This window comes from Leuciscus leuciscus (assembly GCF_965113295.1).
Source record: "Leuciscus leuciscus genome assembly, chromosome: 6".
Classification (NCBI taxonomy): Eukaryota; Metazoa; Chordata; class Actinopteri; order Cypriniformes; family Leuciscidae; genus Leuciscus; species Leuciscus leuciscus.
The window spans coordinates 30648312-30718532 of NC_138730.1; the positions used below are offsets into that span (position 1 = coordinate 30648312).

At 38.5% G+C, this 70221-nt stretch overlaps 3 protein-coding genes and 2 long non-coding RNA genes across 8 annotated transcripts in view; 2 read left to right on the forward strand and 3 right to left on the reverse strand.

The window, feature by feature from the left end:
- Positions 1–12639: 12639 nt before the first annotated feature.
- kif2c (kinesin family member 2C) lies at positions 12640–24444 on the forward strand. Of its 3 annotated transcripts, XM_082172634.1 has the most exons (22): positions 12640–12827; positions 13382–13476; positions 13627–13749; positions 13968–14022; positions 14124–14156; positions 14565–14696; positions 14876–14980; positions 15089–15180; positions 15449–15544; positions 15617–15671; positions 15758–15920; positions 16221–16311; positions 16391–16454; positions 16545–16636; positions 16880–17022; positions 18016–18220; positions 21642–21752; positions 21875–21942; positions 22046–22136; positions 22807–22881; positions 23108–23201; positions 23588–24444. In XM_082172634.1, the coding sequence occupies exons 1-22, from the start codon at positions 12767–12769 to the stop codon at positions 23650–23652; spliced, it is 2109 nt and encodes a 702-aa protein (XP_082028760.1). In that variant the 5' UTR covers positions 12640–12766; the 3' UTR covers positions 23653–24444. The 3 variants fall into 3 exon arrangements, with proteins under 3 accessions (XP_082028760.1, XP_082028761.1, XP_082028762.1); XM_082172635.1 differs by lacking the exon at positions 14124–14156 and having other exon boundaries at positions 12641–12827; XM_082172636.1 differs by lacking the exons at positions 12640–12827; positions 13382–13476; positions 14124–14156 and having other exon boundaries at positions 13669–13758; positions 13976–14022.
- LOC309500901 lies at positions 20559–21631 on the reverse strand. 2 transcript variants are annotated; one of them, XR_014206724.1, is made up of 3 exons: positions 21459–21631; positions 20947–21422; positions 20559–20820 (listed from the first exon to the last, which is right to left on the reverse strand). It is a non-coding gene; the product is annotated as an uncharacterized lncRNA (long non-coding RNA). The 2 variants fall into 2 exon arrangements; XR_014206725.1 differs by having other exon boundaries at positions 20559–20824.
- Positions 24445–25999: 1555 nt separating the features above from the next.
- Positions 26000–27140, forward strand: LOC309500903. The gene is made up of 2 exons (XR_014206727.1): positions 26000–26220; positions 26375–27140. It is a non-coding gene; the product is annotated as an uncharacterized lncRNA (long non-coding RNA).
- A 6488-nt stretch (positions 27141–33628) lies between these two features.
- ptch2 (patched 2) lies at positions 33629–60634 on the reverse strand. The gene is made up of 22 exons (XM_082172605.1): positions 60009–60634; positions 58107–58299; positions 50524–50713; positions 50357–50426; positions 50124–50215; positions 47618–47813; positions 47416–47537; positions 46605–46752; positions 45730–45861; positions 45466–45621; positions 45292–45384; positions 45057–45182; positions 44265–44383; positions 43424–44163; positions 42385–42527; positions 42106–42286; positions 41714–41994; positions 40476–40613; positions 40236–40378; positions 36389–36779; positions 35780–36287; positions 33629–35642 (listed from the first exon to the last, which is right to left on the reverse strand). Exons 1-22 carry the CDS (start codon positions 60159–60161, stop codon positions 35608–35610), a joined length of 4350 nt encoding a protein of 1449 aa, XP_082028731.1. The 5' UTR covers positions 60162–60634; the 3' UTR covers positions 33629–35607.
- A 7028-nt stretch (positions 60635–67662) lies between these two features.
- Positions 67663–70221, reverse strand: part of eif2b3 (eukaryotic translation initiation factor 2B, subunit 3 gamma) — a 39391-nt gene continuing 36832 nt past the window's right edge. Inside the window, exon 12 of the mRNA XM_082172693.1 lies at positions 67663–67834. Coding sequence (XP_082028819.1) covers positions 67782–67834 — 53 coding nt within the window. The 3' untranslated portion in view covers positions 67663–67781. The remainder of the gene's footprint in view (positions 67835–70221) is intronic.

A 70221-nucleotide genomic window follows, 5' to 3' on the forward strand; every position in this document is an offset into this window, starting at 1 on the left:
TGTTTAAAAAGTCATTTATTGTCACATTTGAATCAAAGTATTAATTTCTTTAAATAAAAATTATATAATACTTACAATATGTATGGGTCAGTCCAAAATATTTACCAACGTCAAACACATTAAGCAAACATTTCATCCATAAATTAAAAATTGTGAAGTAGTTTCTTTGGAAACCCTAAGAATATGTTGAACTCATTAACTGAACGATCAACCTGCAGCGGTTAACAGCTCACTGTGACTGTACATTTCCAGTGAATAACAGCTTTAATGAATGTGTTCATTACACAAGGGGAAAAAAATAGTATACAGGTTTGGGATGAGTAAATGATGTCAAATTTCATTTTTGGGTGAATTGTTCCTTTAAGTCATGATGATTAGCACATACAGTTTACAGGTTTCACCTAGAAATAAAATGAAAACACATGGCGTTTCTCTCAGTTTTGCCAGTGACTCAAACACTTCCAGAGAAGAATATGACTTTACAAACATCCTTTTCCCACAGAAAATGAAAATTTAATGTAGACCAAATTAAACAAAAAATGAGGAAAACATTAGCGTGATTCAATGCAATCTAATGCAATTTAAGGGACTAACAATGAAAAGAGTTAAAAACAATTAACATTATGTCAGCATGTAGATAAGAATTAATTTCCATTTTCTCAGTATTTCTCTCATAAGAGCAGATGTTTAGCTTTTTAAGATTTTTTTTTAATTCCATGCCACTTAACTGCTACTGACATGTAGACAACCCATATATTAAGCACATCAGAGCGGAAAAAAAGGCTGAACAAGGACAGTACTGTTTTAAATCTGTCAGATTACCCTGAAACATTCTACTGCAGTAGACTTCGCCGCACAAATTTATGAGCGTCTAGATTTTTGTGATCTTTTGTAAGCCATTATGAACAATCCATTAAATGATGTTTTCATGCTGGGTTTCCTTCAGATGGTTTTGGTGGTGGGTGGTATATAATATATTTGGAGTACCCCAGCACACTCATCCATCTAAGTCTTCCAATGCCTTACGGCACTAAAAGTAGGTAGAAGAACAAGCAGACATGGTGCAAAGTTGTATTTATGAGAATTACTTTTATATGGGGCTTAACTAACTTAACTATATGAATGCTACTGAATTAACTTTTGGATCAATGCACAATGCTTCATTTGTTTTTCCAATTCAATAAAGAGTGATCTGCAGATAAGGAGGGCTAAAACAAACACTAAATCTCAGTCACTAAAATAGCAAAGATAAACAATCCATGCATGCTTCACTGAGTGAGAAGACAATCCAATAATTTAGAATTTTATTTAGTCATCACTGTTGCACAAACACATTGACATTTGGACTGCTTAAATCACTCTAATAATGTTTAACACACTAATTATTTCTAATAATATTTTCTGCCTCTAATGTCTGGGGTGGGGACAAAAAACAGCACTGTAGCTGAAGAGTGACAATGTGTAATTATAGGCAAGGCAAGGCAAGGCAAGTTTATTTATATAGCACATTTCATACACAATGGCAATTCAAAGTGCTTTACATAGAAGAAATTAAAATAATGAAAAGAAATAAGAATAATTAAAACAGCAAAAAATTTTGCATTAATTATAAATGCAAAAATTCACATGGCTCGCTACCACACATTTATGTTAGTCAATGACAAAGTAGGCAGTTTCGATCCAGTGAATTTAAGGAAATGATTAGCTTGTACTTCTTTTTTTTTTTTTTTTTGCCAACTTTCCTTTGCCACCCACCAGTTGTCTACACAGAATGTTTCTTTTGAATGTTTCAAACAACACTGACAAAACCTCTATTTCATCTGTCAGTGTGGTTCCCATTTTTTCAACAACAAAAAAATTGGAAAACAAATGTGGCCTTTCATGATTACAGAAAGGGACTAAGACGAGATTAAGATGCATTACATCACTCGATTCAGTCCAGCAGTTAAGGAGAGTTCTTCTCTGTGTATGTCTATGTTCATGAACAGCTCTGGCTCAAGCCCCAGTGATTTTCACTGAACTCAGACTGATGAGTGGGTGGAGGAGACGGCAATGTCATCTCATGAACAATGTTTGATTTGACAAAACTCAGATGGATAACTACCATACGCACCACAAAAAATTCCAGGCCTCCTGCTGCTAAGCTTACACCAATGTACCATTTTGTAAAACAAATGACTTCACATTACAGCTATACATTACACACATGTATATATATACACACACACACAACAGCTTTTAAATGTTATTGACTAATTTGGACAAAAAATAAGATTTTGTAATTATTTACTCATGTCATTCCAACCATGTATGACTTTCTTATTTCTCAGGAAAAATCAATGTCCATTCTGCTATTTTCCATTCAATGAAAGTGAAAGAAAATCATACAATGACATGAAGGTAAGTACTGTAAATTATAACAGAACTAGAGCTATATGATTAATCATTAAAAGATTGCGATAATTCCTAAATGACAACGATTTGCCTGTGTCTATAAAACCTTTGACAATTACAGCAAACATTCAGATCTGCGTTGGCGCTGCGGCTGCCGCTGACCCAGAGAAAGCAGCTGTCATGTAGTTATGAAACAGCTTCACAAACAGTCTTCTCAACCCAACAGTATCATTATTTCTGTGTTACAAATATTCATGTTATCACTGAAGTACTGGGATAAAAGTTTATAGTTCGGATATAAACGCTGATGTATACAGAAGCAATCAAAATAGGGCAAATCACTTTTTGAAAGTAACTTGACACTTCAAATAATGATTGAATCGATTACATTGTTATCAAGTGACTGTTAAAAAATGTATTTGTCATTGAATCATTCATTTAGGAGCTTCGTTCAAAAACGCTGATTCATCCAGTAATGAAACAAATGATGAGTGAATCATTCATTCATTCAAACCATTTTTAAAAATAATTCATTCAGATTAATTAAACATTTTAAATAGACTGCAGCAATTCACTTTTTGTCAGAACCTCTAGTAAATTACATGTTATTTTGTTTAGTTGTCTGTTCAGAAACGTGGGAGAATCAGTCGTGATCTTTGTATGAAGCAAAAACTTTATCCAGAATCATGCAGGCCAAAACAGAACTATTCCTAAATAAAGAATAAAACTATTGGTGACTCAATCTAGGGGTGTGCGATATGACGATTTTTGATCGTGGACGATTAAAATGTCTCCACGATCTGCTTTTGAAGAAGTATCGTAGTATCGCGCATTCTCAGTTGCTGTTCTGGCGCCTCTGTCCCAACCATGGTCCCAACATACTGAACAACGCGACGTATATTCAGATCAAATGTTAACGCAGCGGAACGGGACACTACAGTTCACAAAAGTTCATAATTTGCATGTGCTTTAATGCCTTGTCGGTTAAACATTTAATTCGCGTGGTGATGCGCTGTTCTAACGTGTGCGTTTCTCAATGCGTACATGTGAAGCTCACATGCACTAAAAGCCTGTCTACCAGCGCCTGGATACTGGACTAAGTTATCTTTCGAGTCTTATTGTGCTAATACCGTCAAATACACACAAGGTTTACATAAACAAAGTCGGTGATGTCTAAAGTGAAAGCAAACTTGAGAAAAAAATCTGCTTGTCAAATGCGTGTATAAAAGACGCGTCGAGTGCAGCTCTTAAAGAGACAGTAGTAATAGTAAACACGCTGCCGTTTGTCCTTAAAGGGATAGTTCACCCAAAAATAAAAATGATCTCATTATTTACGCACTATAATGTTGTTCCAAGCCTGTATTAATTTCCTTCTAATATTTTCTAATATTAATATTTTGAAGAATGTGGCTATACAAACAGTAGCTGGTCCCCATTGACTTCCATAGGAGAAAAATATACTATGGAAGTCACATTCTTCCAAATAACTTTTATTTCAACAGAAGAAAAACTTATTCGAGTTTAAAACAACTTGAGAGAGTAAATTATGACAATTTGAATTTTTAGGAGAACTATCCCTTTATTGTTAATAAAACAACAAAATGCAAAAAGAAAATCACTCACTGCTCTTGACTGATAACTTTAATAGTAGCTTTAATAAGTATCAATTTATAATTTATACAGTGAAGTCTATGTTTTGTTTTATTTTCATATTTGTTCATTTAATTACTTTCTTCAATGCTACTGTTAAATACACCTGTAGCTGAAAACAAAGCACTGTTTATTTAATTTGTATATTAAGTTGTGTGTGCATTGTAATGCAGCCTTTCGGCTAAAAAAAATTATAAAAAAAATCGGACATTTCATATAAATATATTAACCCTTTCGCACGTACGCTCACACCGGTGTGATCAGTCTAGGCTGGTCCCTGGAGCACCGGTGTGATTAGAACGGTCAGTGCATGACGTGATCAACTGCTAAATTCAAATGTGCTTTCGCGCGTTGGCTGGAGCTGAGCCAGAGACAGGCGCGCTCAGAGGAGCTGTCATATATCACAACTTTTCAGTGTTTTCATCCACATAATGTTTGTTTTAGGTTTCAGACATAAGTACTAAAAAAACCAATACATTTAGAGTTTGTAAAATACACACTGATGTCAAAGGAAGAGGCAATAATAATCCTTTCCATTATAATTAGTTGTATTCATATCAGATACACATTGTGTAAGTAACTTTAAAGTTTACTCTATTCTTCTCCCAGTTCACCTGCCACTTACTTTTATGTATTTCGGGAGAAGTGGATGAATTCACTTGTTGTAAATCCAACAGATCCGATTCTCTGAACTGCGTCTGCGGCACAAACTAACATGGCGGCGCCCATCGCGCATACAGCTCAACTAACACGATCGTTATAATTGTGTTCAAAAAACAAAACACTTCCACTTGCATATATTTGACAATCGGAATATCAGATATTTCATGCCATATCTAACAAATTTGTGAATATTTTGAATAAAAAAGGAAAAATGACATAAAAGCAGATCATCATTCATTCAGCTCTGTAGTTGCTGCGGTGTGTCACGTGACAAGCAATGACGCGTCACCATGGAAACCATAAAGTGACACAGTGACTTGAAAAACTCACGCTGGCGGGTCAGCCAGAATATTTTTAATTTACGTGTGAAAGGGTTAAACATATGATCGGATTAATAAAATTGTAAATTCATTTTAGATAAATATATATATAAAATGTACATTCACATTTGGGTTATGCAGTGTTTTTAAATTATATTTTACACTGGGGTGCCTTGAGATTTTATGCACTTTTGAAAGGTGCCCTGACTGAAAAAAGTTTGAGAAAGGCTGTTGTAATGTGTATCTTTGATCTTAATATTTAATAACAAAGAAAATAATGACATATTTTTTATCTTCGCCCCGTCTGCCATTCTTTTTTATTTTATATTTTGTTACCTAAGGCTTTGTTTTTAAAATATGGACATTAGTTTGGCTGTAATGCTCAGTCACAAAATAGTAAAACCAACATAAAAAAGAATCGTGATAAAATCGTTAATCGTGATTTTCCTGAAAAAAATCATGATATGATATTTTTACCATATCGCCCACCCCTAACTCAATCCCACCTCCATCCAGTTCCCCTCAAGCTTGACAAACAAATGACTGTAAAATCAAATATAGAAAACCTTAAAGGGGTCATGAATTGCATTGTTTTATTGTTTCATAATGTTTCCTGGGGTGCACATAATGTATATGATTCTTACTTCAAAAATTTTCATAAATTAGAAATAAAAGGCATTTTCCTAGCCTAATTTTAGCCCTCTGATTTGAACGCTCTGTTTGAAGGGGCGTTTCTGTTGAGAGACTTCAGTGTAAAAGCCCACTGCTGTGATTGGCTAACAGCTTTGCATATGAAATAGCTAGTATTGCATGTGGAACTCTCTCGAAAACTTTTAGCATTTTTTTACTATTACTGCTCTCAATATTAACTACTTGTGATAAGTGATAATTATCACAATGCAATTAGATCTATGGCATTATTAAGATCGTGGCATGAAAGGCTGCAGTGATGAGCATTGCAGCCGATCACAGACATGTATGCAGCGATCTCGATGTCTGCACACTAACCAACGAATGCTTAGCTTTCATCATAACTAACAGTGCAAACACAATGTAAATAAGACATTTTTATCGCTTTCTACATATAATTCAACCAGTTTAAATAACAGATTATTTAAGAGAAACAATGTGAAGTAGACTGTTTCATCACTGGTTTGATTTACTGACAGGAGAACATCTAACTGTAGCTACATGAATCATTACATCCGAAATCACTGGTCACAGATCAGGCATTAGAATGAACATGATTACTTACGTTGTTGCAATACTGTCGAGTCCATATCATTAAAGTCTGCGCTGAGTTTGCGGACTAATTTACCAAAGAATCCAGTGAAATGCACCGAATACAAATAAATAATGTTCAACTGAGACATTCACGTTGTTGAAAATAAATATCCACATTCCTAGCATTAGGATCCTTCTGAAGGTAATGTTATTTTTAGTCCAGTGAGTGACCCTGGGGCCTAAGTTGATTTTTTTCTGCAGAGGCGGTCTTTGACTACCTTATTACGTCATAAAGAGGCACATTCCAGGATGAGTCGTTCGCTGGGCCTGGTAACAATAAAAGCTGATTTTGGACTAACAAGGAAGTTTTCAGTTCTGAAACTTTCAGGATAGGCTATTCTTATAATATGATGACCTCTTATATGTCAAAACCTCAAGAAAAATTTGATTTCTCAGTTCATGACCCCTTTAACAATTTTTGTGATGACACCTATGCTTTGACATTGAGTTAGACTTCTGAATAAGCAACATAAATCATTGACACTATAATGAAAACCATGCACATCCCAAGCTGTGTGTGTTTGTATCAGCACACAGCGTGTGAGTGTATATGTGACGTTATTGTGTGTGAGAGGCGAGGGTAATTATCCTGTATGCACGCATTCTGTGGTGAAGGAGGGTGGAACGGCTCGAATGTTGCCTTGTAATCAGGCGGTACGTCTACGTTTTAAGTTACCTCATTGTCATCTCAAAATAGGCGAGCACAGCGGACGGGCAATCGCAGAGGTGGAACCTCAAATAACAAGATGCTGTTTCTTTTGAACTTGATGAAGTTTTTCCAAGCTCAGAGCATGCCTGTTATTTTCCTCTGATTTATGAATCATGAGAATGTACAGCCGTCCTGTGAACACTGCAGAAGATATACATTTAAAGAACAGTTCAGATATACAGTGGGGTCCAAACGTCTTGGAAATGTATTTAGAAAAAAAAAAAAACGTGACATAAAAAAAATGTCCACTATTTCTAGGTTACTAATCAAACGGAGAAGGTGACCATGTAAACATTAATGCACACTTTGGATCATTCATGCTGGAAAACATGCTCATCAAGTTTTGCACAATGCAGTTCATGTAGCTCAATTGCTGCTGTCATCAAAACAAATGGGGACCAAACCAACTTCTGGAATCAACATTGCCACTTGGAGCCAGACATCTCTTAAAGAAGGAAAGAGAGAAGGCAAATAAATGTTTCCCTTTTTATTTATGGTAAGATTTCGAGAAATAGCTACTACTGTATAAGCACTGAAATTACTTCAAATACATTTTCCTTGCTGATTATGGAGATCCATCAGTCTGTGTTAGTAATTTATGCATTTGTTTATTTAGTTTTCATGAGCGTATGTTCTCTTTTCATCAATGTTCACATGCAATCCCCACAGGGGCCCACAACTTCTTATCCCGTGCCACCGTCCTAATGTAATATGAGCAGCATATGGTCCTGTAACCACCCAGCCCACAAATGGAAATTCTAAGCAAGATTTATGTAGGCAACTGCGATAAAACATCTCTTCTTATTCATTCACCATTTCCAAGATAGTTATGCTACATTGGAATTTTTATATCAATGCCCTCACATCTCCAAATGTCTGTTCTATCTTTAGTATCTTTATTGCAGTCACTGCCTCTACTTGCAAATGTAAAAAAAAAAACAATTTTCATCTGTTTCTCATCTGTGTGAGCAAATGGCTTTTCTGTAAACGCAAGTTAGTTTTCACAATGTTCTGGCAATGTCTGCAAAGTATATAGGTTTTTTTCTTGCATAAATGTGATTCCAGTGACAGACATTGCACATAAGTAGAGCAATTATGAAATGGGAACTGCAATTCAAAGGATTTTTTTCATATTGACGATATATTATAGTTTAATGTGTAGTTAAAGGAAAATGAGCTTCAATACAAACTAAGCTTAATCGACAGCATTTGTAGCATAATGTTGATTACCACCAAAAACTATTTTGAAAAACTATCATTTTCTTTAAAAAAATAGGTTATGGTGAGGCAATTTTTTGAGGATTTAAAACCAAAAGTGAGAAGCTTAATTACATTAATTTATACTTTTTTTTTCTGTTAAAACATGTATTTGAGCTGTAAAATTGTTTAAATCATATTTTTTTCAGTTGTTTAAGGGTTTCAGAGTCATGGCAACAAAGTTATAAAAGTTGGATATAACTTAGGTTATTAGGGGATTTTGTTCCAAACTAAAATCATGTAAAAAAAAATCTTGTAGCTACACTATTAAAACAGTAAGTATTTTAACCTTTATGGATTGGCCCCATTCTCTTCCATTTGAGGGCGCCTCAGTAACCCTGATATTTTCTTTTCTAGAAGCATGATGGAGCAGAATACAGGAGCTGTCTATCAGTCATAAATGTCTGCTATGATGTAAGAACCACACTCAGTGTTGTGAGGGTCACTATATCTGCAGTTTCAAATAAACTGTTCTCATGATATTGTATACGTCTCTCAGATTTCAGTAGCTTGACGACAGCCTCTGTAACCTTGATGTTTTATGCAGCACAATTTGCTTTATGATAAAGATACCTGTTTTTACTATCACAGTAGATTGCGAATGTGCATTTTCCATCCCCTACAGGAGGGGGAGGCCATGATCCTGCGTGGTTTCTACTTCGTCGATTTTAATGTGGCAGAAACTTTTTGCCTAGTGCAGTTCATAAATGTTCAAATCTGCCAAGTCCTCCATGTATGTTGCTTTTATTTTAATTGTTAACAATGCTTTACTTACTGTGGTTTTGTACAGTGCTTGTTTTAGCAGCTTGTTAGTTGAGATATATGCTGATGTATGTGATTTCCCAAAACATCCACAAAACTAATAATAGCTTTTTCTTTTAAACGTTACGCCAAACACAGAGACGGAGCCATCGGTGAGGAACAAAACAACTTACCCGAAGGCTCAGTTCTCGCAGCAGATGGGATGTGCATGGAAATAAAGAGACAGAATTAAGGGAACATTATATTTATATAATATGGGGACAAATTTTGAATTTAAGGAAATTACTGATATTGTTTGTCTCTATGAAAGGATAGAATTACTATGGAAGTGAAAAGCTAAGCAGAGGATGTGTACAAGGACAAGTGCAGTCATTTCACTAGATGAAAAGTCTTATAATGATGTGAAATCAATATGAAAGAACAACCTGATTTCCTCCATGGCTTGGGATTATGTAAAAGGGCACGGCCAAGCTTTTTTATCCGTGCTACATAAAATTTAACGTGAGCAGTCTTGAAACTGTGATCACAGGAATAAGGGAAGGATTAATCACTTTGAGTGTTTGCCATGATCTCATCAGGGATGGGTTGTGAATACACCTGAATACAATATGCAAATCCAAGAGGAACAGATCCTTATTATTTTGTGTCTGGTTAGAACACCATCTTCCCTCCCAGTCCAGGAATTTTCAGGAAAGGGTTTACACCAATGGCACGAGTTGGTTTACCGGTCACTTTCTTTTACAGACAAAATTTGTTTCTGTTTAGCTCAATAGTCCCTCTAGTGGTATTTATTGGTATTAAGTTGAAAAAAATATACCTATCAAAATATACAAACATTTTAAGAAATATCGTTTTTTTTAACTTGTACTATATTTTTATTTTATGCATTTTTAAATGCATTGATTGTATATATATTTTTTCTTTTCAATTGATTTTTTTCTTTATTCCATAATTAAAATATATATGCATTATTTATATTATAAATATAATATAAATAATATACTTGTGTGTGTATATATATATATATATATATATATATATATAGAGAGAGAGAGAGAGAGAGAGAGAGAGAGAGAGAGCATATATATAAAAAAATAGAAACTGATTAATTTAAGAGGGCATCATTCTCATTAACTCTGAATAATATTCAGTAGCTTTCTGTTAATTAGTCTTAATTAAAAAAAGTATTTTTTAATCTTCATTCTTACATTCCCTCTCCTATCAGGTTTTCTTGTAGTAAAAAGTGCAATTTTGTAGTCATTTGCACGTAAATGAGGATAACTGAACATTAAAGTCCGCGTGAACCGGAAGTTGCAAACGACTTTTCTCCAGTGCTGTGACGTATTTCCCAGTAAAACGGAATATTGAACAGAGGGCAGGGTTTTACTCTAGCGCTCCTCCTCTCCATCTCTCACTCATTACAGACTAACGATTTGAAGGGAGTGGTTAAGCGTTTCCCAAACCAAGTCCTCAAACCTACGTCATCAGAGAAGGGACGCCATTCCAGACCGGAAGTAACTTTTCAGACTTTGATTAAAGATTACGACGGCAAACAATTTTTTTCTGTGTTTTAACTTGCACGGATTAATTGTTCACCACAAGACTAGTAATATGCGCTAACAAAGTAAATAGGGTCAATTTTGATTTCAGTTGGACTTTAATATTTATTTGTATTAAAAAAAAGTATAGGTAGAGAAAAAAGATGCAATAACTGTTGTCCTTCATCTTCTCAAGGAATATTACCACTTTCAGATAAGCCATGGCTTAATAGACTATCACGATTTCAAAAGGACTACCACAATATGAAAAATTAGGTGGCATAATTGCAGAAAATTTTGTTTGATCATTTGTGACATTTTCTTTTCACATATACATATATATATATATATATATATATATATATATATATATATATATATATATATACACGATGAATGTGTCTATCTCATAAACCCTTTCCTGGCACAGATTGTGTTTGTTCATGCACTTTTAGTTTCCTACCTCTTTGTGAACCAATATTCTTTTATGAACTCTTACAATCAGAACATATTTACAAATATATAGTGTTAGTCTTAGCTACAAACAGTTAAACAACAATTATATAAAGGAATCAAGAATAACAGCCAGTAAAAACACTCACGGTGGCTCAGCAACAAACTCTGACAAGACTGTGTGTTGTCCTGTGTCCATTCACAATCACAACTGTCACCTGTAAGCAGTAAAGTGTTTTTCAACCTCAAAATGTAATTTATTTTACAATAATTCAAATAATACAAATAATGTCTAAACTGTAGTTTAAAGAACACATTTTTCACTTGTGTTTAAAGGTTGGCTCAGCATTTAAAAAAAAATTTTGCACTACCTGATTTGGCTAAAGCAAACGTTACCAGAGCCACTGTAGAAATGCTACATTGTTGTACATTCTTTTCAAAAGTACTATATATATATATATATATATATATATATATATATATATATATATATATATATATATATATTAACTTTTAAATAAGGAAACTTTTAATGAGAAATTAAGCAGCTTGCTAAAAACATTAAATAATAATAATTACCACAGAAAATGTTTACTAATTATCTTTAAAGAATATTGAGCTTAATATTAAGTTATACTAAATAATGAATTGTTTTTCCAACTACAGCAAAAACTTGAGAACATAGGAAATTAGGCTAAATTTGATATTCATTGACAACAACACACAAAAAACTTTATGGTCCATTTTTCCATGACAGCTGAACTTGACCTAATATAATCTTGCATATTTTTGTAAAATAATAATAATTATATTATTAATATTAATTATAATAAATAGTTAATAGTACATAACTGGTCTATCAAATATACAAAATAAATAAATGTTATTATAATAAAAATATAAAATGTATAACAAATATTATAATGTAATGTATTTTCGGGTTTTCATGTATTTAATTGATATTAAAAACAGCCTACGCATTCATTTGTAGAGTTTAGTATTCAGTACATCAGAATCTTACACTTTCCAGTCCATTAACGTTACTTACTACAAAAAATATTGTATAGCCTAAGTGATATGATGGAATTTCAAACGCTATCTAAAAATTTGGAGTAGCTACTGAAAATGACATAACAGCTTCTTAATGAAAACAATAACTGAGATAATCTAAGAAACGTAGTTTTGCTTTGCACAGTTTACACTGTATCAGTAGCCTGTTTGTGTGATTTGTTATTTTGTATTAATTCCACGACTTTACTCAGTGACGTTTGTATTTTTATTACAACTAGACACCATATTCCAAGACACTGGCTTTTAACGTCTCATTTCCATGAGATTACCAGTAAATTCGGTTTTGCTGTATTTGTATTACTTACTTGACAACATATTCCAAAAGACACTGGCTTTTAACGTCTCATTTCCATGATTTTACTAATAAATTCGGTTTTGCTGTAAATTTGACGTTTTTTGAATGCAGCAGGTTCCCATGTGGTGCCAGCAGCCAGAGTGTGAGACTATTCTAAGATCTTATTGGTGCATTGAAATGCCAGTCATTTTTTTTTTTGCGTGCTCTGATTGGTCCAAACGAAGCACCACCTACATAAATAATCCAATAACTTCCGCTGACGAATTTTGAATGCAGAGCGGTTAATGACTCGTAAGGGCAAAGTGGCAGAAACAAACCAAATTAAAATCTGAGCTTTAGAGAGGTCGAAAATAACAAACCATATCCTGAGATGGATCCTGCATTGGCGAAACTACTTATTGGGCTCGCAGTCAATATAAGTCGTAGTGATGGTAAGATGCTTGTTTGCTAGCTGCTAATCTTTTACAAGCACGAACTGCATCATCAAATCAGTTAATGTCAAACCAAGTAAAATCAGATTAAAGTTAACATAATGCTTAGCGATGCAAAATTGATTGCAGCGAGAGGTTTCTAAAGATTGAAAATTACACAGAAAGATCAACAGAAGAGAAATTCGAAAGCAATCTTTTTGTAATAATCAATGCAAACAACAACCTGTATTGCTACGGAAACATACACATTCTAGTTGGCTGGGATTGTTTTTTTAAAGGGATAATTCACCCAAAAAAAGAAAATTCTGTAATTTACTCTTGTTGTTATAACTCATGTTATTCCAAACTTTAACCTAAATTACTTAGTTTCATTTGTTAAGCAAAATGACTTGTTAAGCTGAATTACATCCTCTGTCACAATTTATTATATTTATATATATATATATATATATGATGCAATAAAAGTGAATAACACCTTTTTTGCACCAATGAGGAAAGTCTCAAAGTTCCAAGAAAATGCTGTTTGTTTATGGCACTGTTTCCCATCAATGCAGGAAGAATACACAGCGCTTCTGTGAAAACTGTCAATGTCACTAAAGCCACAGTCAGTGTGGAATGGGCTGAGAAAGGCATGACCAAAGGAAAAGAGGTTGGTACTTAATTTAACATATTACTTTTTTTCACTGTATAGAACAGTTAGTACATTGACCACTGTGGAGTTGTTGGTATTTGCACTTGCACAGCCCCAATGCTCTAGGATGTCTTTGTTATCTAGACTATTAAATTGATTGTACTCTAGGTTGACATGGATGAACTCAAGCAACTCAATTCTGACCTTATGCAACACCTTCAACCATGTCGTCAAGAGGGACCAGAGCCCACCGCGGCCCCTATCGCTACACCCGGGACAAAAATGGCAAAAGTGAGTTCTGTATTCTTATCCTCAAATTCTATGCATATGGGACAACATAAGCATTACTATATTTTATGCACATTCATGCACATGCTGTGTCTGAAATCACACTCATTTGTTATTTATTCTAAACTAAAACACATCTTCATCTTTAAATCTGATTTCTATGCACAATTGTGCACAATTGACTGCTTAGTCATTTACACAGTTCTTTATGTATGCTTCAGAACATCAGAGCATCAGAGCTTCTTTCAAGGTCATCAAGAATACCTACTTCAGAACGTAAGTTATATTATTCATTGTTTCCAGTAGGTTTACTCCAATTCATTGTTGGTCTCCTGACCTGCACCAGTGTAATCTTATGGTGTGTTTCCTATTTGAAGCTGCTCCTCAGGATTGTCCATCTGAAGAGTCAGGTTTGCATCAAGTGCATGCTCTTTATGCCCTCCAATCACACTCACTCAAGGCTGAATTGAACTTCTCATTAGACTTAATCAGGGTGTCTCTTCTCACTTCTGTCCACATGGTCTTTTCTACAAATGATCTACAAAAATAGGACCTGCTATAAATTCCTTTTATAAAACGGATAGTTCCAGTCCTTGATTCTGATTGGTTGAGCCGTGTTTTAGGCAACGCCCCTTAGCTGTTCTAAAGCCACTGTAAAACACGGCTTCGCGGGGCTTATTGCTTTAGTCTCTGTCAGTCCAGAAAGGTCACATATGGAAGAGATAGTCATTAGTTCTAGCAGCAAATCAATACACTGTGGCTGATGATTTTCCACTTTTGGAGAGACCTCATATAACGCATATTTTTGTCCCTTTCAGCCTCTAGAAGAATGACCACACGTCAGACATGCTTGTTCCAACTGCCTACCCCTCCACCTGTGGTCTCGGCAACGGCTGCAGAAGTAGTTCTCTCTCAGGATCTTCCCACATCTACGATCCCTAAACCTTTAGGTCTGTTTCCACATCAACATGATATGAAGATATGTAGTCAAGTTACAGGTTGTGTTGGATTGGCATGAGCTTATATTGATTGGTAAACGATGTAACCGATTGATTGGTAACCGACTTGTGCTGTCAGCTTGGAGACTCAAAAAATCATTGTTAAAAAATGTCATCATCTGGATTGGCAGGCTACCAGAGGAGACTTGTTTCAAAGCCAGCTTCTCCTCTGCTACCAACCATTGAGGCTATATGTGAGAGTGAGGCTTCCAAATGTGCCCCCATGGGTCCACCAAGTATGTAGTGTTTTGAATTTGTCATGCATGCTTGGACATCATGGAAATGGTGGCTATTAACATTTACAGCACTTATAGCACTGCACTGTTGTAATTGTAATCTTTTAGGCCATCGCATGTCTCAAATATCGGAAATGAACAAGGTGGCAAACAAACGGATGTCGCTTGCTAAAAATCCTGAAGCACAAAAGAGAGGAAAGGTACCGTATTTGATCCAGATATCAGGCCTATAGTTTTAAGTCCTTTTCAAATGAAGTCAGATTTTTTTGCACAAAACATTTTTTGTGGTCATTATTACTATTACTTAATTACTGAACCATTCAGATTCACTTTCATTGTGAATACTAGTATACATTTTTTTTTATTATTTTTTTTTTTTTTTTACTTTTCTGTTGTTTTGGTCACAGACTTGGAATGGAAATGTGCAGAAATGCATTTGAATTTCTCTTTTCACAATTTTGTTTCTAGTTTGGAGATACAAGTCGCCCTCATAAGCAGTTTTACCAGATGATTGAAGAATACAGAGAGACCCTGGAGAAAGTACCCATGTCCTTGTCCGATCCTGTGAGTTAATGAGCATAATATTAATATCATCATCTATTCATTCATATTTTAACACAAAGTGCATTTTTTTAGGTCAAACCTCACAGAATATGTGTCTGCGTTCGCAAACGTCCTCTGAATAAAAAGGGTAGGTTGCTGATAAGACCTCTCCAATTGACGCGTAATTGAATTGTTTGGCCGATTTTCATGTATTTCTCATTTATTTGTGTTCAGAGTTGGCAAAGAAAGAGATTGATGTGGTCACAATACCTGGTAATGGAGCCATGGTGTTGCACGAGCCCAAGCAGAAAGTGGATCTGACCAAGTACCTGGAGAATCAGACCTTCCATTTTGATTACTCGTTCGATGAAGACGCCACTAATGACTTGATTTACAGGTAGCTGAGTATTTTGAGTTTCTGTTTGGTATTTATTACCATGTTAATTACCATGTGTGAACATGGCAGGTTTTGTTTATTCAAGAATTAGTTCACTAGTTTGCATCCGTGTCATCCCAAACCTGTATGTCTTTCTTCCAAGAAACACAAATCATGCTTTGTATTTACATGGAATAGAATTACTAGTTAAAACTTTGTATTTCACATAAATAATGGCAGAATTTATATTTTGGGGGATATGCCAATTTTAACAATGTTTAACCTACAAAATGTTCAAATGGTTATGAATTTAACTTTTAGGTTCACCGCTAAACCTCTGGTTAAGACCGTTTTCGAAGGTGGTATGGCGACGTGCTTTGCATATGGCCAAACAGGCAGTGGAAAAACTCATGTAAGTTGTTTATGCTTTAAAAAAAAAATATCCAAAACTGTCCAAAACCATGTTGTTGATCTTAGGGTTTTCTTTACAGACTATGGGTGGAGACTTCACTGGAAAGAGCCAAAACAGCTCTAAAGGGATTTACGCCCTGGCAGGTGATTGTAACTGTCATATGTACTTTACAAAGTGGGCTGTTACGTTTATCCGTGTTCACTCTGGTATTAATCTGTCTGCATGCTTCACAGCACAGGATGTATTTACCCTCCTAAAGCAAAAGCGATATGCTGATATGGACCTTTGCCCATATGTCACCTTTTTTGAGATCTACAATGGCAAGGTTTGCAGATATTGTATTACATGTTTCCAAAACATTTCTGTGATGTCTTGTCAAACGGATGGCTTATTGTGTTTGCTAGTGCAAATAAACCTCAAATTTCAAAATGATTAATGTAGTCTTTATGCTCAATTAAACAAGTGGGGTATTATTATTTGATTTTATGCTGATTTGATTTTTAGATTGTGGTTGCAAGCATAAAGTGCTTGTTCAGGCATGATGATGAACATTTTGTGTGCACTGCAGGTGTTTGACTTGCTGAATAAGAAAGCAAAGTTGCGTGTTTTGGAGGATGATAAGCAGCAGGTCAACGTTGTTGGCCTGCACGAAGTTCCCGTGTTATCTGTTGATGACGTCATCAAGATGATTGAGAAGGGAAGTGCATGCAGGTAAATATTAAAGAAAACACTGTGTCATGCTTGCTTAAATGGTCATGTTTATGCTGCAGCTCTTCTCACCAGTGTTATTTTAATATTGTTACGCTGTGGTTATACCCACTGAGCCTGTGGTTATATATTGTATTGACAACTCATCACTTAAATTATTTAGCATCTTATATTCTACTGTAATGTTTTTGTCAGCATTAGAAAAAAAGATGATCCTTGTTGTTCTATAAAGAAAAATGTTTGACAGACCCAGTCTAGACAGATAAATGGATAGGAGCACAAAAGAATTCTTAAAAAGAGTTGGCTTACAGCATGGAACTCTGTATGTCTGCAATCTCTGTGTGATAAAAGCTGACAGACCGTTATCCAGATAACTTTTTTAAAAGTTCCTACAAAATGTTTAAAATACCAGAATATCAATTGTCCTTGTGATTTTATCCCATCTTGAAGTATGACCAAGCGTTAAGTCAAATGTATTAGTGCTTCACAATACACACCGTTTCCAAGCAGCTTTACAGAAATACTATAATGTTAGGTCTATAATGCCTAAGAGATTTAGGGCTGGCCAATGTATAACATAGAGATAGAGATACTGTATATCGATCATCTGGATTTAGATGTAGCTATATAGTCTTTATAATGTTGTCTAACTGATCACAGGCTTTGCTTTATACATTTCTGCGGCATTGATAAATGTCAGGAAACCTGATTTCTGGCCACATGTCAATGTCCATGGACCACTGGTTCTTTGGTAAGTTGTAAGGAACACTGTGGAGTCCAACTTCCTTCAATATAAGAATTCCTTTTGTTTTACTCACGTTTTCGCTGTTTCTCCTATTAAATCCAGTCATGTTGCAGGATGTTTTGCCACTCAGTCTGGCTAAGGGGGTGTTATGATGAGAAAGTGACGTCAATACAATGCATCTGTTATTTTAGTTTCAGATAATTAGTTCAACAATAACTCGCTCTCTCTTTCTTTCTCTCTCTATATACCAGAACGTCTGGCCAAACGTTTGCAAATGCCAGCTCATCGCGTTCACATGCAGTTTTGCAAGTAATCCTAAGGCGGCGGAATTTCCTCCATGGGAAGTTCTCTCTGGTGGACCTTGCTGGGAACGAACGTGGCACTGATGTCAGCAGTAATGATCGGCACACCATAGTGGAGACTGCAGAGATCAACCGCAGCCTGCTGGCTTTGAAGGTGCTTTGTCTACTTCAGACTGATCGACCAAATAGGTTCATTTTAATACACACATTTTTATTCTATTTGTCAATATGAAAGAGTACAAATTTTGGATTCCTTATCAAATTACATTATTAAAATAAATAAATAATTCAAACACTTTTAAACTGTGTAAACCATCTGAGATATGTTCATATAACTGAGGCCTGTGGCATGAAGCTAGTTGAACAAACTAATCCAACCTGATTTCGATCAGGTTGAGCGGGCACACAACGCCTGGTATAAACATTGTCGACTCCGGGTTTGATCCAGAGTTTGTCATTAACTCTAGAGCGTGTGCCCCTGAAAGTATGACGTGCAGCGAACAGCCAATCACACAGATCATTGTGCGTCAGTTTGATTAAGTTCTCGGTAGAGAGCCGCCGCAATTCACTTATCTTCTGAAGATTGAGATTATAAAAACATGTCATGAATTTAAGTGCATTTACAAGGCAGGAATAAACACTGCTGCAGTTGAAAGAAAATATCTGACTATCAATGCAGGTGAATCAACTGAATATAATTCATTTATATAGGTTTGCAAACAGCTCAAAAGAAAACGTGTAAGCTTAATCTGTCTAAAATCTTTATACATTTAATCTTGTATTTATATGTATTCAAATACAAAGTTTAATATGAATTGTCAATTCATATAATTATTTGAATTTGTATTATGAATAGACTCTTTTCACAGACTGTGACTGGTTTTAACGGTCATCAGCATCTTAAATCCGGCAAGGTTTTTTATATTTTTTGTATATTTAAATTTTTTAAATGCACAGCTACATTTATAATACTATGGCCCGGTTTCACCGATAAGGCTTACGCCTAGTCCCAGGCAAAAATGCATGTTTGAGCTGTTTTAACTGAAAGCAGCTTGCACTGACAGTGCCATTTTTGTCTCAAGATGCACACCAGTAATGTGTTTTTCTAAGGCACATTTATAAAAGCTACTTAAAGGTGAACTATGCAGTTGTTGTTGTTTTTTTTTAGTAGTGCTGGGGTAAACGATTATTAATTAAACGATTAGTCGGGCGATTATTTTATCGATTAGTCGACTAATCTAACGACTAATTGGAATTATTTATCCTGTCTGTTATTCGCATATCTCTGTCGAGCCGTTACTCCGATGGATTTCAAACTCGACAGCTGTCTGGGCACGAGTAAGTGCAGTGCCAAGTTTGACGTTGTTTGGATGAGAAATGCATAAGATATGTTAAATATATTGGTAAAAGAAGCTTGTGGTTTAAAAATAAACATTCTGACATAAACACACTGTCAGCTACAATGTTTACTTCTGAATAATATAGTATAAATGTGATAAATCCTTTTTTTTTTCATGCAATTAATCCATTGAATCAATATAAAAGTTAATTTTCACATTGAAACTGTTGAAAATACACAACAAAGTAAGTTGATCCACATATGACAGCCTCTGAACTCGGTCAATACTAATCTGGACTAAACATAGGCTACATCAGCCATCGCTAGAAATACCTTCTGAACGACGGCAACCTTCTTTTTTGACGGCGATCAGCTGTAAAATGGCTTAGGTCCTGCTCGGTTTTCGTTGACTGAGTACAAGAATTGAAAGTTTTTGAAAAGATCCCCTGGGGTTAACGTGTCAGCATTCGACAGAAGTTTGACGCTGTCGTGTGAGAACAAGCATCAGTCGGCATTTCTCTTCCTCCCGCGTGCCTCATCTTCTTAATCTCCTCACGTAAATGATTAGATTTCGATGGCTTACGTTTCTTCCCTACGGCAGAATCCACCACAGGTTCATCAATGTATTATTTTTTTTGTTTGTTTGTTGATCAAAAAGTGCAAAGTAGATAAGGAAAACTAGGATGCCGGGTGTCAGAGCGCCACCGTTACTGTTTACAATGCGTGGAATGGTGCGCTGTGATTGGTTGAGCGGATTTGTGGCATTCTGCAGAGAAAGGAGACGTGTGTGTGTGGCGAGCTGTACCTCCGGGAATGGTGCAAAAAAATAAATAGATAATAAATAAAGAAGCGTCGACGCAAAAAATATGACGTCGACGTAATTTTGGCGTCGACGCGTCGACGTCATCGACGCACCGCTACAGCTCTATTTTTTAGCTTAATTTACCTTAACTGAACAGCTTTTGGAGTCATTGGAATGGTTATATGACTTTTTTCGGGTTGAATGGTGGTCTTATCCCACCCCCCCCAGCGCCTGTGAGCGGGAAAAACACCCTTGCAACTTTGGCTCTGTGCGTTCGCCGGCTTCTTTGAAAACAAATGCCCATGACCAGAGGGAGAAGATGGGAGGGGGGGGAGAGTCGCCAACGAGTTTTGACGACAGTGTTGTCAAATATCTATTCTGAAGCTGTAGGGGGAGCTCTATAGAGAAACCTGTGAGAAAACAGCAAAGAAATTGCCAAAACTGCATAGCGCTGCTTTAAATTTCCTAATTGAACTAAGGCCTAAAGCCTTGTCTGTGAAACCAGGCCTATACTTTGTATTATAATACCTTTGCATTAAATTACAAGAAACTAGTTAACGCTGTTGTGAGGTTTTTTTCTAATACAGCAGCTTCTTTCTTTCCTTCTTTCCTTCTTTCTTTCTTTCTTTCTTTCTTTCTCTCTCTCTCTCTCTCTCTCTCTCTCTCTCTCTCTCTCTCTCTCTCTCTCTCTCTCTCTCTCTCTCTCTCTCTCTCTCTCTCTCTCTCTCTCTCTCTCGACTCCCTTCTGATCTCTTTTTTTTTCTCTCTCTTTTTGAAAGTTGTGAAAACACTGGCGTTTTCTTTTGCTATTTGAGCAAATTGGAACACAGTTCACCACTATAGAAGTTTACCCAACTATGATGACTTCCGCTTCTGTTATACATTTAAACTAAATTATAAATTTAATTATAATTCATTCATATGATATAAATATAATAAATGATTATCTGCAAATGACAGGCAATTTTGTCTCTATAATGCTTTCACTATAAACCGCTTTATTTTTGAGAAAGAGTGACTTTATTGCATCAGATGTGTCACTGTGCTTACAACTGATTGGTCCAGTTTTGGTTTGCGATCTCTAATCCAGAATAAAATCTGCTCCAGAGCAGATTAGCCTTGTAGCATAAATTGCAATGTCAATGAACAACGCTAAAAACCAATCAACCTTGAGCCCAAAAAAGCGGAGTTTGCTCGAACTAATCTCAAACTCACCTGGCTAGCAACTGAATCTGGCTTCATGCAACTCACCTGGCTAGCAACTGAATCTGGCTTCATGCAACAAGCCTTTGTTGATTATAGCTTTGGTTTGCTGCTCCATTGTATTGTAAGAAATTCATTTGTTCCCAGTTTCACCATTCATACAAACACAAAAGTAATTGGCAGTTACAGAATTTGAATGCAATAACTTTCATGTCTTACCTGACTGTTCAGGAATGTATCCGCTCTCTGGGTCAAAACAGTGAGCACATCCCATTCAGGATGAGCAAACTCACCCAGGTGCTTCGGGACTCCTTCATTGGAGAAAATTCAAGGACCTGCATGGTAAGAGTGATTTTTTTATTATTTTTCTTTTTTCTTTCAGTAACACTCTTTTTAGAGCTTGCTTTTAATACTGTTATTTATTGTTTAACATTAATCTTGTTTTTCCATTTTGCCTGTTATAGATCGCAATGATATCACCTGGTATGGGCTCTTGTGAATACACTCTGAACACACTACGTTATGCAAACAGGTGCTTTTTTTAAATCTTCATGTATTTGAATTTGTTGCTTCTGACTGAGGACCTCTGGTGGTGTGATTTAGTTATTACAGGCAGTTTTGTGTGTTTCTGACAGGGTAAAGGAATTGAATGGCATGTCCAAGGGAGCTTCAGTGGAGAATGGTGCACACCTAGAGACTTCTGAGGAGGGAAACTCCTCAGAGGAGGTAAGTGAATCACGCCATGCGTATTAATTTTAAGTGTCAGGACTTTCATCTACAAATCATATTGAATTTGATGTTTTTGTTTTGCTTATAAGTGGTTGAATAGAGCTTTTATTTGAATGCCAAGTTAATTGTGAACCAGTTAATTGTATTTCAGCAAGTCATGATTTAATATTTCTTTGATTTATATAAATCAAACAAATTGAAATAGCTAGCCGTAAAGTTGTGATGAAATGGAAGGCAAAAATTTTGACGTTGTAAAAAAAAAAAAAAAATTAGGATGAGAACTTGGTTCTATCCTTTGGTTCTTGATTGGTAGGAGGTAGATCAGAATGTGAGTGCGGTCAAATGTAAGAAAGTGGCAGAGCAAACGAATTGACAGGAGAAGTTTGGCATATGTCATCAGAGAAGATCATGCTATGGCTTCATGTTTCTTATTTAAGGTATAAAAAAATGAAACCTATTCATGGATGAATCGTTCACAATAAGATCAGTAAGATACATTTAGAAAATAGGTGAATTTCATGCCGTTTAATGTTTGAGACTCATCTAATGCATGTTTCTATTTAGTTTGAGTATAGAATGTCACAGCTTGACATTCATGTATTTGATTTATTTATAGAAATGTGGTGCAAAAATTGCTCAAAACCCCCCAAATGTACTTATTTTTCAGGAGTCTGTTGTCCCAGCTTTTGAGGCTATATCACAAGTGTCTAATATGGAGGAGAGGTTTTATGAAGAATTGAAGGTTTGTAGCTTTCTGGCTTTCCGGATGTCTATTGTGTAAACACACCTGCTCTGAGTGGGCGGCTTTGTTTTAAACCTCACTATCACTCAAAAGTTATAAAACTCCCCATAGCAGTGAGATTACAAAACGCCCCTTTGCTATTTGTTTACCCCTGAATGCATTTCTTCAGACAGGAGTTCTTTTAACTGCTCTGAGACCTTGAGTCATTTCTGTTTCTCATTTCCAGGGGTGCAACGAGATTGCCAGATCCATGGAATATCCCTCGTTTGATATTTTAGCAAATTTACCAGAGATTGATGCATTTATGAAGAAACTGCAAGGTATTTAATTTTAATCCAAACAGAGACATGCACTACCATTCTAAAGTTTTTGTTATTAACATTAATGCTTATTAATGTTAATAACAGTTGTGCTGATTAATATTATTTTATTTTTTTAAGAGCAGCATTATTCTTTGAGGTTAATCTTTAATTATAGACGCATTATAAATGTCCTTACTGTCACTATGGAACAATTTAATGCTTCCTTGCTAAAGTGTTAAATTCTTTTTTTTTTTTTAATACCATTCAAACTTTTGTGAACGGAAGTGTATTTTATTTAAAGAAAAATAATTTTCTATGAAGGTCACTAGAGCATTCTACACCAGCGCACTGAATATATAACGTTTACAATTACAGCATTGAAATAGTTTTTCTTCTTGTTGTAGAGTCTTACCAAGCTTTGAGATCAGCTATTGAAGCAGAACAGAGGGTCAGGATGTCACCAACCTAATCTAAGATGAGATTCAGCTGCGAACAACTGCAAAGAAACCTCTTAGAAAAGCTAATGCAATTTCAATTTGTTCTTTTAATAATCTTATCTGCTATCTGGCTAGAGATACATCAAGTGTTTGTTTTTTGGTGTGTACGCTTTAATTGTTTTTGTGTAGTGAATAAAGGTTCCCTCACCTTGGATCTTTTGTAAATCACATTTTGAATGCTGTGTCTTGGTTTTTCAAAGCAATCTTCATGAATCATCAGCTCTTGTTTTTTTTTGTGCATTTGGATTCTAACTTGTTTCACATCACATTGAAACTGTTTTTTAAATCACCAAAATGAGACCCTTCCCATCATCCCCAAACCCCCACCCCCAGCCTTGACCTCCAAATCGCCACTATATACAAGCCACAAACAGTGTATACACTTGCCCTGCAAGCACAAGCTGACACATGACAAATCAAAGGCCTAATAAACAGCTCACACTGAACAGTTTACCTCAAAGGATGAAAATAAACAAAATTGACCTGTGAGTGGGTGGCCCCACATCTCCGTGTGAGGCCTAGAAGCTCAACAGCTTCCTCTGAGCTCTTTGGGTGGCATTTCCCACCCCCTCCCAAACTATTTACCCCCATACTGTGTAAATGCATATATCTGTGCTTGCATATATTGCACCAAAATTGTGAATACAAGTTAAAAATGTATCTTGTTCAATCACTACATTTGATGTAGACATACTGTTGCACTCCTTTTACAAGACTGTTCATTGTTTAATACTTAATAAATGATTGTCATTCTCTATATCTAATTATCAGTGTATAATTTTTGTACCAGTTTTTGGGGGGGGTTATGTGTGCATGTGTAAAAAATGTAGAAAATAATTGTTCTGAATATATTAACATGTTAACCATAGTGTTGTGGTGAACTAATTAAGTGGTTGGAATATTTTCTATGGATTAAATCTTTTTGTTCAAACCTTTTTTGTCTGTTTTAATATTACCCACACTCTTGCATGACTAGGGACTTGGAAGGGTCACCTCAGAAAAACTACCTGAGACCTTGATTATAATTGGATCCTTCACTGCTTTTAACAGACTGAAATAGTTTTGATTCAGTTTTGCATTGAGTCTTTGGCTGTATCTAGCCAGCTTCTGAAACAACATGCTTAGAATAGCAAAAAGACCACTGGCTTGTTACAAACATGGTTCCTTCGGTTCGGTTATCCACCATGCATTTTAAAAAAGACCAGAGAGCTGAAGGAGCTTTTGCTGGGATTTTCGATTTGGAAATGTGTTTCATGCGAGGCCGAGTCTTGTATCTGTTGGCCCTGAGTCTGTTTGACTCTGCTCTCTGGATTCCAGCTGTCCACATGAATATTTTCTCAATGTGGAGAAAATTGGCAGTGGCTTATGCTCAGTTCCCATCACCTCCACAGACTAAATAAACAGACAAACCTCCCAGCGAGCCCATCGGAGGACCATGCAGAACAACCTCTGTTTTTCTTTTCCTCCTGACCCCTTTCTTTCTTCTCTGTCATTCTGTGGCTCTGGATTGTCTGTGAATGGATCTGGATGGGGAAAGTGTCCATCAACGTTGCCAGGCCTGTGGCAGGGCTGCCTAAATGTGTTATGGTGCTTGGAGATGAGCCTTTCCATAAACACATGCACACATATTACACCATTCCCCCACCCCCCATACAAACAGTCTATAATGTGTGTATTTTGTACAACCGAATATTACTTTGTTGTTTAACTTTCCCTTCAGTGAGCTGTTAATCGAAAACCACTGAGACGGTGTCTTAATTCAGTTCATTTCAAAGAACCGGTTCAAAAGAATGACTCGTGTCATCTTACTAAATCAGTGAAAAATGACTTAATTTTCAATCTGACTGTTCCTCACACAAATATATAGTTTGGCTTGAGAATACACTCAACAAAACGCACCTTAATGGTGCTTTAGTGGGTTTATTTAGTTATTTTTGCAGCTTGATACGTATAGAAAAAAATCTGCATGATGATTCTTCAGAAATAATTATTTAATGTTGAACAGGAAAAATAAATGGGGTTGGAGCGACATGATGGTGTCATTTCATCAACGCATTTAAAATAATTTGAATGCAACATGAATAGAAACATTTCGTGAGTGTAAGAACCTGACGCACGCTTTGTCTTCCTTTTGAAAACTTTAGCAGATATCATTGTGCTATTCTTATAGTTAACTTTAGCTGTTAACTGTTCTAGATTTAGATATTTTCATGTGCAGTGTTTCAATGCTGAGTTTGTTGTCCTGCACATGATCCTTTCCTACCAATAGAGGGCAGTCCAACTATGCATACAGACCTTTTACTGAACTCGCATGTGAATGTTGCATTAGAAATAACATTTCCTGCCGTTGTAATAGTGTTGAGGAATTTATGTGCACTTTTATTTATTTGTTTTAGCATGTTTACTCATTTAAAAATCAATGTGAGTGCGACACACCAGGAAATTCCCAGCATCTTGAATAGCTTCAGAGTCAGCCACATTGGCGCTTGCTTATTTTGCATGCAGTTTGGCATCGCCTGCCATGCTCATTGGCACCGGTAGTGAGTCTCTAAATTTAATGTATTCACAGAGGTGTTTTAATATTTGATTTTGTTCATGAATGCTTTACTGTTTTCAAGGAATTGTTGAATATTCCTAACGGTCATTTAGGATGTTTCCTATGTCTTTTGTGATACTTTTGCTATTCTTTTCCAGGTGGAATGATCAAATGCGCATGTTGGTGTGAAAAGATGCAGGCGCTGGCGGCAGGCCTATGCTCTGTCTGCAGGGCTGTGGTGAGTGTGGGTTTCCCCAGCTGGGTATGCCTGTTTATGCTTCCATTTCAAGGCGTCTAGAGGACATCGATCGTGCCCGTCAACACAGGTGTGCAAACCACAGAGTCTAACAAAGAGGGTGTATTATTAAAAACCCATGCAGACGTTCATCTTTTTGGCCTTTATATAAATAAACTCTGCAAGGAAATTGTTATTAGATGTTCTATAATCTTTTAACTGTCAGCATCCTGAAATTTTTTTATGTCTTTACCCAAATTGAGTAGCCTACTCTAAATTAAGGCTATTTCTTGAATTCCTGTTGGGGTTTTAAGGTTTAAGACATTAATAAAAGATTTTATGTAACGCTGCTTTGAAATTACATGTTTTGTGACAGCGCTATACAAAATGACTTGACTTGCTATATGCCAAAGAAGAAAAAAAAAGCCAATTTGGTAAAACAGCAAAACATTTAATGTGTTAAAATATGTAATGGCAATATGAAGCAATATAATATGCTAAAAAAGATTAACTGTGCTATTTTATATGTTATTAAATTAGAGTGATTTCATCAGCACAGTTTAGGCAGTGCATGTGGTCTGATGTGTGTCTGAGACTAGGCTTTAGCCTTGTCTGTGAATCCGGAGATTAGAGTCCAAATTATACTGTAAAATATATATTATGTATGTATAAAATGAATGTTTACTTCAGTACATTTGCTTTAGAGTGTTTTTCTTTTAAAGAGACCAACCATAGGTCTGTATTCCAAAGCATTCATGAATTACGACCATTTAAGTTCATATCTATGCTCCAAAAAGGGGGTGGCAGTTAAAAGGTTAAGTATGATGTGTGTGACATCTGCTTTAGTCTCTCTGCACTACAGATCAGTTTTGTAGTTTATAGTTTAATGGCCAATATGTATTTTTATTGCATGGCTCTCTGGAATACTTAATCCTAATTAATATTAATGATTTAAAGATAAATCAATAGGGTCTCTTGTGGATCATCCCAGAGGCCAGAAATGTCTGCTGGACTTTCACTGAGCCAGTTCAGGACCAGTCAACACATACATGCTTACACACTCTCTCATTTAAACATCCAGAGAAAGAGGGACTTGCCTGTCTCTGCTGCAATGATGGATTTAGGCGATGAGAGGCATTTTGTTTGGAATATTGGGCCTCCTCGTGCCTTGGCCCCATCCCTTTGGGCCGAACATGCCAGACTGAATACATAGCTCTGAATGAGGGCAAGAACTCCCTTGCAGCCTATGAGAACAACATTTAAAGTGTCTTATGTTATCTAGCTTTACAAGTGTCTTCATTTACAGTACAAGTGCTTTTTTAGTGTGTTTATCCAATTTATCCCAATATGATCACTTTTGTAAAAGAACAACAGAATATTACGTTGTTGTATAACTTTCTCTTCAGTGAACTTTAATGGTGCTTTAGTGGGTTTATTTAGTCATTTTTGCAACTTGACGTATAGAAACTTGACACGTATTTGCAACTTGATATGGATAGAAAAGATCTGCATGAAGATTCTTTAGAACTATTTATTTACTGTTGAACAGGAAAAATAAATGGATATGGAGCGACATGATGGTGTCATTTCATCAACATTTAAAATAATATGAATCCAACATGAAAAGAAACATTACATGATTTCTAAGAACTTGACGCATGTTTTGTCTTCATCTTGAACATCCTTATTTTTTAACAATAATTGAGGAACTAGTGGTTACGTAGCCTACTGTGTCCTTATTCAGCTTCAAAGGTTTATCAGATATTATTGTGCCATTTACATTTACAAGCGTCGTACTTTTATACTATATACAAGTGTCTTACTTTGTTAGCTAGCTTACAAGTCTCTTCATTTACAAGTACTTTTCAGTGTGTTTATCCAATTTAACATGTCTATAAATATAGCTTAAAACACAAGTGCATTCTTCAAACTGTATTAAAGCTGGAACTGACTGTTGTGGGTTGCTGTTTTTTGTTTTGCAGTCTTTATTATAGTCTGAACAGCACCACCTAGTGATCAAGCACCTTCATAACTTTAAGAGTTGAAACTTCCACTTGCAAGTTGATGCATAAGCTTGTAAATTCTTGCACTTTTTGCTCTAAATCATGAACTATTTTAGATCCTCTTAAACATTACACTTAAAATCGTACTGACCAGAGTTGCGTAATACGTCTACACTGCAATTACAGAAAGTTCATGGTTCAATACTAATTGTCAGTATATTGCTCATTCCAATTACTGGTAAAAATCTGTTTTTAAATCAAACTGTTTGTTTTTTAATCACACAAAATTGCTTAACTTTGTGTTAAGCTGTAAGCAGCTACAAAGAGTCTCTTTTACCAAAACTGTCCATCTTGCATTAGCAGAAAATGTCTCCAAACCTGTAGTTTACAGTAAGTTTTTCATATTAAACTTGGTAATGAGTAAATTAGGTTGTTGTTTTTTTCTCCAATGTTGCATGTAAAATTCTGAACAGACACTTCTAACTTGCTCTCCAAAAAAGCTTCAGCACAGATCTTTGGATTGTCTTCACTACCCACAAGGCCACTTCCATGTCAGTAACTATGAATGTGTTTAAAAAAAAAGTGCTATAGATACCATATATGGACAGACATTTAAACCCAGAGCACCCGAGGACACATATGGCGCGGCGTTCAGCGCTACACAACATGTTGTGCTGGCCACATAAAATGGCTCTGCCTGTCTCCTCACTACGTTCATTACGTTTTATTACTTCTCGCATGTGTTTAATTATAATCTGATGTTCTTTTACCCAGAGTGCCATGCTGCGCACAACTGCTTTATGATTATTCCCTCTCCTATTTCGAACGTAGACAGCTCTGCCCTGCGAATTGCAGTACAATTTGTAGAGAGCATGCAGTCTAGAAAGATTTACATCCCCAAATAAAGCCCTTGAAGCACACAATGCAACTCTAACATGGCTGGCATTCAAACTGTTATTGTTTTAACCAAACAAACCACTTCTAAACACTGGGTTTGCATTACAAGTTCGTATTTAGGCCCTTCTGTAAACATCGCTGGGCAGAATGAATCAATTAAAAGAGCATTACGTTAGTTCCTGTTTATTTAAAACATGTTTACACTGCAGGGGCCGGCTTGAAAATTCATATTGTTTTCTGTACTGGAATAGGACCTAGAAATTGCAAACACATTTGTTAGTTTGAAGTGATTTCTGTAAATATTGATCTGTGCTCTGTATAATGAGGTCAGTGAACTAATGAGGATAGGTAAACAAGACCTATGGATGGACACAAACTGATTCCTTGCTGCGGCTTCTCGTTTCAGTATATGTAGTAGGGCTTTAGTTTAGGTGGATGTTTTTATGATATCATGACGTTTAGACAAAATACTGCATTGATTATTACCAGGTACCAGAAAACATCTGACAGTGATGACAAAATAACATAACATCTGATTTTTAGATGTTTTCATAAATGTTAAAATAAAATTGTTTTAAAAAGATTGTCAAATGTTAAAATTATGGTTATCACATGTGATTGTGAACATGTAAAATATTTATTTATTTATTTATTTTAAAAACTGAGTTTGATTTGAAATAGAAATTTTTGTAATAATGTGCAAGTCTTTACTGTGACTTTTGATGAATTTACTGATTGAAGTTCAAGTTCACTTTATTTGTATAGCACATTTACAAAAGCCACTAGGCTGACCGAAGTGCTTTACAGAGCAACCAGATTAAAATATTGTTAGACCTGTATAACAACACATAAAACACAAATAAGAGCAGCAAAGCTAAGCGAAACCTTAAAACCGGAGTGACAGTATCAGACTCAAATATAAAATAGTAAAACAGGAGTAGCAAAGCAGTGTCAGACTCAAATATAGAATGAAAAAACAGGAGTTGCATAACAGTATCAAACTCAAATATAAAATAGTAGAACCAACCATTAGAGAAAAGATCAATATACTAAAGAAAACAGGTCGTTTTTTAATAAAGACTTGAAAACAGACCGAGTAGGGGCCGTTCTAATCTCAAGGGGCAGGGTGTTCCAGACTCGTGGCCCTGCCACCGCAAATGCACGCTCCCCTCAATGCTTGAGTCTAACGCGAGGGACTACCAGCAGAGCCTGGTCATTGGATCTTTGGCTTCTGGAAGAAGTGTAGGGATGAACAAGTTCAGAGAGATAGGCAGCAGCTAAATTTGAAGAGATTTTGAAGTCTATTCTCTGTCGAACTGGCAGCCAGTGTAGAGATTTGAGAATCGGAGCGATTTAGTCATATTTGCGACACTTATGTAGAAGTCTGGCCGCAGCATTTTGGACTAACTGAAGACGAGCAATTTGAAAACTTGATTTACTGCAATATAAGGAATTGCAGTAATCTAGCCGACACGTCCAGAGTTTTTGGAGTGAGAAAGCCTTTGATTTTAGACAATAGACAAAGTTGGTAGAAACTGGAACTGATTACGGACGAGATCTGTTTGTCAAATTTTAAAGGCTGGTCAACAAGAACACCTAAGTTCCGCACACCTGGGGATTTAAAAGCCGATAGACTCTAACTCTGGACTGAGAGTTTTCATTTGGGCCGAAAACAATGACCTCAGTCTTGTCTTCATTTAGGGAGAGGAAATTTTGGGCTAGCCATGCTTTAACCTCCTCTTAGCATCACAGAAGAGAATTCATCGCTGCAGGGTTGTTTCTCTTGATTGGAATATAAATTTGAGTGTGGTCCGTGTAAAAATGAAAGGATACGCCATGACTCCTTAGAATAGCGCCCAGAGGTAGCATGTATAGAGCCAAAATAGAGCCCTGTGGAAGACCACAGGTCAGAGGTGTCATGGAGCTGGAGAAATTACCCATCTTTACTTTAATTTAATGCATCCTTGCATAATACAAGTATTATTATTATTTATTGTTTGTACAGTATTTTGATCATCTCTCATTAATTTCAATGTGGAGGTAAACTTGTGGGAGTTGTTTTTGCCCCATATCTAAAGAAAGAGTGGCGTCTATTTTACATGGCAGCTTTATGAAATTTTCCTCACCACCCCTTTCCAGCCATATCAACCCTCAAAAAAACATAATACTGGCTAAAAGAGATAAACAGTGAATAGAAATGTAATCTTTTTATCCATTTTCTTTTTCAGTCATGCCGAGAGGGAGAGACCCGTGCCAGTCACCATAAATGTAAAGCGTGCACACACACACACACACACACACACACACACACACACACACTTTTAACTAATCAGCCCTATTGAATTCATGCAACAATGAGCGCTCATCCTTTGGCCACCCAAGTAGCACAGCAGATCATGTGTTCCTTCTTTTGTTCTCACCCAATTTTTTTCCCTCCTCCTTTTTGCCTGCCCCATATAGACACTGCTTTGCTCCGATTGTTGCCATCCAGACGCAGCTATCTGTTGTTAAAGGTGTCAGCTGTTATCTCACCCATATATTACAGACTATTTCAAAGATTCTTTCAGTTTGTGCCAGCTTCTGCCCTCCATATCTGCCAGTTCACACACACACACACACACACACACACACACACACACACACACACACACACACAGCTCTATCTTTCTCTTTAAATCTCATTCTCAATCTGCTCTGATAAAGTTTATAGAACTGAATGGTAGGCAGAGTCAGACCCCCCATTTTGTTTTGCACAGTGCCAGTGTCGTTTGGCTCCCGCAGCTCACGATACGCTGCCAAAGCCAGACATGAATGAGAGACAGCCCTATCTCTCCTGCGATCATCTCTCTCGCTCTAGTTTCCTCACTCGGAGCATGTTCAGTACGTCACAGAGCAGCTCACTCTTCAGGAAGATGTAGTTAAACTACGTCAGCTGTCCTAATCTCAGTGCTTCCCAGCGGAAGCCGTTGATAGCTCTGGACCTCCAGTGAAGATTTTTGTTGCTTCTTCAGGAGTTTATCTGGAAACTGCTTGTTTAATCATACATACATACATATATATATATATATATATATATGAAGATTTTTGGTGCTGAATATAAATATATATATATATATATATATATATATATATACGGTATATATATACAGTGTATATATATATATATATATATATATATATATATATATTCATGGTCACAAGCTCGCTGCGTCTTGGCAGATCAAGGTTTTTCCAACCTTGATTTAGTGGTTATAAACTGTTGAGTGCCGGAGGATACGTTTTAAAGTCACATTAAATTTCCATCATATACTTTAACGTGGAGGCTGCCTAAACGTTTCATGCATGATTTAGGAACACATAATTGACTTAAGAATGGGCATTTGAATGAAAATTGATAATGTGTTTTAACTGATTTGCTTGTTGGCCCATAAACTTCCATTTTATATGCATTTCTCAATACGTATGTTTACATACACAACTTTTTGTCAGTTTTAATTAATCCAATCCGATTTCAGATTCTGAAACTTCCGTTTACATGAACAAATTTGCACAAGGTATTTTTTAATCTGATTGAGAAGATTCAGTTCTATTATTTTTCCCCACTATTGATAAGATTATTTCAGGCCTACACAATACGATCAATATTTAATTCAAATCAAGTTCAGTCGGATCGATTAATGTGTTTACATTAAGGCTTTTCAAAGCCATTGCACCATTATTAACAGATTATTTGGGTGCATGTGTAAACCTAGCTTTTGTAAATGCATAACAAGGAATTCTCATTTTACATCAGCAATTTTGACAAAGCAGAAGCTTTCAACATGTTCCTTTTGATAAACTGAAACTCTAACATGTAGAACGAGATCATGCCCCACGGCCTCAGTTGTTGCTCTCCGACTCCATGAGGCAAAACCTTTGACCCGCTCACTGTCTGTCCTGATACTGAGGGGCCTCGACAGTAACTTCAAAAGCCAGAGGTGTATCAGATTCAGACAGGCCCGAGGAAGCTGACAGATGAGCCCGTGTTGTGGGAAGCCGAGGAATTTACAGCACACGCCTTTCATCTCCATTGGTGGGCCTATTGTACTGACGACACTAGCCTGGGGAGTCATAACAATAAAACAGGAAGTGTGGAGCTGATACATCTAAACTGCCCTCCCCTCACCTAATCACCTCTCACATCATAACAGCATTTAGTTGCCCAAAATAGTGAGGCTTTTTTTAAGTGATAAAATGTATAAATAACTTCAAAATATGTCAGTTTAAAAAAAAGAGGCCATAGAAGAAAAAAGTCAGTTTTTTTTTTTTGCATTTATTTTGTTAGTTGAATTCCTATAAAGGGTGAAGGAAATGATGGTCACAAAAGGTTTTTCTTTTCTTTTTTCCCCACAAAGTTTTCTGAAGTCACAGTGATTTAGACAACAACAAAACCAGAAACTTCAAATCTTTACATGAAGGAGGAAAGGCAAAGAGTCTACAGAAGGTGGACAACCGTAGCCACACCTTTCCTTCATTATTTCCAACAGCAATATGAAAATTTCAAAGCCTGCTCCACCCATACTCCCCCCACAAAAAAAACAAAATCTCAGAAACAAATAGATATAATTATATATTTATATTTATAATATATTTACTCTTTAAAAATATAACTTCAGTCTAGTGACTAACATCTGTACAAACTACAAAAATAAAAATTTAATATAAATAATTTATATGGCATGACATACATTTGAAACAAAACCCCTATGCAGGACCCCCATCCCCTACCCTTGTCTCCTGTCTGCCCAAGCCACTCCTGTCCTTAAGCTTTACATGTGCTTTAGATTGCTTATTTTGCGTTGTCTTCCAGATACAGTAGCTACTTGGTTTGTTTCTGTTAAAACATATTTTGTTAAATAAAGAGATAGAGAGTGAAAGAAGCTGCCACTTACATGAACACTTTTCCCTGCATTTATTCTGGCAGTGACTTGACCAATACTGAATGAGTGAGCTTTTGGCTGAAATTGGACCTAAGAAAGAACTGCATTACAGACAGAATACTAGGAAGACTAGCACCATAACTATTTATCTGTCCCTACACTTGCCTTATGGGAGAAGCCCAGAGGGCAACTACCAGGTAAACTATTGCGCAGGGCTTTTGCTATGTACAAAGCAGCTAACAAGATGACAAAAAAAGAGAAAACAAACAAGCAAAACAAAAATATCCTTTTGCACTCACACACAATTCCCTTTCTGAATGATATTTGGGTAAACTACACGTTTGCCTGATGTCTCCCAAACCTTTGCTGGGGCATATATAGTGACAAACTGAAGCTTACTCATGTATGGCTAAAATAACCATAGAGGAAAAGCAACAAAAAAAGTGTCATTTAACCACCACTTCAAGTATATAAATGTAGCCTGCAAATGAGTATATAACGGAATAATGGAACAGAAAACATTAGACCCATAGTTCTGCTGTTCACTGCACACTGTATAGACAGAGCATTTCATGCTAACAATGATGTGTAAAACCATGAGGAAAAAAAACAAAAAACAGATGATAACATTAAGCTAATATGGATAACAGCCATATCAATGACAATGCTGATCCTGAACAGTATAGTGATGCAACAGTTTGACAAATTAATTTTTGTGAGATTAAAAATTAAGAAGGCACAATGGTTGCTGTCAGTAAAAAAGTTCAATAAATACAGGAAAAAACCTGGAAATTTCAACTGAGAAAAACTGTTATCTATATAGGTTTTGATTTTGTACAGTGCAAACAAATATAAGTCAACATCTTTGAACAAAACAGATAAGCTTCCTATTGGCTGCAGTTTAAGAACTTGTTAATATAAAGTTAAATCTTGGCTTATGTTGGGGAAAGGGGTACTGCATATTTTCAAGACATCTTAAATTTGAAGAGTAGCAGCAAAAAAAAAGAAAAAAGAACACTGACCTTGCATTTCAATAACCAATATCATTTCACTTATTTTTACATATAGCTCATTTTACAATCTATACATCTGACATTTACACAAGAGAATACACCAGTTATACAGCACATTTTAAAATAGTTTCCCTCTTTTTAGTATTAAAATATATATATTTATAAATGTCTATGAAGACCTTTTTAATAATTTTAAAATAAATCCTCTTGTCTGTGTGAGGTCTATGTACAGTTCAAAGAGATAAAAGACACTGCGCTGAGGTTGGGAACTTCCCAAAAACAGCCAGAGATTCCAGACAAAGGGATGTGGGGGCTGGGAGCAGTCTAGCAATCTTTGGCTGCTTGAATCCATGCACCACCTGTAACACACGTAAAAGATAGAACATGGTCACGATCAGTATGGACAGATGCCTGCTTTTTCAAAATAATCTAAAATACACAATTCTCTAGTATTGGGATTTGAAATATTAAGCCATAAAAAGGTTAAAATCTTTACCTAGTGTCTGGTTAGCTTGATGCTGGCTTTTTTCTGTGGATTCCAGATCTTGAAGTTCTAAAGAGTCCCTCTTATAATGTGTAGCTTTCCCATATGTTTGAGAAGTCCTCTTAGAGTCATCAAAAGAGTCTGACTCGTTATCCTCAAAACCCTCGTGCATGTAACCCTGGTACGACCCCGGCAAACTGGGGTGCACTGCCACTGTCACAGAGGCTGTTGCTGTTACCATGGTGATGGCATTGTTAGAGCGCTGCAATGTCCCAGGGCTGTGTGCTGGGGCTGTAGTCCTGTTTTGCTGCTGCCCTCTCCCTGGTTGTGGCCCTGGGCCACACTGAGTAGTCCTACGAGGACAGTGGGCCCTGTCGCTAGGTAAATGTTGTCTCCTCTGCCCTTGGTACTCGTGTTTGTTGTCCCATCGTGTGATCTGTGAACTGACCGAGTTGACAGCATTCTGCGTAGACTCGCTGTTCTGTCCTTTAGAGCTGCTTTCATCAAAAGGCTTCACCACCTTGGAGGCAAAAACAAGCACAAAACACATTACAAAAGTGCTCAATAGCAGCTACATCGTAAGCAGTTTGATTCCTAATGTTTTCTGTCAGGTCGACTTACTGTGAGCTTAGGGAAGCTGGGGTTCTTGCTGGCTTCAAGCAGAATATGAGAGGTTGGAGGTTGAGCTGGTGGTGTGATGTATGTGCTCCTGTCACAGTACTTATACTCCTCCTCGCCGATGCCAGAGGTTGTCGTAGTTTCAGAATAGTATTCAGAGTCAGAGGTCTCAGAGAACGCCTGACGTGGTCCCTTGGGGATGTGCCCAGCATAGTACCCATGGTGGTTCATAGGAGGAGGCATGGGCTCAGGAGAGGGACTTTGCAAATGATTGCTGTTGTTAGCGGGTATGACCTCAGCTGGTGGGCCCATAAGCGAAAGCAGTACCGGAAGTAGCACCAAACCGTTCAGGATCCCCAACAATGTCAGTATAGCCAACACTGCAAAGAAGTATCTGCAAAAGAGAACACAAATGAAGAGAATATTAAAGCTAAAGCAGCCACCAAACATCCACAGCATATTCAAACAAGATATGAGACAATGTGGTCATCATCCAAGAGAGGAAGGTCATATACAAGACTTCTTGTAGTATGCTCTTATCTATCGTTTTTTCTCTACATTCCCTCTCCTTGCTTCCTCTGTCCTGGCGACCTGACAAAGCTGGAGAGAAATTCCTGGGTTCCATCTTTGTAGCTAGTGCTCACTCTCTCTCCCTCTGGGAGCCCTCATCTATCACCACTGCCCTGCCACTTCCTGAGGAGATGTGTTTACATTAGTGAGCAGATTCTACGCGTCAGAAACAGTCACCCCTCTCCATTGCTTTCCCCCCTCTGCTTCCCTCCCTCTGGCTAAAAGCTGCCACTGCTGTTAATGCAATTTTCTCCTCAGCAACTTAATACCCTCTCTTATTAAGATCCTATTTCACCCTGGCCAGGGCACGCCACCTTTGTGTTTACACTGGGAAGGACAGGCCAGACCTTTGCTTTCTACATTTTTCTTCCTCTTCCTCTCTCACTCCTCCTGGCCCTCAACAGCCATGTTGGTTCAAGAGCTAATCACGCAACACAATCGTGGATATCTGCTAAAAGGTATTTCTTTCACATGTGCAATAAACTGTTATACGCAAAACCTGTAAAAGTGACCCTAGAGTCCATCAACAAGAATTCCTGCATTCAACAAGTATTCTGAGTGCGAAGGGGATTTGTTCTGAGAAATATCTCTCTTATTAGTCCAAACCGTTCTGAGTAAGACTAATACTAAGACTAGTTATTTTCTCAGTGGAGGTGACTAATGCAGGAACATTAATCCAGTGCTGAAGACAAGCAGGAAACACCACCCTCCAACTCCAAAGCCAAGAACCTGGAGGTCTGGTTGGCACGGGCACTAGCGGGTCTGGTAGAGCAGTGTAAAGGGGTGCAGAGTTGCTTAAGACTGAAAACTTATGTTTGAACGAAGGGGCCTAGGGAGAGGGTGGTGAATGAGGTTTCCCAGGCTTTAGCTCTTGGGTGAGTGCTAGATGTTAGCAGTAAAGGCTAAAGATATAAGGCTGAGAAGTAGAGGCAAAAGATATAAGGCTGAGAAGACCATTATTAGTTTTGCACTGTATACTGGCTTGCGTGTTAACATGTAGGGCTCACTAATAAGCTGCAGGGCTGTGGGGGTGTCTGGGCCTCTGTGCTCCAGCTCAGAGCATTGAGGGAGGGCTCTGATTCACCACAAGAAAGACAGTGCATGAGAAAATTAGAGAGCACTCCAGTTAAATGGTTACACTAAAAAGAGACAATTCAGCTGTTTTAGCTGTGGTTAAGAATTCTGGAGGTAAGAAAAAGAGGAACAGAATCTGAAAAAAAGTCTGGAATGTTCTTTTAACCTCCCACCCTCTGACCATTTTTGTTTCTGTCGCATCTACAAGAACCTTGGGTTTAAGAAAGAAAGACAGAGGGGGAAAAGTTCATCTTTGGCATATCTGCTTGGAGCATTCCAGACGTACAGTGGAAACTGCTGTCCACTGACCCGTCTCCTCCAATGAAGCCATGTGTTTACTTTGGCTGTCTGAGAACCGTCAAACAAATGAATCAAAAAACCCTGTTAAAAAGATTACAGGTCTGACGGTCATCGCACCACTGAACCTCTATTTTGGATCTATTTTGGTTTTGTTTCTATCGCGGCTCCCTAAGGAACTGAGCCCGGTACTGTATCACAGAACCTCTGGTTTTAAAAGACTATAATTACCTATTTTCAGTCATTATGCACAGTCAGGGAGAGGTAATATTTAAATTGACCTCTAAAACCCAAATTTCCAAGGTGGCCCGTCGGGGTCTGTGCATACAGCGTGCCACTAACGGAGACTCTGGTCAGAATTATATGCCCTTTTTAGACCAGAGACTGAGCTATGCTATGGGTTTCTCAGATGGAGTGGTTTCTCCACTCCTTCCTCCCAATTCTCTCATGTCTGATTCATTAACATAGATGAATCAGACAGCTTGAGTGTGAACCGTTTTCTTTTTCAGTCATCTCTCTCTAAGGTGATGGCTGAAAACAGTTAGAAGAATCACATAGTTTGAGTGACACTTTGATAGGAGTTTGAGAAAGGCACAATCATCCTTTCATCACAGTTTGTAATGTTCATTGAAAACATGAAGGCTGTTTAAGAATGGAAAAAAATCAGACAAAGCAGCCAACCATCTCTGGCTGCACTTATGTCCACCTTTTGTTAGTTAAAGGCGCTCATTCTGTCTGACAGTCCTGTATACATGAAAAAATTGGAAAAGGGGTGCATGTTTATTTTAATAAGTCAACATTCCGAAAGTGGAGCATGATTTATTTAAGGAGTAAAAAAGAAAAAGAAAAAAAGGGGGGAAAAAGACTAAACCATCCACAGGCCCCGCCTGGGTTAGACCTCCAGAGTAGACCTAGTGTTAGGAATTCTGTTGTTTATATAAACTGTAATCTTTTCCATTCCAAGTCAGGGGTTGGAAAGGGTGGCTCGTTCTAAGAGGGGCTGCTGAGCTTGTTCTCCTGTTTATTCAGTGTCCCATAGCCAGGAGATGTTTACAGCAATGTATTTATGCTACTCCCCAGCTAGAGGGCCAGATCTCTCTCTCTCTACATCTAAACAGGACCTCCCACTGTGAATGCCCCAGTGCTGGCACACCGCTTGCACCAAATGGTTTGCTCCAACCCCCAATCTTTTCTCCAGCTTTAGCACTGTCCTAAAACAATCTGCTCTAACACCCTCCTGCAGTTACCTGGAAGACCCAAACCTCTTCCTCATATCCAAGTTACTCTTTGGTGCAAAAAGTGGGTGCTTGAACACAAATGATCAAGAGGCATATTTTACATTTTCAACATGCAGCTATGTTGTGCTGGGTCCTCCAACTAAGTACATTTTGTGTCATGGGTCTGTTTTTGGCGGCTCTCAAGGTTGTGGTTTGCTTTCAGCAGAGCCCAAATTCAGTTGAAAAAAACGACTATTTGGCTTTTTTTTTCTTCCTGTGAATCAGGCATTAAACCAGGTGGAAAAGCTGCCCAAATGCAATGGCTAGAGGGAGTTCACAACCAAATCATTGGACTGTTGACCTCCTCCCCGCATTCAGGGTGCAAGTGTGTGCATGTTGAGTCACCGGACAGTGGGTTGTATGTTTACATGTTTACAAGCAGCTGCTGCACTCCACTGATGTTTCCTCCATTTGTTGTGCATTCAAGAAGCTCAAGGATGTTTGTAAGTGTGCTATGGTGGTCTAAGGGTAGTTAGAGACTGACAACACCAGGTGATGGGGAGGCAAACGTTACCACCTGTACCCTAGAGCCACATGGACAACTGTCTCCCTGACTAAGGCCTGCCACCATTTTAAAAGGCAGCATATGGGCCGACCTCAGAGACCTGCCTGGAGAAGTGTCAATCACTCACCTCATAATGAAGTCAAACTCTGAGCCAGCAAGCATGAGCACTCCCAGCAGAGTGGAGATGGCGCCGTCAATCACAGGAGCGAACATATGCTCCATAGCCACGGCTGAACGAGTGTTCCTGTCCCCAATGGCAGTCAGGAAACCCTACAACAGTGAGAAAATAAAGAGAATGAAAATGTATTTCTGCTATTGAAATCGAATAAAGCAAATACTGATGAATTACTGTGCAAGATGATCTTACCAGTGCAATGTGCACAGTAAACTCCACTCCAATACCAACGGAGGCTATAAGGATGACCACAGGAATGGCACTCAGCTTGATACCAATTAGGCCCATGATGCCAAAAAGTTCCACTGTCATCATGGCCAAAATAAAAACCTGGGAGCAAAAAAAAAAGACTAGCACGTTAGCAGCTACATCACAAGAAACTATGTGCATTGAAATAGCTCTACATGAATCACAATGCAGAAATGAATCACTGGGCCAATATCCTCTACATTTCACTGTCATCTGCCCCAAGTATCAGATTACCTAATGGCCATGTTATGGCCACTCCTCATGTCTTCTCATTTTCAGGAGTACGGAAATTAGTGACACTATATGATAAAAGAGCATAAGGACCATTCTGTTCTTGCGTTCCTGGTGCAGTGTAGTCTTTAGTGCTTTCCTACTCATGAGAAACTGTTTTGTAATACAATAAATAGGGAACTTGGTTAAGTATTTGCTCTGAAAACCTTTGATGTTGGCAGGGGTCCCAATTTAGTCATGCTTTAATTGGAGATGGTAAAATCCATTTTACTGTGGCTCCATATAGGCTGTGAAACTGAAGATGACGGAACCGATTTTGAGTAAAAAAAAAAAAAAAAAAAGTGCTCTAAACAGTTTGCTTTATCATTTTAATAAATGAAATAGGCATTTACACTCAAATGAGTTTGACATTACAGCTAAGCCAGAAATACATGTCAACCAAAGCAAATGGCTACTTCTAGTTTCTTTGAATCTTCATGTTGATCTGAGGACCCCACCAGCCTGTGTGAAACACCTCCTAGCCCCTAAACTAACCCACCCACCCACTACCCCCACTACATCCAGTCCCTGATGGATGGGTTTAGCAGGCCAAGGTCGTGACTGGGCAGATCCGTCCTGTCCCCAAATTTCTGGACAAAGGCAGTTGGAGGTAAAAGCCTTCAGGAGAGCTTTGCATTTCTTCTTTAGAAAGTCTTGCTGCCCTCATTTGAATGACAAAAGAGATGAGGGGGAGAGTACGTATATGTGTGACTGTGTGTTTATATGTGTCTATGCAAGAAGCACCCTCTAGACAACCCGCAAAGACCCTCCCCAGAAAACTGCCCTGGTGGCAAAGTTATTGAGCTGTGTTGAGGGGATCAGAGAGAAACAAGAGAAATAAGAGAATAGAGAAAAATGCTAGAAAAGAAGAGAGTTAGAAATGGATTAGGGTGAGAGGAACGCAGACTTACAATGATGCCTGCGGTCCAGGGGTTGAGCAGGAGGATGGCGCACACCAGGAAGGTGCAGGCAAGCACTACGCTGATGGACAGCAAGAACCAGTGGCGCAGACCAATGTACTGTTCCCAAAACAAAAAGGGGTAGCCATTGGGATAGTTCTGGATTCCCTGCCGCATGAACTCCTCGCAGATTGTGCGCACACTCTCAATGGCTTCAATAAAGTCTGAGGCTTGTCTGAGGCCATTTAGGTAAAAAGGAAACTGAGCAAATTCTAGAGGCTCTGCCGCAGGGACTGAAAGAGAAGAGAAGTAATGCTCTTAGAAACAAACACATGCTACTTCTGAAACATATCCATAAATACTGTATGACAACCTGTATAATGTCGCCTTCTGGGTTTACTTACTACGAAGGTTCTCCCCAGTGGTGTCGTACTTATCATGGATCCACTCCCGAGGATGGGGGTAAAAGTTGGCTTGGGAGGCGGCATAGCCCAGCGGATCATTACTGACCCATACCGTCAGGTAGATGTAAAAAACCTCTGGTGGAATGAGACCATCCTCATCCACCAGTCGACGGGATGTAAGCTTTAAAAGAAACAAAATGTGTAAATGTAAGTTTTGGGATAGACGGCAAAGTTTTGAAGCAGTATTTAAACTGAATGAACCAATAGTTGACCACACACCTGGCTGAAGTTGAAAGGGTCTTTCTTAGAGCCAGTTTGTATGAGAAGCTTGTAGGCCAGTGCTCCATCCTCTGTGCCATTGCGATAGCTGTCAGAGGTGATCCTGCCAGCTTCCCAATCAGCATCAAATGTAGCTTGAAGACCTACATGGATCATGAACATGTACAATTAGACCAACTGTGAGAAAGACATTCAAACCTTCCTACTTTTCTTTTCACAACTCAGTAAACTATGGCAGAATATTGTTAAAATCACCCCTCCCTTAGATAGGGGGCAAAAAACTTGGGTCAGATTTAATGCCAATCCACACACACAAACAGGCATATAAACCAAAACAGAGCTCCATCTTTCTGCCTGGTGCTGAATAAATGTGTGTGGGCTGAATAAACTAACCAGAGAAAGCCTTTCGTGCTCTCCAAATTACAAAGTCTGGCAACAGCTGAAAAACAGTTTCCACAACCATTCTGTAATTACAGAGATCTCCTCACAAGAAAAGGAAATAGCAATGGGGAGAAATAGAGAGTTTTTAAACTACCTTCAGTTTCCACAGCCTTTTAAAATAAATAGCTTCTTTTCAAATTGTTGGGTTTTAACTATTGTGGATTCACCTCACGGTTAAGCTCTCAGTACAAACTAATGTGAGCAGAGAGGTCACAAACAGTCTGAGATAACCCCTGACCCTCCCATAATCCTCTCTATGTCCAGGTTGGAGGAACACAAAAGCCGATGACAGAAGTGAACTTTCACTGAACTCTTTCTATCACCTTCAGAGATAAGAGCATTTCCCACACAACGAGTGAACACAACTGAAAAGCTACTTTATGTGGCATCTTTCACCATATCTATGCAAATGTATTTACTAATATTTTGAAGATGCTGATATATCCTAATCTATGACTAACACAATAGTGCAATACTGACAAGTTATGGTCTAAAATTTTTAGACTAAGATTTAAGCATTTTGAAAAATAGTAGTAAAACCAGTACCCTTAGCAAGCACCACTAATGAAAAAGAGCTCATTGTGAAACGAAGGCTTACCTTTGAGCCAATCCTGGAAGTAGTGCAGCCACATTCTGGGAAGTTTGTGATTGCTGTCTTTAACTACGTATTTTACAGAGTTGAAGGCATTGTGAAGTTGTAGAAGCTGTCTTTGAGAACGTGCATAGTCGAAGCCATCCATGGTAACCAGGTACATGTTATAGAAGGAGAAGTATTTAAACTGGGCAGTGATGAAGTCATACTCCTTTGTATCCCTGGGGACAATATCGGTCAAGTAAAGGCCATCATGAACCATTGTGGTACCATAGAGGCTGAGGCTCAGAAGAGCCACAAAAACGACAACCACTACAGTCTTAGTTTCAGGCTTTAGCAACAGAGGGGCATACTTTTCCCGTGCAAAGCTTGACAGATTCCAGCGAAAGAAGGGCAGAGGCACACACTCTCGTCCCTCTTTGGGCTCCTCCACCTGAGCTAGAAGGTCTCGGGTGGAGCTGGAGGTAGTGAACAGCTGGGAGCCGTAAGGGTCAGCGGTGGGAGTGGGTGTGGATAGGACCATGGATGGAGGACTGGTGGATATTTGGGAGGTGGGTGGCAGGATGGTGACAATATGTTGGCCAGCTGCATCACACTGGGTGAAGGCCTGCACAGTGGTGGTGATGTGGGTGCTGGTGGTTATAGTTGATCCAGTGTAGGTGGTGGTGGTCGGAGCATGCTGGTGGTTGTCGTTAGCGTCGGAGAACTCCTGAGGCCGGATCTGGATCACCCGAGATGAACAGGGACTGGAGAAAAGAAACATCTCAGTAAACATCTTGAGTACCACAGGCTTTGGCATTGTAAAATGGACTGAGATTAAGTAAGAGGACGGTGCATCTTAAGTTACCTGTAGAAACAGCACAGGATGTCCAGTCTTTTATCCTCCCGCCTCTGCAGGTCCAAGCTCAGAATGGCAGGGAAGATCAGCAGAACCATGGCAAAGTTGAAGACCACCACAATTGCTGCCTGAAAAAAAGAGTGAGAGAGAAAGAGAGACTTTAGGATAGAGGCCAAGTCTTTTCGTTCATGAGTTCTACGCTGCCACCCGACTCCACAGCTGCTGTCTGAACTTGATAAAAAACTCTGCATTCAGGATCCCTCGCTGTTTTAGTGCCTCGGATTGAATCCCAGAAAGTAAAATATGCACCCTAAATCAACCAGCAACCCCCTCCCCCATCACTCCACAAATAGTCAACAATCCAAGGAAAGGGTACTCCCAAGGTCACAGCGAGTCTGAGCAGAACCAACCCCCCAACTCCGCCAACCTCAGACAGACATTACATTCTGTATCATTACAGCACAGACCACCCAGGGTTAGCCTGGGGAGATCAGAGAAGCACAGTCTGATGGCTGGGTGATATCGTGATATGTATTCGCCCATCTCATTTCTCCCCACCTGAAAAACAGGCTATGACATTAGTTGGATGTAGGGGTTTGACCATAAAATAGAGAGAAAGAATGTGAGAAAGAGAAACAACAAATGCTGTCCTCACTTTGAATTAACTTTGACTGCTCATTTATTAAAGCCACGTTTCATTGCCCATTGCATTGGTGACCATTACAGACAGTTTTTCTGAATGGGCAGCACAGGGCGCAATGGTTTATGACATGTACTCACACTCAAAATACACACTCGTACCTGAAGTGAGAAGGCCCTGAGAGCAGGAATAGGTACTAGGGCAGCCATGAAGAAAGCAATCATGTTATTGATGGAGGTGAGAGCCACACTGGTGCCAGTTCTTCTCAGGCAGTCACCTGTTCTCTCCTATGGAGAGGAATGGCAAGGAATGAGTTGTGATCTTCAACAACAACAGAAAGTCTAGGCAACATTTAATCCCCTAGAAGGCATAATCCAGAGCGTGTTCATGAGATACCTTGAATGGGATGTTAGATCTGGCCTCGGTGAAGGAATGAGCTAGCAAGAACATGTCATCAACTCCAATGCCCAGGGCCAGGAATGGCAGCACCTGTGGAGGAACACAAAGCTCTGAATTACAGCCAAGCCCTGAGGGTGAGTGTGAATTTAAGACGTTTAGGTGTATATTTACCTGCGTGGTGGCGGCATTGAAGGACAGCCCCAACAGTGAGCACAGTCCAAGTCCTGCAGCAACAGATAGTGCGACTAGCAGCACTCCTGCCAGCCCTACAGCACCCTGAGATTTAGCACAGTCCCAGCGGAGCATGGTCACGCATGCGTATGCCAGCTGTGCATAGAAAGACACATGTAAGGGAATAGCTCCACACATATGGAGACACACTCATCACATTTCCATTAGCCTTAACTAGAGTTTCCACAGTAATGGATGTCTTACCATGAGCAGATAACCACCTGCCACCCTGATTACGCTGACGTCGGAGAAAGACTTCATGATGTCATTAAGAGTGGTGGTAGAGAAGGCGTAAACACTGGATGAAGAGTTCTGAGGAATGCTCCCATGGACAACCTAGAAACAAAAATCACAATTTTAAACATCCAGAGTTTTGAACAAACTTGTTCACACATTGCAGAACACAAAACAAATATTGAATTACTTTTTCCAACAGGCCAAAAAATATTCATTCTACTGTGGGCCGTACCCTCATCCACCTCTTATTTTATCCTAATAACACACAAACAAGATGCACGAGACCCTATGAAGCTTGACAAGCGAGAAATAATGAGCACAGATGCCAGAGGGCAGAGGTCAGATGGATCAGATGAGATCACATGGTCTCTCAGGCTACTCCATCAGCACCATGAATGGCCGACAAACTTAAGGGGAAAGGAATACCCCAGCACTTTGTTTTTACAGTGCCCTATCCCCCCAACCTCCCCTGACTTCACTTCCCCTTCTCTTGCTCTCTTTCTGAGGCAGTAGACATTATTGAAGGCTCTTCTCTCTCTCTAATTTTCTCTCTTTCAGTCAACATGCTGGGTGTCAGTTATCACAAAAACAGCTTGTTCCTATAACTGGGAGTTTGTCAGTGGCCTCCTAGGAAGACTCCGTTTACTAGGCAGCTGAGGATTGATGGAATTCAGGCAGACGTTGCCATCCTCTGGTCTAAGGAAAACAACCCTCTAGCACCACTTGTGACCTTATACACTCTTTTTACCTTTCCACCCCAGCCGGGAACCCTCCATGGTCACTGAAACCATTCAGACCTCACAAAGTGACCCTTTGGGATCTGTTATGAAATAGGAAATTACCTCAACAAACTTCCTCTGCCAGGACTCCAAGATGGCAGTGGCCTTGTCCTCATTCCAATTGATGTCATGGATCTCATAATCATCTTTAAAGTGCTCATAGAGCTGTTTGGGACTCATGAGGAGGAACATGGTTTGAAGAGCCTCCGCACTGTAGGGGGAAATACAGAGGACTAAGTGAGATCAGAACATACAAATATGCATGTGCAAATACCATTGTGTAGCAAGGTGAGTTAATAGGCAGACATGTTATAATAAAGGCTGAAATGATGTGTGTGGTCCCTCTCAGGCTGCTGTAAATCACACTTCCACTGAGATTAGAACAATGCTCAAATGCTGGGCAGAAGGCCAATGTCCCGCTCTCTGCAGAGACTTTCATTTATTGCAGATTAAACTGCATTGAAAATACACATACACATATGATATTAAATTACAGGTGTCAAATACATTTACTTTTGATTTTAGTTTACCCACAGTTTGTTTACTTTGTATCATATGCTCTTTTTTCTGTTCAATATGTTTTCATTTTCCTCCACTCTGCATTTCAGATCCGTCCATAGGTTATGCGGCTGTCCATCATGTTTAATTGGTCTTTCCTATACTGGGGTCAGAGGTGGAAACTGATCCCTCTTCATGTAAGGAATTCCTTGGATGTGTGAGGTTATTAGGAGTCAGAACGATTCCTCCCTCTCTCTCCACCTCTGTCTCTTTCTGATTTTCTCTCTCACTTTCTCTCTTGTCAGGGCCTCCTAAGAGAGGCCCACCCACATACCCCCTCCTCATGACTCTCCTTCTTTCTTTCCCCCTTTCTCACCTCTGCAAGGCATTCTGGGAGTCCTTTACTCTTTCACCCAGGATCAACTCCTCCTGCCAGTGCATGAACTTCTTGGAGAAACCATGGCAACCGCCCTGAAGTTCAGCAGCAATGTCGGGGACCTAAATAAAACAGACCACACATTTAAAATCTACAGACTCATATTAAGACATCGTCATTTGCATTACAACACTGCTCCCACCTGCCATGGGTCCTTATTAGGGGCACTGTAAGGGCAGTCTGTGTCGTTAGGATCCAAGCATGGGCGGTTCATATAGGCATGGCCAACCTGAGCCTTATCCAGCATCTCTCGAAAGCCCTCTAAAGATGTAAACTGGCTCAACTCTTCCATTAGCTTGAGGGGGTCCAGATTCATCCACTGAATGTCAGGCATGCCCCTACAACAACAGACAACAAAATTGAGACACATTTTAAGCAGGCTAAATCAATTCTACAACTTTTTCAAAAGATAGCATGCTTTTTCCAAGCAATCCCCCTTTCCCCTTCCCTGCTGCTGCTTCTCCAAGCCTGCCGGCACCAGTCCCTCCCTGGTGGTGGTGGACTACAGATGCCGCATAAAGTAGCGTTTATTATCCTGTTACACGGAGGGGCATAATGTGCCGGCGGTCTACAGGCTGCTGTCTCTTAACTTTGTGCATCGAGTCATAACGATTACCTCTGCCTCTAAAACATCTTGATAAGGATGAAGGCGGGCAGTGAGAATGCTGGGAAGGGCTGTGCCGACTATCTTAAATGCTGCTTTGAGCTCAGTGTTCTCAACCCCTCAGTCTGCAGTTTTTAATCTATCTTCTCTCAGTCAGTGGGTATTGAGAGAGTGGACTGTTGTCTATTGACGTGCCAAGGACTAATTCTCTAGGTGTAGTAAAGTTACAGTTGGACTCTTTTAACATTCTAATTTGTTACAAGGGAAGTCTTCAGTAGGGGTGGTTCTTCTGGGAAACACTAATAACAAGAAGATTGCGAAATTTTAACAATATTACATTATCAAGGCCTTGAAAATTAAAACTATTATACATCACAAGAAAAAGAAACAACACTCCCAGTCAACACCTATGTAGCTAAGAAAATGCCTCAGAAGCCAGAGTGATACCCCCTGAGTGAGAGAGGGGCCTTTCACTGTGATGAGTATTTGTGGGTAAAGAAGAATAAAAGTGAATAGTGTCCTAACTCCAGGACCAATCTCACTCTAATAACTCATGAAGAGCAGCTTCAAATAAAGCTGGTCCTCTCCCATTCCCACATACCAAGCGCCTTTGCTCCTGCTTGCAAAGAGAGTCTCCTTTATCTCCTATTTTTTGCTTGAGTGAACCGGCCTGGGCCCTTTTGTTTTTCCATAGATTGCTGCTCTTTGTTCCCTCAAGTTTTTTCTCCCTCCCTTTCTCTCTCTCTCTCCCTCTCTCTCTCTCTCTCTCTCTCTCTCTCTTTTAGAAAAAACAAAACAGCTGAACTGAAGCGGAAGCCTGAGAGGACATTAGCCTCAGTGGCTAACTCAAGCCCTCTACATACATGGCCAAATAGAGAAATGAATAACAATATTTTTAAAGGCCACTCATCCTTCTCGGAAAATCGGGGTATTAGTACCGAAAGAAGAAAAAAGTCCCTATGAGAATTGACAGAATCTGTCTTAACCAATTGAAAAATAGCCATTTTTTTGTCCAGCATGAATTTAGAATGAAATTTATGGGGGGAAGGGTGGCAGCATAGAATACAATTTATAAATTTCCCTTCAACATAATATAAAGGAGGTATTTTGGGTTGAAGTGTAAACTACAATGTCTAATGTCCACAGTTCATTTCTCCCACTTTTCTGTCCCTCTTTTTTCTCTCTGGGCCCACGACTTGAATAATGCCCATTTTATTTGTTATAGAATACAATTTATCAATTTTCCTTCAACAAAATATTAAGGAGGTATTTTGGGTGGAAGTGTAAACTACAATGTCTAATGTCCACAGTTAATTTCTCCCACTTTTCCGTCCCTCTTTTTTCTCTCTGGGCCCACGACTTGAATAATGCCCATTTTATTTGTTGGACAACTTACAGCTCCAAGCCTGGGCGATTACCATGAGAATGCACAGTGTTACCCAGTGCTGACAAAGCCGGGCCCCCTCCAGGGCCCCCTCACTGATGGACACTCACTCGTAAACTGAAAGAATGCTTACCATTGTCTGACCCAAAAGCTCCCCTGCCCACCCCCCACCCTTCCCTTCCCTCCTACCCACCCAGTAGCAGTCATCTCTCTCTCTCTCTCTCCCCATTCCATAAGGGCTTCTTCAGGCTGGGGGGATTGGGTGGTGGGACAGGGGTGCAGGATCAGAGATTGTCCTGTAAAGCCCCCTCACCACACTGATGACAACTCAAGCCCCAGCGACGATGGAACCAGGCTTCAGCTTATCAACAGACTAAATAGAGCTTTTGCTAGGGGCTTGATGTTAGAGTTTGTCACACCCAGCGTCGTTTTGGTCGAAGGTAAAGCCCAATTGTTATAGGAGCGCGTGTTATATGGATGGGGGGGGGGGGGGGGGGGGGGTAAAACTGTATTTTACCCCATACAGTTCAGGCACAGTTGCTTATTCTATAGTTAGTTCTGATCTCTTGAGCTTATATATTAATAATAGTCTAGTCAAGCTGTGTATAACTTAATTAGAGATGTCATTATATGTTAATTTAGAATAAGCAGAATGCTTACGGTAAGTAGGCGGAGCCTCCCTGCAACTTGGAGCCTTCCCAAAAGCAGTCCAAAGGAGTCACGATCATACAGGGGAAAAGCTTGTCAATCATCTGGGAGAAATAGCATATAATCTTTGGTAAAGCAGATTTCATGGCACAGAAAAAATAGCCCTATAAAAGCTGTCTGAAGCACTAAGCAAAAAGAAAATTATTTGGGAGAAAGTCAAAAAACACATAAAAAAACATGCTTACCCTCTCAATCATGACATTTTCAATAATTGGGACTCCAGATTTGAAGCAAATTTTATTAAGATCCCAGGATCTGTGGGAAGAAATCACACAACCACATATTAAAAGACTGGCCCTCATGTTTGTAAGTGTTTGAAATTCCCTGTAATCCTTCTGGGGGTTGCACTCACTTTCCATAGAGAGACACTTGAACTTTGCTGGCTGACAAAGCAGCCTCCAGGTGGAGCAGCAAAGCCTCCTGGGTAAGAATATTGGTTCCCTCTTGTTTGGGTGTCTGTATGAGCATCTGTGGGATGAACACTGACTCCTCTCCCTGCTTCTCTTTTGTGTAGCGTAGCTCCTTGCTTACCCGACTGCCAGCTGAAACAGACAGACAACATTGTTTATTTTCAAACATTCAGAAAGGACCTTTGCAGTCATTATGTCTTTATTCCTTCTGACTGTGGATAAAAACAAGCCAGAGGAACAATATAGTGCTATGTTAATGGTCACACTGCAACAATTGTTTAAACAAAGAAACAACCATGATCTTCAGTGAGAGGTTAATGTTATAATTAAACCCAAATTAAACTGAGATTAAACACGCTAGTTCTCATTCCCCTGTGTACTCTCCAACTAACCCCAGAAAACAGATGTGTGGATCACATTTATGTCTCTAGCACACTAAAGAGTGGAAGTACTCCTTATGACATGGCCCACAATTTCACACAAGGTTTAATTAATGGCTAACTCTACACTACTTAGCACAGATTGTGGTTCCTGATTGGAATGTCCCTCAAGACTTTAGGTCTTTCTTTATCTACATGTCACATCCAAGATTTGAGCAGTAAATTGAAGGAGGGAGCAAGGCAGAAGAGTACAAGCAGAAATGCTGTTCATGTGGTATGTTGAGTCGGAACGAAAAGCATCAAAGAGTGCAGAGGAAACTCCCGAGTCCAGCCTCCTAATTAACGGAGGCGGTGATAAAAAGAGGACGCGGGGTATCTGTGGCCATGCCAAATGCACATGAAAAACACCGGCCCAGATCAGAGCCTGCCCGTCTGCCCCTCCACTTCCCAATACATGATGACAAGCCTGCAGTGGCTGGCTGAGCCCACCGAGCCACTTTTTCTCCCCGGCACATCTCACTGCCTGCTTCAGTTAATTGAGAGAGGGAGTGGAAGAGAAAGAGACATAGAGAAACAGAAGAAAACAGAAAGAGAGAAAGAGAGTAGTACTGTTGTTGTCAGGGTAGCCCACAGCTTTGTAAGTGGCTTAGATCTGAACAGAAACAAAGAAATTGCACCACAAATATAAATTCCATGTGGTTTGCCCTGGAGCTTACAACTTTAAAAATGCAAACATTCAACCTCCTGGTTCCATTCATGCAGCTATCTGACATGCAGGTTACATAAACACATTACTTCAAAAAATGTGGCGGCCTAAATCTGAAGGCTGTATCCATTTGCAAAACGCAAACACGCATTTGTGTCGTTATACGGACAGCATGTTCATATTTAATGCATTCAGGCATCTGCAGGAATTGAGCTCCAATCCTTGGGCCTGTAATTACAGGGGCTCCTGAAGTAAATTATAGCTATTTGTGTCTGGTTCCTCCCATCTGGACCACCCAGCTAGAGGCCCGAGTGGGCCCCGCCGCTCAGTCACCGCTCCACTCAGCCACCCTCCAGATGGGAGCTTTGCTCTGTTCTCTCGGCTCACTGCTGCTGTACACTTAAAGAGACAGGCACGCAAATACTTTCACAGCCAGAAACACAACACAGGAGGGTGGAAAAAAGAACTATGATGCACAAGAGTGAGCTGGGTACATTTAAGATTCAAACAGCTAGAACTGTCAAACACAGACGCCTAGGGGGATTTCAAAGGATCTTTGCTTTGAGTTACTGGGGCTGAAACAGGGTAGAGAAGTCCATGTTTATGAAAATAAAATAAAAAGTCAATAGACACCAAAATGAGGGCAGCATAAAGGTGTTGTGTGATATCGATGCAGCAATACTCCCATGCAGAGCTTACTGTCTCCCAAGCAGAGCCCCTCCTTTCTTTGTTACTTTCATTTTTCACAGCCTTGGGGGTGACATCACCATCACAAGCCAATTATCCATGAGGAGGGTCCGACCAATGTTCCCCAACATAGCCAGAAAGGAAACCAGCCTCAATGTCTCACAGATTAGATAGTTGTACAGCGAATCCTGTAAATACTATCTAGCTAATAAAAAGCTGAAGCTAATCTACAGTCTGCCCTAACTGGCTAGGACACATTGGTAGCAAGCTTCAGCTGGCTTGTCTCAAGGTCCCACCCAGGAGCAAACCAGCAAAATGAGCTGGTGTGAGAGGGTTCCCTCCCAGTGGGCAGTATGGAAAGTGACATGTAATTAACTATGGAGAAGAAGCCCCTTGCTCCCCGGTTGTCACCCTGCCAGTGGACCCTGTCAGCTCCAATCTCACTCATGTCCACCCTGGCACGGCCTATCCAATGCTCTGCAACATATCACCCACAACTGCATGCTTATATTCACCTAAAATAAAGTTATGGTTACCATATTGATGTATAAAGGGGAGCAAGAAAATGTGGTTTGACTAAAAAAGGTTAAGAACAAAAATTGCTTGGTTACAAAAACGATCATGTTCAAATTAACTGAAAGATTACGCAAAAATATGACTTCACTGGTAAGATTTGAGCATTTGAATATGGTGCAGTACCAATAAGCAACAAGGTCTAAACCCCAGTGCTTTCTCCATTAGGACAGGCCACCTTCAAAGTGTTGTGGGCCAGATTAGAGGGATTAAGAGGCTTCTGAAAGGACTCACGCTGTTCTGGAGGAAGTCCCACAAGGAAGAGTGCTGAAAGAGACATTTTTACCTGTTTTCACCACCCAAGTAAATCCAAGAGCACAGATACACAGTCGGGTGCCAGTGCGTGCCCACGCACACACTCTCTCAATACACACATTCATTCTCTCTTTCTGTTTTCCCCTTTTCTTCCACACACATTAGTATATGAAACCACCAAGAACAAAACAAGCCGGTCCAGCTCTTTCGCCTTGGTCCCGTCAAGCCCCCATAATGTCCATTCCAAGCTCTTTGTTTGATTTTTTCTTCCTCTTCTTTCCAGACACATTATAAAGACAAGAAGGATAGATTTGGCTCAAGTGCAAATCTTTTTAAACATTTCAGCTTCACTGCAACTCTTAATCACAAGGAGTCTCAATGGCTTGACCATGACTGAGAGAACCACCCCATTTCGCCCCAATACAGTGGCAGATGGAGACTGATCCACCTCTGCCTCTATGAGCTCTAACTCAAGGCCACCAAGAGACTCAATGCACGTCTTTGTCAACCTAATTTTCAGTCACGTTCAGTTGTTTTCCAACAAACAGGGAAAAAAATTAAGAGAAACTCACTACAAAAGCAGCTGGACCTTGTTTTTTTCCCAGCAGATAAAACAATGCTAAAGAGAGGGAGGAAGAGCTGGCTTCATAGCTTGTCTACGAGTGTGAAATGCATAAGCACACATGCATGTCCTCCAGTGCATCTCTCTGACAGAACTTTTTGGCCTTGATGATAAAACAAATGCACATCATGCACTGTAACAAATCAAAAATACTAAAACTATGCTTGAGCTAACACCTATTCAGACCTGATACTTCTGTCAGCATTGACATAAATTTCCACCGGTTCTGGCATTTAGGTCCTGGCCATTTCCATATGTATAGCCTTCCCTGTACTAATTATGCTAATCAGCCCTAGTGTTGGCTGCTGTGAAAAATACCCACATTAGGCACTCCACTGGCTGCTAATGCAGCTTAATGTGTGGTTGAAACATACATTCATCCCACGGTGAAAGGCAAAAATTTTCCACGTTGCTGGTTTCATTCAAACTGGAAATGAATTTATTGAGCCCAGAAACCATTTCTTTTCCACCACGTACCAAGAAAATGTTTTTTTTTTTACCCTAACCAAAAGGACAAAGTGTTGAGGAGGACAAAAAGGAGACTTTTTTCCCCAAAAAGTGACCAGTTTCTTTTTTTTCCAGCATGGATCAAAGAGAATGACCCTCGTTGGACTGAATGTAAGAAATACTGTCTGAATCAGGCAGCAAGAGGGGCATCTTCTTGGGGGTCTGGACTCCTCCTGCCTCCGCTGGCGTTGTTCTAGTAACACTAGCTAAAGAATATAAACTAAAAGGTGTACCCTAGCACTTCTGCCATGGAGCTAGACCTCGATTTGCCTCTCTATCCTAGATATGAAACGTGTTCTGTTGCTGCACTGACAACCTTTGGAACTGCATCATGCTCTTAACTACCCAATGGTTAAAAAACAAATTCAATGCCAAACGAACGGATTAGGTTGAGAGAATGAAAACTCTGGCAGAGTGAGCATAGCCTTAATTGGCAACGCTCTGATTTGGGGTAGAAAGTTGCTAAACTCTGAGAAGGGATGCATTCAGGTCTTATGGCTGTTCTTGAGTAATAGGGGCTGGATGGCTGGCCTGTGTGGAGTGTGTGTGGGGGGGGGGGGGGGTTGAAGTAAACATTTTCAACTGACCCAGGTTGACTCTGGCCTTGTTTGTACTTTCTACTGGTGAGGTCTAAGTCTCAGCAGTTAGAGTTTATTTATGTAGCTGGGGTACTGTGGCTTGCCATTCACCTCCAATAATGCTTCATAGAGCTTTCTTTCTCTTGAATCCGGCACCAGGACTGGAAGACTGTGTATTTTCTAATGAATTATTGCATTTACCTCGCATTTCTTTTTTGTTTAGATAACTGCTCTTAACACTGAACTGTCCACATGTGTCTGTATAAATTCTGGGCTTGTGCTGGTTCCACCAGTCTACATGCATGTGGACAAAGTCATTCATGCAATGTGTATATGTTCTTTATTCCTGTCTTCTACTGCCTGGTGGTTTCATAAAACTCAAACGGGCCTGCTACCCAGATATCTGGGTAAGCTTTTTAACTTTTTAGTAATGTTTGTACAGCTTGTCTGTGTGTACACATCTGTCAGGCACAACGAAATAGTTCAAAACGGATGAGAAAAATTAAGTTACGACTGTATACGAGTCCATAAACATGTCCGTCTGTTTGAAAAGTTTGCCGTTTGTTTAGCCCGACACACATTTTGCAATGACCGTTAAATGCCAACAATCCTTTTGGCCAGCATTACTCAAGCATATAATCACATATCAAAGTCTGCTTTTTTCGCCTCACACCGATAGGCAGCTTGTCACTGACAAAGCTTTCCTCATCCTTCGCTCTAAAAAACTCAATCAAATATTAAAATCCGCACAATTAAAAGAAGATGTGGTACAACTTCTCAGTTTGGTGTCAGAAACCAAATTAAATAACTTCAGCTTCTTTGAAAACACAACTTTCTCAATCCTTTCTCTCCCTCTCTTAATTCTCCAAACATATTCCCCTCTGCAATCCGACACTGCACATAAGAAGAAAACATGAGTAATTTAAGGCTGTAGATTCTAGAATGTTTCTTCTCTCACCAGCCCCCAAACCGTCACCCTACATTTCATTTTATCACCTCTTTCTCACGCCTCACACGGCAAACGAAATCACACTTTCCCAAGAATTATCCAATGATTTAAAAGGATAACTCACCCAAAAAGCTTTATGTCTTGCATTTTTAACTGGGACTCAAAATAAGATATTCTGATGAATGTCTCAACTGTATTTCATTGTATGTAAAAAAAACAATAAAAAAAACAAAAAAAAACAATTGTAATTCATTACCATACAACTTTCACAGTCAGATATAAACACTGATGTATTTTAGGCCAGGTTACTGTATCTCTATATTCTGACTTCAATGGCAAAATTTTTTTACGGTTTTTATGGACAAAACACAGTATTCTTCACAGGATGTCTAAACCTGATTACTAAACTGTAGGTTAATTTTTATAAGACATCTAAACAAAAGGTTGCTGCTTTTTGCACATCATTTGATGGAGGGCGGAAGCAATTACGGGTGGTCCCTGAGGACATGGACACTTGGTGGCCTGTGTGTCATTTGGGTGGGGGCTAGAGCAGAGGTGAAAGAGGGACAGTCACCACCTCAGGGGTAAGGAATGAGGAGCCATATTCTCCAAAATGCACAGCTGGGCAAGTGTGAGATCCACAGGCCCTGGCTGCTTTACTATTGTTTATAGCTCCCCCAAACACAACAGATTTGAATTTTTGTGACAAAAAGGTTGTAACATTTCAAATGTAACCGATCTATCCTTAATCTTTGAAATGTTGCAATGCCTTTGCCATAATAATTTTATGATATAAGGTTTTGGCTTGGCAGGTCACTGGAAAGTCCTCTTAATATATAAAAACTATTTAGCAATCGCTAACAGCACCAGAGACCTTTCTAAATTAAATTCCCAATCACAAGACCTATTATAAAACTCTTTTGTTTGTCCCTGTGACTTTTTATGTGTATGTGTGCAGAAGTGAATGTGTGTGCCTGTGTGTGAGAACTAACCTCTCCTTGTTACCATACCACTTACTCCCCATTCAGCCCAGAGCAGCTTTGTCAATGGGCTATTGGGGGAAACAACACAGGCAGAAACTTTAGAAACACAGGCACTGCCTCTTAAAGGCACAGCGTTCCTTTTCAGCATTTTGGCGTTTCACTCCAGGAGCCCCATGCTTTATGCCTGCTTTACATTAAAACACAAATTTCACTGCCAACATCTGACAACTCCCTTTGCTTTAAACTCCATCTAACGTTCCCACCAGAGAGCATTAGTTCATATATCGCGACATTTACAATTCTGAATATTTCAAAATTACAAACTTTTTGCCTTCTGACTTGCTCAAAGCCATATTTTCTGACAATGATATTGTAAAAAAACAAAAAAACATAATTATATATAAGTGTTTTAAATAAACCAATGCTGAGCATGAACATGAACATGTTTTATTTTCAAGTAAAACTACAAAAATAAAAGTACAAAATAACGACTCCCCTTGTGTGTGTGCATGTTGTGTGTGTGAGTGTGAAACAGGTGGGTAAACTTCAGCTGTATTCACTTTTTTTGGTAAAGGGGGGGTGCCTTTATTGTTGAATGGAATCCAAGAATAGTGAAGGACCACACAGCGAGCATGAGGGGGAGGGTCAGCACCTCAAAGATGGCTAACGATTCACACACAGCCCATCTGTGCAGGGGATCAGCAGTGTGGCGAAAGCCTAGGGGGCTTAGAAGGAATTTGGCAGTGTGAAAACCAAATAAAGCTGACTGAAAATGCACAGATAAGTGAGGTGCACGGAAAGGACGTCAAACGGGAAAGGGGAGAAAAAGAAAAACATCAAGCACAGCTCCCACCGCAAACAATATAGGCTGATGGGGAGAGAACAAGAGAAGGCTTGCATGCGCTAGGAAAAAGAATGCTACGTGTGCGTGACAGGAGATATGGAATTCCAGAGGCCACGGTCTATGTCCGCTCAAAGATCCCGAGACTTCATATCAGAAGCCCACACAAGGTCTAGGTCTATATCGCCCGACAACAGCACCACAATCACATTTTCAATCAGTTAAGCTTTGTTAAGCTAAGCAAAGACTTAAAATTGAGAAATTGTTTGGGAGAGAGATCTAAAATTGAGTTGCACTAAAAAGGACTATGTAAAACAGTGTCAGGCACTTTGCAAAGTGAAAAGTAACAGCATACAGCTCACAAATAACTTGATCCTGCAGATCTCCACACCGATCAGCCACAAAAACCCACCCACACAGCGAAACATGAAAGCTTGGACTCACCTTCCACCCATAGTTTCTCAATGTCCGTTTCAATGGCAGCGACCCTCAAACCAACAGACAGGGCTCCGAACACAAGCAGTCCAATGAAAAGGACTTTTCCACAGTGTCGCTGGATGTGACAGCCCAGAGAAAAGAGAAAAGCCTGGAACCTCGCCCGAATCCACAGTGGTGCTTTCTGTCCCACAGCTTTCCCCTGAGACACAAGAGAGGAACACTTATTCACATGTACAGTGATGCTATTTTAGATCAGTTGTAACACACGGTGCCCTGCCAGGATAGTGAACTGTCCTGACAACGCACAAATCAATATTTAGAAGAGAGGGTTTTTTTCTTTCTTGTAAGACATTTCTAAACTAGACACTGTCTATTTGTTGTCCATCAGACAATGTAAAAGATGTTTGACTACAAAAAAAAGGAAACCAACTGAAACAATAAGTGAATTACTTCAAAATTCAGTTTGAATACCAGTGTGACAATATCAGTACTGTTTTCTCATTAATCCACCCTAACCTGTAGTAAACACTAAAATCTCAACAATTTCATGTGTTCCTATATAACATGGCAACTGGCATGAGTTGGAGAACTTCATAGGGGTGTAAAAATGTTTGTCATTTTGTTATATATTTGTTTCTAACTTGTTGCAATAATTTCTGTAATTTGTCAATTTTATTTGTCACAATTAAATTAAAATGTTCATTGAACTTCTTGTTTTCAAGTTTAGTGGGTTTAAATTGTTTAAGTGTATTACAGGCCTCACACTGTAAAACATTTCTAACCCTCCCAAATCAAAAATTTCAAGGGACCGATAACATCTAAATTTTTCAATTGGCCCAAGTGAAATTCTTGTTGCAATAGTCTGTTAACATAGGCTCAATGAGAAACAATACGTCAGACTAATTGAAAAATTTAGATGTTATCGGTCACTTGAAATTTTTGACTTTTTTTTACAGTGCAGGTTTCTCATCTGGTCTGGATTCAGTGCTCATCTTTTTGTTAAGAAAGATGGTGAACTTTATAATACTTAATATATCATACAACATAACAGCTAGGGCTATATAAAAGCTTCTTAAAAGCTTTAGCCTTAAAGGGTGGAATGCTAAAACATATAGGATCATGTAACCTCAAATAAAAGCTGTCAAACATGTGTTTCTATAAAGTATAACTATATTTCAAAATACTTGGTTCTTCTGTTATAACACAGCAGAGTGTGACAAAGACAGTGATTTTGTAAGAATTTCTAGCTGGCTATTAAATAATCAAACATTTAATATTCCATTTAAAAGATCAGAACTTTAATTCATGTATCCAGACTTTGCAACAACCTCACAAGTGTCCTGTAGGCTAACTGGCAGTCCTATCTGCAGTATAACTGGACATGTTTTGGTTTCACTCATGGGAGTTTTGACACATAGCCAAGCGTTCATGCGCTTCACTGATGCTTTGTCAGATCAAACTTAATCAGTGAATTCCTCAGCAGGACGCGCGCATTGTCAAACAAACACGCTATATTGTATCTAGACCAACCGGGCTGTACTCTGAGGCAGCTTAGAGAAGTGTTAAATGTGAAAAATACTCAAAACGCGCGGACTGAAGAACTAAATGAATGGAGACTCGGCTCTCATTCATAGAAGTCGCTGTCCGCACTCATACTTTCATATTTAGCGTCGTTTACTCGCCCTCTAAAACGATTTCCACCTAATAAGCTTTGAGATATAAATGTTGCCTTTTGATAATTTCCTTCTCACTAGCCTAAAAAGAAAAGTAAATTCCCTTCAACACTTCCAAAACTACGCTAAAGAACGTAAATCAACAGTTCCCTGGCTCCCTGAAATACGAATGCACGAAAAACAACAACGTAGCCTAGTGTGTATTTGTGTATTCCAACGGAAAAGCGTTTGTCACCTTAGAAATCTGTTTTAACGCAAAAGCGGCGTGGCAGTAACTGGGTCTTCGGATGAGGTCTGAGTTCACAGGCGGCGGAGAGCGTGTGTAACTTGGGGGTAAATCTCCTAAAACACCACCGGCCGGTCCCGGGTCTCTGGGATCCGAGGCCATAGTCCAAACGGGAGGCAGAAAAAGCGCAGAAGAAAGTTAAAGACAAACGCGGTGCTTTAGGCAAAGACGATAATAGTAATAATCCAAGATTTGAGACACGCGCATCCACCGGGTTCAGCTTTAAGAAATATTCTCTAGTCTTTCCTTGAGCCAAAGTCTTCCAACTCCATCCCAACATTATGTGCTCGAATCCGTATAGATCCTTCGGTCTTCATTCGTCCAGCTATAGCGCGTAACTCGTTTTAAAGCAGAAGAAAGTCGCGAGCGGATTCCGCCAGTCTACCTCTGATCCTGTTGCAGTAACACTTGGAGAGGTAGCCCCTTTGCAAAGCCTGAAAAGGGTGGTTTGATGGAAAAGTGCTCTGGTTCTCATTGGCCGAGGAAGAGGCAAATTACTTTGCAAACATCTCCTATTATTAGCTGCTAAGCAACAGCTCACCAAAGTGGCGAGAGAGGGAGACCACCCAGGCAGGCAGCCCCTCACATCAGCGCCGGGAGGGGGAAGTGCTAGAGGAGCTCTTTCACTGCACTGCTGCTCCGCTCTGCACATTCCCAATAGCCTCAGCTCGTATTTTAACACGCTATCACACAGGCCATCTATTGATACTACAGCCACACATTTCTTTTATACTGACAGTCGGATGCAGAGGGAGACTTTACAAATTAATCTGCTCTGGCCTTATACATACTTTCAAAAACGTAGGAAAACCAATAAAATAATATGAACAAGTTAATCAAATAGTATTATTTATAATAAAATTGCAACAATAAGTACACAATAATAAAGATGAACAAAATGCACTGATTCTGGGATTTTGATGAGTAACAAAATGGCTTGAATAAAGAAATACTCACTTGTAATAAATGTATCTTTTGCTGAGGTTAGCTGTCAAACAAAGCAATCAATGTAAAAAAAAAAAGCACATTTTCCTTGTGTGCTACATGATACACTCAAGACATGGCTATATTTAAGTTAACATTTAACTTGTCAAAATTTCTGATTTTCCTGCTCAAGACTATGCACATTGTAACCACTTTGACTAGGACAGCAGTTAAACTTGTCATTCTTTATATCTACCATTAGTACATGATCTAAGGTCTAGGATAGTGGGTTTTAGATATTGCACAATGGCTGGGTCAAGTCCATTCCAAGGCTACTCATAGTGATAAACTTATCAAGATTGTTTGAGATGATTGGTTCAATTATTAATGGATCATTCATTCAATTAAATCATCCAATTAATGCAACTGTACTGCAATGCACAGATTTGGTGAACTTAAGCACACTGATGCAACAACAATAATTCTATTCATTTCTGTCAGCAAAAAAAAGTAAAGACAAATTATTTGCAAACTCAACATATACAGACACATAGTGCGTTATATTCAAATGTGTTATACAGAGGTTGATAAGAAGTTGCACAGAGTTCAAGTGCCTTTGCTTTTGTGCAATCACCGTATGAGCAATCCGTTCCACCTGTCATTTAATGATTATTTACTTTAATACGGTTGTAGTCAAGATATTACTTCAAACTGATTTTTTTTTTGTTTAAAGAACTATTGACATAAGGGAAAGCACAAGGGCATGTATGCGTGTATACTGTGGCAACACTGAGCACATTTCTCGAAATTGTTTAATTTGATGAGGGTAAGGGCAGCTGGGAATGGGAGCTAATGTGGAATCTGAGGAATTGCTCCATGCGGTAGGGGGCCCCTTTAAGCCTAACAAACTGAGGGAGGTCCGGGCCGAGGTCTAGAGGCCTTGGATAAATAAACTGGGGAGATGACCATGCGCTGTCCAGAAATCTGCCATCACACAGCCCCTAAACATAAACGGCCAAAGCCCGTTCCTGCTTATGTAAAGGTAAGCTCCAAAAGAACGAAGCACGGCTATCAAACGACAGCTGAGAGGCTCCGCAGGCAAAGACGTGTTTATTTTCCTCAAAAGCTTCAGGGCTGAATTTATTTATCTTATAAAGGCATCAGCACCATGAACGAATTGCTTTGAAACTACCAGACAAGTAGCTTCTAATGGTAGTTGACGCCAGTGAGCATCATTACCTTCTGATATATGGTATCAGGTAATGATTCTCACTGGCGTCAATACCATTATATATATATATATATATATATATATATACATACACACATATACATATATACATAAACACATATACACATATACATAAACACATATACATACACACATATTCATACATACACACATATACACATATACATACACACATATTCATACATACACACATATACACATATACATACACACATATTCATACATACACACATATTCATACATACACACATATACACATATACATACACACATATTCATACATACACACATATACATATATACCTTTATTGGCATTACAGTTGTACTACAATATTGCCAAGCAAAAGCATATATTTTTCATACAGTTGCAATAAAAAAGTAATAAGTAATAAAACATTATATATATATATAAAAAAACATAATTACATATAGAGAATATATACATATACATACATAAATATACACATGGACAGAGAGGGAGAAAGAGCTACCGCAATGAGAGTGCTATAATTCACATGGCATTTTTGTGAACCTGAACCTAATATTTAGGAAAAAATACATGTTTTGTAAGTGACAATTATCATATTTCAAAACCAGGATCTTGACTAATTTAGAAAATGATCCCAAAAGAAGAAAAAAACAATATAATATTTGATATGTTAAAGCGTTAATAACATTTGACAAAAAATGTTTCTGCCACAGCCATTCACATTAAATAAGCAATGTGGATTTTTTTTCCACACAACTAGAGATACTAGAAACCTGTGCCATTGTGCTTTGGAAATATCCTTAAGAAAGGAAGTCAAATTTTGTATTCAAATTGCCAGTGGCTCACTGTTTTGATGTGGATAAAAGCATGGGGAGACACTAGCCTCCAGCTAACATTCAGGACTTGTTTGGCGAATGTTTACAAAGCTTAAAATATTCTTGGCCCCCAAAGTGCTTTGTGACACACTGATGTGTACATGTTGGCATTGTAAGGGTCCATCAGTCTCAAAAGGAAAAGACCCGCCACCCACAGCTACAGATAAGATTAATTATGATAATATATTTCTTTGCCCTTTGTCATCGTAATGAATGGCTCGCTTAAAAAACTTTTTCAGCCGTCTTTGTTTGTGGCCCTTTAACAGTGGTATTGTTGGGACAAAACTAGCAGGTGGCAAGATGAAATCAGACCCCTTTGTTTTCTTACTGATATCTCTCTACTTATTTAATCCTGTTGGAGTGCATGTATACATTCTGTATGTATTTAATATAATGAATCAAGCCTTGTCTAAAACTACAACCATACTCAATCCAATGACTAAACTACAGAAATTGTGCACATCCAACCCAAAAAGTTGGGTAAAGGTGCATGACACAAAAGTAGAAATCTGCTCTCTGATATCACTGCTCCAAATTTGACTCAACAAGTGCAACGTTTTAACCGTTTTTGGATCATGACAAATCTTTCGCATAGAAGCGATTTAACTAGAATCTGATAAGTGTTTTGATTAGTCTATGGCTTCCTTACAGAAGGAACAGAGCCACCAGTCACAGGGGTGTAACATCGCCGGGGTCGTGCGAGATAAACAAGCTCCGATGTTATTTAGCGAGCGTCCTGGGGAGCGTTGTAAAGCAGCCAGTATGTTCATTTCAAAGAGCGCGCAGTCCCTCACATGTCATAGAGGTTATTGGCCTTTACAGGCCACACAGCTTCCATACTGTCTTTGTTCAGCAGTAAGAAAGTACTAATTGTTAAGTGTGTGTGCACTGAAGGTGGGCGTGAGGATTTGCAGGAGGCTTGTGGGGGATGCGGCGTCTTAAAAGGAGGCGAAAAAGAGAGGAAATTTCGTTTGTGCCTCAAGAACACAGAAGACAAATTGAGGAAGTGTTCTGTTAATGTGTAGGGGTCAGCAGAAAACATGCAGGTTTTCTGCCACTTGGGTGGCCAGCGAGCCTCTCACCACCCTCCACCATGCTCAAGCCTTCAGCCATCTCTCCACCCCTCCCCACCGACTACACACACCGCCTACCCCCAAAACACACACACACATACATACATTCATACAGTCCCTCAGAGCAAAGGGCTCGACTGTGCCTGTCATTTGGTCAATCAGGTCACTGGCTCTCATGGTACACGATACTTCTTAAGACCTCTGGATGTAACAAGTTGCATAGCTATATCCAAGTCTCTATGATTTATGACAACTCACAAGTACAGTACTTTCTGCAATTTACCCACAGGCCTGTTCGCATTAGTGTCTTCATTTACAGTGCAGCTTGCATCTAAACTACTCCAACAGAAGCTTCCATGACATCTTTAAATGTACGATTCTATTTATTTTGCACTGCTTTTTTGGCATTGCTATAGTGAAAAATACTTGTCAGTGGTAACATTTTTCATAATGCCAAAAAAGCATGGCAAAGAAATAATTAAAATAAAATATAATCTTTATATATATTTTTTTAATTGAGAAAACAATTAAGAAAACAGTGAACACATCTGAAATATGTCTACACACGCACACATTTCAGATGTTTTCACATTTATTTGTATAGCACTTTTCACAATAGTTTCAAAGCAGTTTTACAGGAAAATCCATGTTTCTACATTACTATTAATTGTTTAAAAAAATTAATAAAAAAATATTTCTTATTAATAATAATAATAAATGGATCAAATTGTAAAATATTGATTTTTTTCAGTAAGATAATGGTATTTTTTGTGAGATCTCTACAATATAAACACTATCGTTCAAAAGTTTGAGGTCAGTGCATTATTTAATTTTAATTTTAATACATTTTAAAATGGAATTTATTCCTGTGATCTGTGAGCAGTCTTTACTCCAGTCTTCCGTGTCACATGACCCTTCAGAAATCATTCTAATACGCTGATTTTCAATACTGAAACCATTTTCAATGTTGAAAATAGTTGTGCTGCTTCATATTTTTGTGGAAAGTGTTTTTACATTGTTTTCATAATTCTTTGAGGAATAGAAAGTTAAAAAAGAACAGTATCTTTGAATTCATATATGCATTTTTACTGAATAAATGTGTAGATGGACAGACAGACGGATCAATAGATTACTGACCCCAGTAGTGTGTGTATGCATACATTTAAAATACCTGTTTAAATGGCGTGTTTGACTCAGTTTGAGTCATCTTGAACCTCAGCTTGCTTCCAAACAGGTCTAGAAATCCAGGCTGGAAGCTACACAGAGACAGCGAGGTGGGCCTGATATATGATCTGTCAGCTGACATCTGATCCCAGGCCCAGGAAAACACAAGCATCTGTCACATTTGGCCCAAAGGGTGGGGAATGACACTGAACACAGCTCCGCACAGCTCCAAACCAACACAGCCATGGGGACTCCAACTCTGGGAGGCTTTGTCTAAATATACAAACCTTTGAAAAACAACTGCTGCCACATCTCCTGAGCCAGGTCTGGTGGTCCGAGCGCGGACACTGCGGCGAGAGGGGGCAAAGGGCACGACATCTGATTAGTTATCACACTGACAAAATGGAGGACACATGTTTCGTATTAGCAGATGACAAGCATTCAGAGAGGGCCTGGGGCATTTGCGGATTTTAATTATTTCATCTCTACTTAACGTGTGCAATGTATCATAGGACCAAACAATCTTATAAACATTATGTGTCTTAAATCTATTATTTAAAAAAAAAAAGTTATTAAACCACTTGGGCTCAACACTACTGAGGGATCGCAATAAGCTTAATCTGCCATAAGTCTTGAATCATAATGAAGAGAAAAGGGAGGACGAATGGAACAGTGACAAACTCATAAATACACATATTATTTTATGGATTTAAAGACAGGGAAACACGAAAGAGATGTCACTGTGAAATATTTCAATACGCCCCAAAACAAAGCTTCCGCTTGAAGACATTGAACGTGCAATCATTCCACTGGTGACACTAAATGACTCGGATTGGCCCTAAAAACAATAAGTTGGAATAGTAATAAATCACACAGAGAGTCAGAACTTCTTCCTCAGGCTCTGAATCCATCGTCACCAGGGAACCTGGGACCTGTAATTTAAGAGATGCACAAGTGCTGGAATGCTATAAATCGTTGACAGCAAAGAGGAAAATCTTTAGGAAGTACTCCTTTTAGGCATTTTGTGAAAGCCTACAAGTATTGGAGAGTAAAAGAAACTGTTAGTAGTCGCTGTCTGACTGGGTGGTCCATTTCTTTCAGTCTTTTTGTGTACAAATAAACTTATCCCCATTGTGGTTATCTGTTCCTTTCAGCACCAGAGCATGCAGTCCCAGTCACGGTGGTCACGCAGATGGGTGATGGGATATCCACTGGACAAACAACCACAACCAAACTACACAGACACCCACCAAGATCAACAACTCCAACCAAACACATTTTATGAACTCAATATATCTAACACTTTATATTCATTTACACCACATAACTCAGATTTATGAATGCATGACGCAATACCACGCCAATATCATGATATATATATATATATATATATATATATATATATATATATATATAGGGTAGTAATTGATTAAATGTAATGTGGATTAAGTAATACAGAAATTAAATACTTGCAATTACAGTATATTACATTTTAAAATACTCATAATCAGAATAAAGTTACTTTTATTATTAATTAATAATCACAAATTGGCAGTAAATTATTCAGAATTATTTGATTCTCCATAATTCTTTATAGTCAGGCGACTATAATTACATGGACAATTGAGGAGCAGCATAGCATAAACAATTAAAATATTAAAAAAAAAATTAATTAAGCTTTTCATAAATTTATGAATCAACTGTTCCTTCCCAAAACCTAGTTAGCAAAACCCTGATGTAATGTTTAATGCACTTCATTTGGTAAACAAAAAAAATTTATATTACTATTCAAATCACTGTTATAAATAAGTAGGTCAAAAGTAATCAAAAAAGTAGTCTGATTATATTACCCAAAACGTGTAATGTAATAGATTACATTACTAACAACAATTTTTTTAAATGTAATTTGTATTCAGTAATGGACTACAATTTGTAAGTATTCCAACCACAATAAATCCTTATTATGCCAGTTGTTTATTTTATCATTACTTATAAAGTATTGATATGATTGATATGAAAAATATGATAAGTTAAGTGTATTTATTATTATTATTATTATTATTAACATCAGCACTAATAACAACCACAAAAAAACTAAATTAATTTAAAAATAATAATTATTAACATCAATTACATTTTAATAATATTATTAATAATAAACAATATTAAATAATATTAATAATAATAATAATAATAACACATTAAATTCATTGCATTATTTTAATTTTAACACTTTTAAAATGGTATAAATTCAAATGGTACTTTTTCTAGGCGACTGCACGTACCAAACTGGTGAGAGAAAAACAAAAAAACAAAAACAGAAGTGTTGAGATAAATAAATCCATTTTTATTCGGACATATAAAAAATGGATCCTGTGCAGGGGTTATGCACATGGAAGCAGGTTGATCTGGGCGTCTTCGGGCCTGTGATCCGTCTCCAGGGTTCTAGATCTCCATGAGTTGGTCTGATCCAACGATGACCTCATTGGTTCTTTCAGCTGTGAGGGGACAGAACAAGATTCTCAGAGTGAGTTGTCAGGCATCCGCCGTGCCTCAAAGGAGATGAGCTGTGTGTTCTGTTCAGATTCAAAACTCTGCTTTAATTCAAACGAGTCGCTTCAGCATTGTATTGATATGATGACTGGTTTAATGACTCAAAAGATAGGAAAACAAGTAAAAAATAAATAAAAATTATAATAATAATAATATCTAGAGTTTACCTTTTGTGGGCCATTCCATCACATACTGACAAGCAAACAGTTTACAAACGTGTCAGACTTATACACACTTGCTTAGGAAGGATGATATCCTCTTGCCGAATGTGGCTATTCCAAACTAAACGTTTGAGAGCAAGATTAATGATCCATATAAAGACATATTTTAGTGTGAAGGAATCTGCACAAAAGACTGTTTTTGTGTTCTGAGTTTGGGGAAAGACAAATAGAGCGTGCTATGCCAGAGAGAGAGAGAGAGAGAGAGAGAGAGAAAGAGCGAGCGAGAGGGACGAACACAAAGAGAGAAGGTTGGAACAAGGGAGTCTAAACAGTCTGAGGAAAGGTACATGTCATCAGCCTCCGTAGCACCTGCAAATCTATTGCACCTTACAACACGGTGCCAAGCGGCAGGCCGGGTGGTCTTGGCCGTACAACCCCGTCTCCAGGACCTGTGATGCTTTTAGCAGCCATAACCCAACACGCTCAATCCCCTAAGGACAAGGATGCTGGGAACACAGGACCTTATAGAGAAAGTGTTCGGCTAGAGTTTATGAGATGTCTATCACTCCTTTGTGGCTAACACACGCGAACAGCCAGTAGTGGTAAACAGGACGGGAACAGAAAGAGTGAGAGTGAATGAGAGAAAGACATTGAGACGGAAGAGAAAGAGAGAGTGTGTGTGAAGCTGACTGTATTAGACCACCATAGTGGAACAGCTATAAAGTCTACTAAGAGTCGTCTAATCACTCAGCAGCTGTTTAAAAAGGTTACAAGTGTACCAGAGTCCAATGTGGGAGGAACATATAAACTACAAGTGAATACAAATCTTTGCATGTACTGATTATGACTGATCCCGACAATTTTTATGTTCTAGCTGACAATACTTTTGATGGATAAATCTACATGGATTTGTCTGTAATGTAAGTTTTCATTCAAAAGCTCTTAATCTAGAATTGCATATGGTCTAAATGTAATCAGACATTAAAATAAAATGTAGACTGAAAACTGGTGGATCTCATGTGGAAATGTGCAGGAATTGACCAATATTAGCACTTTTTTATTGATTAGGCCAAAATCAGAGACAGACCAATCCAACTTCCAACAGTATAGGCTATTCTTTTTCAGATGAAAAAAAAAGAAGAAGAAAATTGTAAACATCATTTAAGAACTGTGTGTAATACTTCACCCAAAATAATAATAATAATAAATGAACATAACCTTTGGACAGTATAGTGTACTGTATACAGAACTGTTTTTGGGTCAGTAAGATATATATATATATTTTTTTTAATCATTATTTTTTCAGCAAGGATGCATTAAATTGTGACAAAAGTGACAGAAAAAATTTGAAATTTAAACCATTAGAAACATTAGAAATATTTTTGCTTAGATTTCTAATTCAAATAAATGCTAAACAATGCTAAAAAATATTAAACAATGAGAATTAAGAAATGTTTCTTGAGCACCAAATCAGCATATTAAATTGTAAAAATATTTCATTATATCACTGTTTTGCTGTATTTTTTATCAAATAAATACAGCCTTGGTGAGCATGAGAGAAGGAGAGAAAAAATACTGTAATGTAAAATACTGTTGTGTAAATGTTTAAAATCCCAAAATTAAAGTAAATAAATACATAACTAAAAACTGCACATTAACAATGAATGTAATAAAAAATAAATAATAATAATTACACTATTTTGATTATTAAATGCATTTCCCCTCCACATGAATGGTACTAAAATTATGTTTTTCCTAATGTAATATATAATTTCTTTTGATTTTAGGGTGAAATATAACATACGTTTCTTGGAAGTTTTCTTAAGATTCAACTGCTAAGCACTTTTGTAATCCGTCATAGAAAAAAGCCCACTGTTTGAATTGGGAGGGGGGCGGAACTTGACATTGTCTCCTCCCAATATTGGCCTAGTTAGACTGATATTGTTGATACAGTAACTAATAAATCACTCTTAAAAACAGCTCATACACGATCACAGTATAGGCTATACAAAGTCTCTAATATCAATTTAGCTTCCAAATAGTTTTTAATTTTAAACATTACACCCTCTGAATAGCAGTACAAATGTTAATCTACCATAACATTTAAGCTCTACTCTATAACCTTTCAATTTTCTAGCTCAACCTCAAAGGAAAATCAGACTTTTTATTTC

Coding starts and splice junctions, on each gene's coding strand:
- kif2c (XM_082172634.1), top strand. CDS start 12,767: ATGGATCCTGCATTGGCGAAACTACTTATTGGGCTCGCAGTCAATATA. Junction 13,477..13,626: donor GCATGACCAAAGGAAAAGAG/GTTGGTACTTAA, acceptor ATTGTACTCTAG/GTTGACATGGATGAACTCAA. Junction 16,312..16,390: donor CAGGCAGTGGAAAAACTCAT/GTAAGTTGTTTA, acceptor TTTTCTTTACAG/ACTATGGGTGGAGACTTCAC.
- ptch2 (XM_082172605.1), bottom strand. CDS start 60,161: ATGGCCTCGGATCCCAGAGACCCGGGACCGGCCGGTGGTGTTTTAGGA. Junction 47,538..47,617: donor CTAATAAGGACCCATGGCAG/GTGGGAGCAGTG, acceptor TGTTTTATTTAG/GTCCCCGACATTGCTGCTGA. Junction 40,379..40,475: donor TTACTGTGCACATTGCACTG/GTAAGATCATCT, acceptor TCACTGTTGTAG/GGTTTCCTGACTGCCATTGG.